Below are 72,089 nucleotides of genomic sequence, written 5' to 3'. Positions count from 1 at the left end.
AAACATTACTAAAAGACAAAAATGCAGAAACTAAAAAGTTGTGAATACTCTCTATGCAACTCTCAGGCAGCTTCACTGGATACAGCTAAACTGAAATGAACAGTGTACACCGACTGACTTCCAACATATATTTCTAAGTCCAAAATGATCTCTTTTCCTAAGGACACATTTTAGCCTCTTTTCCATATGAGAAGTTTAATTCTCTCGCATTTATTTTGGTGTGCAATTCAAATGCCTTAGCTGCAGACAGTCAAAGGCATACTTCTTTAATAAAAACAGAATAAATACAGAGTAGAATTATCAGATAAATGCATACCAGGATATATGAATGCATGTATCTTTATGATACATGTATGCATTGCATATTTTAAAATATGAGAAAAAAAAATCATCTATATATTCACAACAGGAACACAGTTTGGATGATATCCCACACAGCTTTCAAATGCTTCTTGTTGTTTAAAGGATCTTTGAAAAGCCATGTATATATAAATTATTGAAAATAATAATTATTACAATTTATATTTTCTTTTACATTACTTCTATTTCTTTTAGAATTATATTTGACTTGTGAATTCACATAATCATTTAATGCAAATTTAGCTACCCATAAGTGACACCCTTACATGCTCTTAAAGCCTTGTAAACCACAAACATCACTGAGAAATAGAGACAGAAAAAAATAAGAAAGAAGTTTAAACATGTCTTGGGAACTGAACATTTAATTGCACAGCAGAAAATTTCCCCAAACCACTGAAAATGTTAAATTCTTCTGCAACATATTTTGTGCTATAATTCTTCTATGTTCAACAAATCTACATAGAAAATTCTGTTATGAACTGCACTAATATGCAACATCCCACAATCTTACCACCTGTTTTCCCCTTCTGTGCCACTTCTCTGACATCTGGGAAAGTAACACAAGGCTGATAATATTAGCAGAATCAGTTGTATAACTATGCAGTTATCACCCATGTTAGGAAAACAAATTTTCTTCCTATTCTAGGTCAAGTCCTTATGAAAATTCGTACGCATGACTAGCAAAATAATTTGTAGAATGTTGTTTCCCCTGACATTTTGCTATCATAGTGCCTCAAAAAGTGAGGGCATGAAAGCCTGTTAAACCTCACAATTGCATTTCAGATCCTGGGTGCCACTGGACAGGTCATGAGAAGCAGACAGCAGAGCGGCAAGTTTGTATTTCAATACTCGCAAAGGAAGTGTTCCTGAAGCTGTTGTCTCCTTGGTAGGTGTTCAAATGACCTGTCAACAGTGGATTGGCACAAAGTAATGGTCAATAACAGCGGTTTGCTGTAGGGAAGCCTTCCACTCTGTCACCATGGTTTCCAGAGCTGAGAGCCCCTTAAAAGTAATTTGCAGCAAATGGGACAAAATCAGGAATTGGATGTAAATATTCTTTGTCCAGTATGTTAAATCTGTGTGAGAGATTCCACAGTTCTACTTTATAGCTAAGACCAAAATGGATATCCTAGCTTGTACTTTAAGTTTAAATAAGTACCATGAAAATGCACGTTTTTACATTATTAAATGGTATCTAGACTGTTATTGTACATTATTATAAACAAAATACAGGAATGTCACAGTTGACTAAATTCCTATCAATTATGAACTTAATTTTTACACACATTTAATACTTATCTCATTTCAGACTTTTCTATACTGAGAAATTTTCTTTTAAAGAAAAATGTTTTATACAGTTCACTTCCTGCCATAATCAAGGTCTTTCTAACCTGATATCTGAAGGTTATGCTTCAGTGAATAATTCAGTAGGTTAGTAAAACTGTGGCAGCAAAGAAAGTGCTAATCTTAGATGGAAGCTGTGAGGGATATTAAGAAACAATTGCAAAAAGTGACATATTTAATAGAGAAAGATTACTCTGTGCTACATCTATTTAATTTGAATTGAATAAATTTTGCCAGTATTTTATGAGATGCAGTCTGCAAATTATGTGAAACTTCATAGTGTCACTGAAGTCTAGAGGAAAGAATAAAAGGTTTTTTTCCCCTCAACCATTTTATGAGTATTGTGATTTTTGAGGACTTCTCACTCTTTCAAAAGAAATTTCAAAGGAACTGAAGAATCATTCACTGAAGGACTTTATTAATTTGAATTAAGAAAGAAGAAAGGGTAGTAAAAGGTGATAGTACTGAAAGATAAATAACAAGAGGCAATAGAAGGATCTTGTGTAATGAGACTTCTTGAAATAACTGAATTCCTTCTGGACTGTGACTGAGTGAGGCCAGAAATGTTCTCCATCTTTCAGGGAAAATTTAGTTGATCTAGCTTAGATAAATCTGAAAGTATGAGTAAAAGCAAGTGTGAAAAATGATAGGGGCTGTTTTTGCCCTTAATCACTAAACAAATCTTTAATGCAAAGTCAGTCCTGACATAAATAATTTAAGTCTATTTTCATATGATACCTTGCATGAGTAAGTAGAATAGGAATATGATGCTAATACTAAAAAAAAAAAAAACACAAACAAAAAACAAAAAAAAACTCATCCCATACTGTACATATAAAGATTATTTAAAAAGCTTGCTTTTTTTGTCACTTGTAAACAAACATTTATACTTTCTTCCTTTATATTACTGATTTTCTTATATAATCTACCAAAGTGTTAATAATTTACTCATCAGGGGTATTCTCTTGACATAGTCTTTGAAGAAATAAAATAGTTAACATCTGGTAAAAAAAATAACCAAAGACTTAAGTACACAGCAAACCTTTTAAGAACAGAGGAAAATAAAATAATTTCTGCACACCAAGAAACACACAAGATTCAAAATGTTGGAAAAAAATATCATATGAAGCTGTATATTAATGTAGCTTCTACATGCAATCATGCATTGGGTCTATATTTTACTAATTATAGTATCAAAAATACCTAAGTATAGACATTACTCAAACTTTTGCTCAGAAAAATACCTCCCTGAGTATTTTGAACTTTTTCTTGCACCACCATCATCCTACACTGCAGCTTGATGGAAATATCCTGAAAGCTATAGCTTTTTATTTCTACCTTTTTTTTCTTCTTTTTTAAGTTCTTGGATTATTTTATTTTTATCAAGATAATAAACAAATATAAAATAACTGTTGATAACTCCTGAATATTTTGGGGTGATGCCAACCACAGAAAATAGTTGTGCATTTTGAAGTTAAAGTCTGCAAGCTGTTGGTCCTGAATATGGATTGTTTCATATTTTCTTTTGCTATAAGTGGTCACATTATTCAAGTAGGAGAGTAGACAATAGCTCCTTCCCCCTCATCCCTTTCTCCTCCAAGTGCAGGAATGGTAAAACCATTAGAACTCCGTACTACAGACAAAATCATTCTCTCTGATCTGCATGGTGGTTCCAATATTCCCATTGGGAATTCTATGCTATGTGAATAAAGAGACAAATTTCACTAATATTATGAAACATAATAATTTCACTGTGCATTCACTGATACTGTGAACACTATAATTTCTTCTTTACCCATTTAGAATCCCCTTTGTCTGCTCCAAACAGTAAGGACAAAACCACAGATCTACTGTGCATTTCAGAGAAAAAAAATTACTTATATGCATGATTAACCTTATACTGAACAAATTCATATATAAGCAGGAATGGTAATAGGATATGGAGCATTTCACCTCTGCTATAGGTTACCAGATCAAGCCTGGTTCAGGTCACTGGTAACCTAAAGATATTACAGCCTAATGGTTGGTTTGTGACCCACATGAAATGAGCTGGAATTATTTAAATTCATGGAAATAGGTGTCCATTTCACATTTCACACACACACACAAAAAAAAAAAAAAAAAAAAAAAAAAAAAAAAAAGGGGCACAGGACTACAGGACAGGACTACAGAACTAGCAGCCTTCCTGGTAACATTTATAACAGTCAGTAACTACTGAATTGTAGTAGAGATTGGATTATCTTTTCATTTCAAATGGTGGTCATATAAGAAAGCAGCAGCCGAAAGAAAGCAGTTGAAGCATAGGAAAGAGAGAAAGAGACAGAGAGGGGATGCTGTGTTTGTCTATGTATCGTCTGATATGTGTACAAAGAGAAGACTTCAGTCTCAAGGCCTGTCAGTTCAGCACCTTTCACAAGTACAAAATGTCATGTACTACACGCTGATGAAATAAAAGACAAAGGTGTCAAAGGAACCATTACACTATATTCTAGCAATGATCAGAGGATCAACAGCTTCCCTTCTAGATTGACACTATGTTAAACTATGCCAGCATATTTGTCCTGAATCTCTTCTTACTTGCCCTGGTTTTACACCAGGGGTAGAACTTAACTTATCACAATAGCCTCACATTCTGTCAAGTGGAAGAAAAATGAAATATGTATGTAGTTCCCTTCTAAGTCATCCTTTGGCTATTTTTCAATAACCATTAGGGCTGTATGCATTATCAAATATTAGGAGGCATATTGTTTCTTCTGTTACCAAAAATAAAGGTTGTGTATTTACTCATTGTATGAATGCAGTGAGTAATCACAGGAGGTAGAATAACACCTTGCACTGAGAGGGCTGCTCAGAGCTAGGAAAGCAATGTGTGAAAATACCACTTGTTCAACTTCACATCAGCCTGCATATTTGGCTCACAATGTATTTTTTACATCAATGGAGTCTTCTGTACTTACAGATAATTATGGGAGAGCTGCACATCTCAGCTATCAAGGACTGTGATGGCCTCAGAGATACTAGAATGTATTATCCTCTAGTATATGCCACCCACAGAAGCTAATAGATGTTAACTCTCCAAGAGAATTCCCCATTTGAAAGATGTTCATAGCAGTGCTTCTGCATTGAAATGTCAGAAGAGAGTTGAAATGACTTCCCCAAAATTATATTGCAATTAAAAATCTCTGATTTTGGTTACTGAACTAGAAAAATCAGTACAGAGGGAAAAAAAAATCTCTCCCACCCCCCCTTTTTTTTCCATTACAGCAGCCTTTGCAACCACAACTGCTGCAGCAGCAATGTCCATTTGTCGAGTCAGGTTACCATTTCCAGTCAAAATTAGATTAAATGGCTCTAAAAAGTTTAGATACTTTCTTTCCTCACAAATGTTTTTACTAGTTCATAAACCTGCAACAGCTTTGGTTATTCAATGAACATAGGCTAATTGCCTACAGGTCTTCCTGTATTACACCACTTACATAAATACAGTCACTAGTCTTCAAAGAGTGGTGACTTAGCTTTTACAGGACCTAAACTGAAATAATATGTAGCTCACTCTTTCCCAGGCGCACCTTTTTCCTGCCAATCTCCTGGCAGGAGATTTCCCCAACCCTTTCCAGAAGCACAGCTATAATGCACAGCTGTAATGATGGTCGACTGCTGCGCAGAGCTTCTCACTGCTGACCCACATGCCCGCTGGAATGGCAGCTTCCCGCCCTCGCAGGCGTGGCTCTGAGGTTTGTGTCTTAAGCAAGAAGCCCTAAAAGATTCTTCCATTTTAATTACATCATGCAATACAAATCTAACTGCCAGTATTTGGACGTATGCTGTTCCAAGGGCTCTGTTTCACAAATGTCAGCCTGGTGAAAAAAAATAAAAATAAAAAAAAAAGAAAAAGAAGAAACAGACAAACAAAAAGACAGAAAAGGAAAAGGAAAAGGAAAAGGAAAAGGAAAAGGAAAAGGAAAAGGAAAAGAAAAAGAAAAAGAAAAAGAAAAAGAAAAAGAAAAAGAAAAAGAAAAAGAAAAAGAAAAAGAAAGAAAAAGAAAAAGAAAAAGAAAAAGAAAAAGAAAAAGAAAAAGAAAAAGAAAAAGAAAAAGAAAAAGAAAAAGAAAAAGAAAGAAAAAGAAAAAGAAAAAGAAAAAGAAAAAGAAAAAGAAAAAGAAAAAGAAAAAGAAAAAGAAAAAGAAAAAGAAAAAGAAAAAGAAAAAGAAAAAAAAGAAAAAGAAAAAGAAAAAGAAAAAGAAAAAGACAAAGAAAAAGAAAAAGAAAAAAAGAAAAAGAAAAAGAAAAAGAAAAAGAAAAAGACAAAGAAAAAGAAAAAGAAAAAGAAAAAGAAAAAGAAAAAGAGAAAAAGAAAAAGAAAAAGAAAAAGAAAAAGAAAAAGAAAAAGAAAAAGAAAAAGAAAAAGAAAAAGAAAAAGAAGAAAAAGAAAAAGAAAAAGAAGAAAAAGAAAAAGAAAAAGAAAAAGAAAAAGAAAAAGAAAAAGAAAAAGAAAAAGAAAAAGAAAAAGAAAAAGAAAAAGAAAAAAGAAAAAGAAAAAGAAAAAGAAAAAGAAAAAGAAAAAGAAAAAGAAAAAAAGTGATGTTACATCTAACCCTTTCCTATTGTGTTCATCACCGTTATACACAACAGGAACATTTTGTCATTCCTACTATGTCCTCTCACACCATACCTTATAGACAACTTTTCACCCTTTATTATGTTTGCAACAGACCATACCTACTTCTTCACCTAAAACCAATATTCAAAACCCACATGCACTGTGAGATGAGTGCAGTATGCATACAGCACCTGGTACAGTCAGATTGGAATCTGCTCACATGGCTTACCCTAGCAATTTACCTACTCACACCATGAAAGTCTCACTTTCACTGATTTCCGTGACTAGTCATTTTTGTGGGGGTTCAGGTAGCTTTTCTGAAAATTTCCCCCATTTTCTGCAGTTCTTTCAGCCATTATCCTGCAGCCAAAAGGTTCTAAAACCCTCTTTCTTTTTCTAAAACTTACAGAATATTTTAAAGTAAAAGAAGAAAAAGATAGAGACAGGCACTCTCCTGTTGATAAAATGTCATTTTAGAAGTCCTTCTGTACTTCCTACTTTAGTCTGATATGCAGCTGTTCAGAAACTTTGCCTGATTTTTTTTTTTATTTTTTTTTTTTTAGTGTAGAAAGAGATTGAAATGGATCACTGCATTCTTACAGCTGATCAGCATTAAAATTGGTGTTAAATTCCATCTGTTTTCATTGTCGTGACGCACGGAGGGGATTTAAAAGGCACAATTCAGACACCCATCTTCATCAAGTCACTGAAAAAGGTGTGCTACAGACTGCTTTAGAAAGACTATGTATATCAGAGCTGAGTAATGCGGTTCATGGAAAAAGAAATCTAAAGTAAAGCTTCACAAAAAAGTCAGGCTTCCAGTGCCATTTTTGCCTATAGTTTTGCATGCAGAACTTCTTTCCAGTCTGCTCTTGACAAGGAAGTACTATACAAGCTCTGAGAGATGCAGTCACAGTAATATTTCAGATGAATGACTAAGTAAAAACATAACCTTGTAGAATTTCTAGACCAAAGGTGCCCAGGTATATTTATCTTCTGACCTATTAATTGAGAAACAAGTGTTCAATGTTTCCCACTTGGACAAGAACTTAAAAAGAATCCCTTGCATGCTCCAGTAATGCTGCATTTGGGGAGGGGCACAAATTGGCACATCCATCAGATAGACTACATTAGATGAGTATTTCCAATAAGCTCATAGGTTTTATGAATCACAAGTAGTCAGGATGATATCTGATTAAAAAAGTGTATTAATTCCAACATAAAACCTACCTGTGTAAAAATGTGACAGACACTTCACCAGCCAAACATCATTTTTCCAGTCTCCCTCCACACCTCTTGCATTCCTCAGACGGACCTCACAGTCTCAGGTAACCTAAACTTTGGCTTGCACAATGAAAATCAGCCTTTAAGTACCTCAAACTACAACCACTCTATACTGGAGACATTCAAAGACTCCTCTCCACCCACTCACCCACAACCACACAAACACACACATTATCTTTGGTATTACCTAAATGGTACTGCTAGTTCATAATCCCCTTGGTTCTCATTGATAAAGTGCGAAGAAAAAGAAGTCTCTGGTGTTGAAGAACCTCTCATAACTGACTGGGATTCTCAAAACAAGCAACAGGATTTAAATACTTTTCCAGTTGTGTGTCAGAAATCACACAGGCTCTTTTGGGAATGTCAGCTTGCCAGTTTGATACCGGATCCAGCATCAAATGAGGAATAATCTGATTTACAAAGGGTCTAGGACTTGATAAGTCAGAACTGCATCTCACATTTAATCAAGAAACCAAAGGGGAGCCGGTGCTATCTCTGGGGAACAGATATCAACACTGGTCCCCTTGATCAGACATGCTGCTACTTGCTGAACCCTGAGACACCCTTTATGGTTCATTGTAGCCATGCAAGCCAGAGGTAGCAAAGGTTTAGACAGTGCCAGAAGATCATGCATCTGAATGATGATCATTTCGATCATCATTCAGATGCATGATCTTCTGGCACATCATGATCATTTTGCAGCACCCATGCCTAACAGGGAAGGGAAAGAACATGCTTGGGCAGTTCAAGTATCCTGCCCTCCACAAACAGCCCAGATCTAAATGGACATCCATGTCTCTGAATCCCAGTAACAAAACACAGGTGCTTACAGTCAAATAATGGTAGCCCTGAATTTATAGACAGTCAACTCCAAGGGTGAGCACACTTGGACATCTGGCATATCTTACTTTTCATTAACTGTTTTTCCACCTCTGCATGTTTAGAGGTATCTGCCATAGGGGGTCCTGACCCTTTAAAGAGAGGACATGGTAACTAGATGCTAAAGAGTGATACAAGGGTGGTGAACTCCCACTTCAATAAACTGTCCAAGAGGAATGCAAACAGAAAATGAGTTTTCTGAAAGCTAAGCACTATCCTGTCTCTCAGTTTTGGGTACTGACCCAACGAGTTTTACACAGAGGACAATCAAATCAATCAAATCCTTAATCTCCATCTTTCTCTGAACAATATATTGACATTATGTACATACTAGGCATTGCTCTGTAGTTTTATCACTTCAATCCATTCACAAGTAACAACAGTGAAGACACAGCTCTTTCTTCCCACCTATTATATACAAACACCTATAAACACAGGAATACGCACACATATACACGTATAAATAAATAAGTGAAAGTATACAGCCACATAAAAATTCACAGTAAGGCTCACAATCAAACAGAAAATTTGCAAATGCTATAAATGCAACATGCAGGCTAACAAGACATACAACAAAAGACTTCTGAACCTTTATCAAATACAAATTAACAGGAATACATTTGAATTGTTAAGACGAACATTGCTTTTCAAATAGGTTCCTATTTCCTGCTTAGCATGAAGACAGGAAAAATATTGTTGCAGCTCCACCTCGTGGAGAATAGGGACAAATACAGCGGCGGAGCGGAGCCCCAGGGGCCGCCACCTCGGGGAACACGGGGCCGGCAGCGACCGAGGGCAGTGGGGCTGCCCCGCGCCGGCCCCGGCGGGCGGCGGCCCCGGGTGCTGCTGCTGCTTGCGAGGCTTATGGATGGGTCTTTTCCAGCGGTGTCAAATGCTATGGGCGTGGACGACCAAGATGAGATATTTATTTCTTTCTCGCGTGGCAGCTTTGCTGGAGAACAGCACCCGTTACATCTAGGTCGTCCATCAAAACAAAAGATAAAGATGTCAAAATTCATATGTTCTTTTAATCAAAAGGAGTCTGAATTTTCACATACATTCAGAATTTTCCTATGACCTCTGCCAAATTAAACGTAAGGTGATTTACTGTGTACACATTTTACTGCAGTATTAATTTGCACTTCTGTAATATATTTAATTGCTTTAAAGTTCTTTCCAAACAGTATTTTAGCAGCGTCACTCATGTAGCTAGACACAAGTGAATCCATGAAATGGTTACTGAAATCTCTCTGTGCCTTAGTTTCTTTACCTTTGTGTGACTTTACCAAATTGACAAAATAAGAGAATCATAATGTCACACACACCCATCCCCTCCACACTGAATGTAATACCTATAGAGGAACAGGGGAGGGGAGGGGAGGGGAGGGGAGGGGAGGAGAGGGGAGGAGAGGAGAGGAGAGGAGAGGAGAGGAGAGGAGAGGAGAGGAGAGGAGAGGAGAGGAGAGGAGAGGAGAGGAGAGGAGAGGAGAGGAGAGGAGAGGAGAGGAGAGGAGAGGAGAGGAGAGGAGAGGAGAGGAGAGGAGAGGAGAGGAGAGCTCTAAACCTTTCAATGTATATAGGTGTTATGCTCTGCAGCATCTTTCTTTTCTGAAAATAAATGAGTAAAGTTGAACCTGAAATCTTGATTTATTTTATTTGTATTATTCACTTTTCAAAGATTTTCTTACTGCTGCTTTCACAAGCCATCTGTATTTCATTGTTGCCCATTAAAAGGATCCATCTTTTTAAAAGTCAGAGCACTCTGTTAAGACCTACTGTGTAAGTAACATCTTTGCCTTCTGTATTTTTTACCAAGTTGCTCCTCTGCTTGCTTTCTCCATACCTCATGTGACAGCCAGAACTGACCTTACATTTTGCAGGGTTCTAAATCACTGGCACTAAAGAAACAGGCTTGAATAGCCAACGGTCCAACCTTGCTGCCAGAGAGGTAATCTGACACCGAGCTGTTTCCTCCTACAGGAGGAGGAGATGTAAAAGAGAGACCTGTGAACAGAGCAAATATTAATGGACAACAGACTGCAGATGAGTAGGGCTATACTGCTTCTGCTTAAGTATAGCATATCCACAGATTATCTTTAATTTAAAGCAGCAGTATAAATAATTTCATCATACAAATAATTTCATTCATTCCAAAATATGTAGTATGTGTTCTCCACACAGAGAACAACTGCAATTTTGTGCTCAGTCTTACAAAAATGCTTACTAGTGTATGGGGTAAAAATGAAAAGAAAAGAAAAACCTTACTGCATGTGGTTTAAATAATGAAAATATTTAGTCAGATGTTGAAACTGTAGCTTCCAAGTGGTCCTGTTACAGCTAATGGGACAGTTCACAGACTTTCATTCAGCATGTGTATATATTTGCAGAACTGGCTCCACTTAAGCAACAGAGGAAAGGGATCCATCCACCATGATGATTTACTTCAATATTTGTATCTATTCTTCTTCTTTTTTTTTTTTTTTTTTTTCTGAGAGTGTAAATATTTTTTCCCAAAGAAGAAACCTGAAAGGTGCATAATGATTTCAGTAAATTCACATTAACTATACAGGGTAAATTAAGCAGAAAACATAAAGGCCAAACACTGTACACAGTAATTAAGCTCAATATTACAGGGCTGTACTGTAATAATTACAGCCAATATTGCATGCACACTCTGATAATTCACTTAAATTGCCTTCAGAACATGCCAAGAAAATCTCCTTTAACCAGACAGAAAAAAAAATAATGAAATAAAACAAAGAGAGAGAGAGAGAAATAAAACCAAATTCAGACTTTTCATTTTGAAAAATATCATTTTTCCTTACCCTATCTTGTCTCTTCTGGGAAAAAAAGAAAAAAAAAAAAAAAAGCCCTAAATATAAATAGAGCATTGCTGTTGTCTTTCTACTAAAGCTTTTAAATTTAAGGAATAATAGATGCCTGTCTAGACAACCCTAAAATTGTTTTAGTTACTGATGTATGGATGACTGATAAATGTCATCTTTTCTGCCTGCGGTGCATTTTGCATCCAGTCTAGTGACATTTGTCTATAGCTGACCTGAGACTGCATTTTTCATTTGCATTAAGCATTTAAATTTTACAACTCTGGAGCTTCAGGATTCACTGTTTACTGGAAAATACAATACCATTCCCTCCTCCCTCCTCCACCCCAGAGGAGAAATGCTTTCTTTGCTTGTCACATGGCCATTTTTAATTAAACCAGCAGGGAAGATTCTAATCAGACAAAGGCAATGGAATTTGTTTCATACCTTTCCAAGTGAAATAATTATTAATTCCCTAGTTTCACATTTCTCATACAGATAAAATGAAATATGTAGCATGGGCAGTAGAAGAATTTTTTTTATTTAACTATAGACAGGTTTTTTAAACAATGCAGGTATTAAGTATTTCATGGTAAATGACAAATACACAGAGATGTTAGAAATTAGCAGGTTTAGCAGTTGCTTTTAAAAGATGCTTTATGCTATTAACATCTTTAAGCATGTGGTTGTGAGACAGTAGAAGTACCTCCTATAGATATTTCCATTGCAAAAGAGATCACTGTTTTCACACACTTCTACTGAGAAATGTTTGTTGCTGCCTACTTTGTAATATAGATGGTTCCAATATTTTACTTTACTCAGACTGTATTCTCCAGGCCACCATTGCTCAAACAAGGCATGTTTTTTGCAATATGTCACTTCAGAGGACCGAGGTCCATTGAAAGTCTTTGCAATATATGAGCAGTCCCACTGATTTCAAGTATGGCTTGTTTTCCAAGGACCATTCAAACCTGGGATGGCAACAAACTACTGCTATCAACAGTTACAGCAGGTCTTTTTTTTCGTCCTTTTTTAAAGGAAGGGGAAGGGGAGTAAAAAAAAAAAAAAGAAAAAAAAAAAAAGAGAAGAACTGGAAAAAGGAAAAGGAAAGGGGAAAAATGAAAAAGGAAAGGGGAAAAATGAAAGGGGAAAGGGGAAAGGGGAAAAAGATTTGGGCTTCTTAAACTGCCATCAGAAAATAATTCCACAGGATAATTCCACAGCTATTATTTTTAGTGAGAGAAATGGAATCCATTTCATTATAAACTTCCAACATATTTTTTTTTTATTTCAGGTTTTTCCTACCAGTACTTTCAGAAATGTTCTGGAGGTAAGAACCAGAGGAATTACTTCACTTTCTTGTTGAACTAACAACAGAACATCTTGAGTGGAAGTAACAGAGACCTAAAGCACGTGTCCAACTTTACATATAAGAATAATCCCATTGAGGCCAATGAATTTGCATACTTTCAATTAATGTTGCACATAACTAGTCTACAGCAGACTTTTTTGTTCTACTAATAAAGCTACATCAGGGTATCTGCCCTACTACAGAACCCTTGAGCAAATGTTTTACCCCACTAACCAGCACAGTTTTACCAGCACAGTATCTCACAGCTTTGGAAAACCCCAGTCCTTATATCATTTATATATCATTTCCTTTAACAGCACTATAGAAAGGCTTTGTTTCGGTGTAATCCTATTAGGACTGTTCTGCTGGTACAAGGAAAGGTAACCATCTCTTCTATCCCTTCCCTACCTTTGGCAGAAGTACATTAATGTAAGATGGAAGCAGGATCTTATACAAATGCCTGTGTTAGTCAAACCTCACCCTACCCTACAGGAGATATGGTAGTAGACTCCCTGCAATCCCCTTGTTCAAAACATATTTTCTCTTGGCAGTTTTTTATCAAGATATACCTAATTTATTTTCCATTCTACAGAGCTGATTGTAATATTTTAATTTTTATTTTCACTTCTCCAGCATAAACCAGCATAGAAAAACATTAACCATTGACCATCCTCAGCACAACTATCACAGATATAGCAGGAAGTAAGAGTCTTGGGCATGTATTTTTCTGCTACTAAAAATACAGCTAGACCCTAACAAATGGAGCAAAGTGGAAACAATTGATGTACATTTTTAACAAGCACAGAGGGTACAATTTTTTTTTCACCAGTTCCAGTCAAATCTCCCCCTGCTTCCTCTCAACCCCCCCCCCCCCAAAAAAAAAAAAATTATTTTGAGGTAGTATCACGAAAGCATATGGTCTGAGCTCAGAGGAAGTTGTAGCAACAGGAAAACAGAAAACAGTTAACCTCCACCTTGTATATAAATCAGTGCAACTGATGTAAAAGTAAGTATACATTTGGAACCTACTGACCCAGAACACCAGCACTGAACCTTTGTTTTCTCTCCTTTCCAATACAACTCCATCCCACGATTTTTGCTCACATGACATAGAAGACAAGTAGTTTTGTTCTTTTGCAAGACTCGCTGAGAAAAGCATTTCTGCCTCATTCTTTAATGCATCTCCTTTCCTCAGCACCACTCTAGGGCACTACCTTGTATTCAAGCAACCTAAGCCACCTGCTATTCTCAAATGCAAGGATCAGGTATTGCCAGACCTGAAGGGAAAACAAATAAGTAAGTATCTAGGATTGGCCTAAGTAATTTCTCATCAGCACTCAGCAGCAACATTCAGTGTGCTAGTAAAGAGGAAAAAGCAAACAAAATAAAACAAAGAAAAAAACAAACAAACAAAAAAACATCCCACAGACATATGAGAAGGAGAAAAGATAAAAGGAAGCCTGAATGAAGAAAATGTGTTATTTAACTGAGCTGTGGATTAGGAAGAGGAAAGGGGCTCTGACATGGCCTGCAGCTTTTTGTTTATAAAACATCTTTCCAGTGATCTGAAACAACAGAGCTACTCTTCATCTGCTTTTGCCAATTTGACTCCTATGCAAACTTATGGAGATATTGAGTGCAAACTGATGTGAAAAACCTTGCTATCAATGGCTAAGAACAGATTTTATTTCAATGCTTCATGCAGAATCCTTAAATTCAAAGCTAGGAAACACTCCAGAGGTTTCAGGAGTGAAGCTCGCTTACAAGAGCTTACCTACTCTATATTGAGGTTCCAATCTTTCAGTTAAAACTCTGTGAGCAGCCCTTTGCAGTCCATCCCAATTTCAGGAAGGGAAAGACCTAAGCAAAAATGTATGGGTGATGAGCACAGCAAAAGCAGTTTGGACATTGATTTGGTTTCTAAAGCAGAAGGTCTGCAGAAATATATATGTAAGTATGTACATGTACATATAATTTATAAATATATCTTTATATAAATACTTAAAAATGCATATATAACTCAGTTTTATATAAAATATTTATAAATGTATGAGTATATATAAAATTAATATATATTCTATTCAACAGAAAATTGTAAAAAATCTTACAACCCTTTATTTATTTCCTTTGCTTGGAAGGTCTTCTCAAAACCTCATTTCCTTTTTAAAGGACTAAAGAAGCCTTTTTTTTTGAGACACTGACACACTCCACATTGCAAACTACAACTGTTTTATTTTATATATATATATATATATATATATATCGAGATTGTCTAATTAAAAAATAAATAAATAAAAAAATATCTCCAAATTAAGAGCAGACCCTTATCAGAAGGCTTCAGTTTTAAGGATCCAGCTTGTATATAAGTGAAAAAGAATTTCTTAAAGAGAAGTTGTGATAAAATGCAAGTGCAAGCACCTGTATTGCTTTAAGGATCTGGTTTGATGTCACTGACAACAAGTCAACTCTCTGAAACTGTGTTACATTAGTACAAAACTGAGCAGGACTTGACCATTCAAGCTTCTTCAAGAGAAATTGGATAAATGTTTGTCCTCCTACATAGAAATAGATGACTTTCTTTCCTAGGACTTTTTTTGTTGCTGTTCTGACTGTTGAAGGAGGTATTAGGACTGTCCTTTATAAATCTCTCTGAATATCATTTTTGTTTATTTGTCTATTTTTAAGCCATTCCTCTATCTCATTCACCTTTAAAATAACAATAGGGTTTGCTTGACACCTACCAGGAGATTCTTCATGAATTCCTGCATGGAATGCATCCGTTTAAGTATATAATGTGGCATTTAAATACAGAAATAATGCCGTACTGTATTAGATAAGATCGCAACCACCACCACATATTTGCCTGGGAGAGACAGGAAGCTAGATAGATGGCATTTTGGAAATGACATTAAAGGAAAGATAGGTTGCAAATTGTTTGATCAATACTGAAGAACAATGGAGAGAAGAACTGAAAAAGTCTCTATCCTACAGGGATAAGGAGGAATATGGGCCGTTGACGAAAATTCAATTGCTGTAATAAAAGAGATGGAAATGAAAAAGCACAACTTTCATACAGGGGTAATAATTGCCTTTGCATCCAATGGCTAGTGCTTGAAATAAAATAAAATTAAATAATAATAATTAAAAAAAAAGCCATAAGGGCAGAAAATTAACATAAAAAGTAATAATGGACAGTTGGGTCCCACTGCACGTTACTGCTTTCTCTGTGTCCATGCTGCCTCTGCAAATCTCTGTATCCAAGCACATTTCTGGAGTTTGTCCACAAATTTTTTTTAACCTACTCCTAACAGTGTTAATATTTAGTAGACACCTGCACACAACTGTTGCTAATATTCAGCAATCTCCAAGTGCTCTGGAAATGGCATGGATTAGATGTTCTCAGTTTGCAAATGGGGAAACTGAGGCCTACAGATGGCAGAATTTAGATAAGCTCCCACAGGCACTCAGTGGACGGGAGGAAATGCTGCTGTGGCAGCCTCCTTAATGGCAGACTGTCTTGAAACCTTGTCCATTGACCAGCCAAGTCCATATCACCAAGGGTGAAATTCTTAGGAGGCAGGTTCTGCCACAAGACACTGCTGACGCAGCAGATCATGACAGTGCTTCTTGGGCAAGGTGGCATCATGCCACTTAGGTCTGATGGTGAAGGTGTGCTCCTCACAAGCTGTGAGGCTTCACACATTCCCTATCTATGATTGAACGTCCTCATGTTTCTCTGCCATTTGACCCCAATGCTAGCTGTGTTACATCATAAGATCTCATGTAGCATGGTCTCTACAGACAAAATACTGAAAAGATGAGAGTTCTGGATGAAAACAAAACCCAGTTCTGCATCTGTTAACTCCTTGCTCCAGAAATTGCTATTTCCTCCTAGAGAAAATCTTATGCATCCCCCCATGCTCAGCTGCACGACTGTAGTACATCTCTATCTTCGAATGTGCCTTTCTTCCTGTCATATGAATCAGATGTATAAAACATGAGTCTTACTTCTCAGCATGGGAGACTGTTGATATAGACTCCATTACAATACAGCATTAGTTGTAATCCTTTTCATGTTCATCATATAAAATTCAGACCTTCAAAACTTCCTGACTTACTTATTTTGTGGGCTAAAATTACCTGAGTGTGGGTTCATCCTCAAATTAAATTATTTAGGCTGTTAAAGTTTTTCATCTATTTCCAAGTGTTAGCAGAATGACACAAAACAGAAAAAGAGCTCCTGTGAATCTACATGTTGAAGAAATTCAGAAATATATATATATATATATAAAATTAAATTAGTTCTTCAGAGAAGTTGAATTTTGGCCTAAGTAAGGAATAGAGTATAAGATTACTCCCAAAGTTACTTATTAAAAAAAAAAAAAAAAAAAAAAAAAAAAAGTTATTTTTTAGTATTTTAAAATTTTGTTGTACATATCTACTGCAGAAGGTTGCATATGAGGAAAACCTATTATGCATAAAATTTTCACACTAATGAATCTTCCATGTTACAAAATAAAAGATTATAAAAGATGCTACACTGAATGAGGTTCACCAGTCTCTTGTGAAATCACTTTTTTCCTTACCACAAATCTCCTCCTTTTTAAGGCATGTAGTTAAGGTCTAACACAAAATTTTAAGGTGTATTTTTTTATGGGAAACTAGTGAGTTTGGAATTCACAGTTTCAAAAATCTTAGAGATGAAAGAGGTTAAAGAAATTGAAGGTCTTAAAAGTTGTCTGGAGGTTTTGTGCAGATGAGCCAGAGAGAAGACTGATAAATTGCTGTTTTAGGTTAACTCCTATGGCTTTGTTCTCAGCTGTCTATTACCTCCTATTGTCAAATGTGCCTTGACATAAAAAGCAAGAGGATATAAACTTCTGTCCAGTTCAGTTGGAAAATATTTACAATTATTTTGCACTGGTGTAAACAGCTAACTGAAGTTCAGTACAGCAGGGAACTTATCACGTTAGTCAGAGCCTGCAGCAAGGTGTGCATTGCATGGAATTTCTGTTTAGCTTGGACAAAAGCAAGAATGAAGGTCAGGTGGTTCTAGTCAGCCAGAAAATGTGATTGTCTGTTAAAACTATACTTGCATTATTGTTTCTGCCGCCTTTTGTTTTATATTTGGGACAACAGAGTACCATTTGCCTATGGCTTTAATTTGTACTTGAGCTGGTTCTGCCTGCTAGTAGCACATTTCAGTTTGTAGTAGTCCAGAAAACCTAAAAGCCTAATTACCGGGGACTCCACAATCCCTTTTGCACACTATTCTCATTACCAATACATGATAATTCTGTAGTGTTGGACAGGCTTTATTTCTGAAGTTTTTTAATGAGGTAATCTCAGCCTTGTTTCTTTTCCCATAGTTTAACAGTATAGTCAAGGAGCTCTACTTTCACCTCACCAAGATAGGGGAAAATCAATTTGATTGCTCCCAACAAAGCAGGATGTGCTAGTGCCATGGTAGTAAAATCAACGGGAAGCTTTACATCAGCTCCAGCAGGGTCTGGATCCCACATCTTAACCAATCTGCATTTTACCTCTGTCTAAGTTCTTAAACATCCTTGACAGCATTGCATGGTAACTAGCAAAGCCCTGGAGTAGCATTTAAAAGAAGTAAGATTTGATTATATTTTGTTCAGTGAAAACTATGCAGCCTTCATACAACTCAAATACGAGTTAATGTCACTTCATGGAAAAGGAAGGAAACCAGATCATTCGAATTACAAGATTGGTGATGGATTAATTTGTGACATAAGAAAGTGAAAGTGAGGTGGTGACAAGGGGATTAGTTAACAAGATGCAGTAAGAATGTTAGGAGAGCTGCTCTTGCTTTACAAATACACTAGACTTTTTGAAGATATTCCTAGCATGACAGATAAAGGGAATGTAGCTGCATTATATATTTAAATTTTGCAAAGGCATTTGAAAAGATGCTGCATAAATGGCTTATTTTGAAAATAAAAGCCAATGTGATGAAGTGGAAGCCACAAAATGAATTAAAATATAAGACAAAAGGAGGGGGAGGAAAGGAATGATGAATATAATACACTTAAAATGGAAGGTATTCTCCTGAGAAGTATCACATAGAGCTCTGCAGGCTTAAACCATGGCAGCTGCACCTTGTTATTTAATCTGTGTCATGTTTTGCTTATGGACTCTTATTTGACTTAATTGATGAAAATAATTTACAGGAACGCTGATGTTAAAATATAGATATATTTTTACCTTATTCATGGTATTTGTACTGTATTTATATTATGAAGTTCCTTCCTTATGTCACAAAGATGGAAACAGAGATTAAAAACAGCCTTATTATTACAAAACTTAATTGTTACAGAAATCATTTTCCCCTTTAGACAGGGAAATGGCTTTTCTGTAGTACCTGTGCTAGAGCTCATTTTACAGTGAACACCTGGAGCCTTAAGAAAAACTACCTAGTGGAGTCTGCAATCCAGAGGAGTTTCTTTTCAGTTTGTGTGTGTGTGTGTGTGTGTGTGTGTCTGTGTGTGTGAAACGCTGGCTCATTATGTTTATTTGCTATTGTGTTACTAGATATCCATGCACAGAATTTACATGGTCCCATTAACCTTGTTCCTGCAATTTTATAGTTACTCCTGTCCCATTATTATGGGCAAGGAATAGAGACAGGGAGAAACGTAAAGGGTTTGTTCCCTTAAAAATGAGAAGATGCAGCACTGCAAAATTTAAGTCATCACCTAATGGCATTCTTGGCCATTAACCCACCCTCTGTAAGACTCATGGATCTAAACTGGTTTGCCTTTTTGCAAAGAAAATAGCAGAAAGAGCATGTACCTCACCACAGAGTAAACTGAAGTCTAAAGTTCTCAGACACTGGTAGGAGATCTATTCAGGTTCTCCCTCTGCTGTAGCTAGAACAAGAACTGTCAGCATAGTTCTGCAGGTTTTCCTGTGAGTTCCTAAATCATAACAAACTTGGCTTTCCAGTACAGTGTAAATTTTCTATTGGATATACCTTGTCCTTTAAAAACAATTTAGTAATAATAAAAGGAGTATTTCACTAATCCAACAATTTTTATTTTTGATGTGGAAGGACTTAGGCTAGCTCTCTGCCATGAAAAAGCAGAACAGGCATCTGAATCCAGTTTTTCCCACACCCAAATGAAATGTTCTTATCACTTACTTAGTCTTGTTTTGGATGCACAAGTCCAAATACTGTGCAAGAAACATCTATTTCAGATGTGTGCAGTGTTAGCTCTAATCCTAAGCAACTTGACTGTTCTGGGGAAGACTTAATTCTTAAGCAGCTCTGTCTGTATTCTTCTGCACGGTCTTAGAATCGTAGAATCTCTTAGGTTGGAAAAGACCTCCAAGATCATCAAGTCCAACTCTTAACCTAGCACTGCCGAGGCTACCACTAAACCATATCCCTAAGCATGACATCTACACGTCTTTTGAATACCTCCATGGATGGTGACTCAACTGGGCAGCCTGTTCCAATGTCTCACAGCATTTTCAGTGAAGAAATTTTTCCTAATATCCAAACTTAACCTCCCCTGGCACAACTTGAGGCTATTTCCTCTTGTCCTATTACTTGTTGCTTGGGAGAAGAGACCTACCCCCACCCCACTACAACCTCCTTTGAGGTAGTTGTGGACAGTGATAAGGTTTCCCTGAGCCTCCTTTTCTCTAGGCTAAATAACCCCAGTTTCCTCAACCACTCCTCCTAAGACTTGTTCTCCAGAACCTTCACCAGCTTCATTGCCCTTCTTTGGACATGTTGCAGAACCTCGATGCCCTTCTTGTTATGAGGAGCCCAAAACTGAACACAGTATTCAAGGTGCAGCCTCACCAGAGTAGAGTACAGGGGGACAATCACTTCCCTAGACCTGCTTGCCACACTATTTCTGATACAAGCTAGGATGCTGTTGGCCTTCTTGGACACCTGAGCAAACTCCTGGCTCATATTCAGCAGGCTATCAACCAATACCCGCAGGTCCCTTTCCAATGGGCAATTTTCCAGCCACTCTTCCCCCGGCTTTTAGCCTTGCATACAGGGTTGTTGTGTCCCAAGCACAGGACCCAGCACTTAGCCTTGTTGAACTTCATACAGTTGGCCTGAGCCCATTGATCCAGTCTATCCAGATCCCTCTGCAGAGCCTTCCTACCCTCAAGCAGATCAACACTTGGGCCTAACTTGGTGTCATCTGCAGCCTTACTGAGGGTGCACTCGATCCCCTCCTCCAGATCATTGGTAAAGATATTAAAGAGAACTGGCCCCAATACTGAGCCCTGGAGGGACACCACTTGTGACTGGCCTCCAGATGGATTTAACTCCATTCACCATGACTCTTTGGTCACTGCCACCCAGCCATTTTTTTTACCCAGAGAAATGTATGCCTTTCTAAGCCATAAGCTACCAGAAGAATGGTGTAGGAAATGGTATTAAAAGCTTTACTAAATTCTAGGTAGACAACATCCACAGCCTTTCCTTCACATTGTCTCAGAAGGAGATCAGGTTCATCAAACAGTACTTGCCTTTTCTAAACCCATGCTAACTGGGCCTGATCATCTGGTTGTCCTGTATGTGCCATGTGATGGCACTCAACATGATCTCTTGAATAACCTTCCCTGGCACCAAGGTCAGGCCAACAGGCCTGTAGTTTCCCAGATCCTCCTGCCAGCCTTACTTGTAGACGGGCATCACATTTGCTAGCTGCCAGTCAACTGGGACCCCTTCTGATATCCAGGACTGCTGATAAACAATGGAAAGTGGCTTGGAAAGCACTTCTGCCTGCTCCTTCATTACCCTTGGGTGGATCCCATCTGGTCCCATAGAGTTGTGTATATCTAAGTGGTGTAGCAGATCACTAACCATTTCCTCATGGAATACGAGGGCTTCATTTTGCTCCCTGTCCCTAACTACCAGCTCAAGGGGCCAAGTACCAGGAGAACAACTGATCTTGGTGCTAAAGACTGAGGCAAAGAAGGCATTAAGTACCTCAGCCCTTTCCACATCCCTTATTACATTCCCCCCTGCATGCAATAAAGGATGGAGATTCTCTTATTCCTTCTTTTCTTGTTTATGTATTTATTTTTTTTTCAATTGTCTTTAACAGCAATAGCCAGATTAAGCTCAAGCTGGGCTTTGGCCCTTCTAATTTTGTCTCTGCACAGCCTCGTGATGTCTTTGTAATCTTCCTGAGTGGCCCGCTGCTTCTTCCAAAAGTCATAAAGCCTCTTTTTCTTCCTGAAATCTAGCCACAGCTCTCTGTTCAGACAGGCCTGTCCTCTTCTGCACCGTCTTGTCTTTTGGAAGGTGGGGACAGCCTGCTCCTGAAAACCTTTAGGATTTCCTTCTTGAAGAGTGTCTAGCCTTCCTGGAAGTCTTTGCCCTTCAGGACTGCCTCTCCACAGACTGCACTAACCAGTCTCCTAAAAAGGTCAAAGTCAGCCCTCTGGAAGTTCAAGGTGACAGTTCTGCTAAGCCCCCCTCTTTGGCTCATAAATTACTAAAATTATTTGGTGATTGTGGTTTCTAATATATTTTGAACTGGTTTGTTTTTTTTTTAATAATTGTAACAAGATATGCTGTCACTTTGGATTCTTAAAGTTTTCAGAGTTTACCTTGAAAAGTGATGAATCAAAGTACATAGGCCTCTGTAGTCATATTTATAAACAGCCTCCAAATACACGTGCTAGTTACCCGAGAGAAAGAGCAAGTGTATATATGGTCCACAGCAAGCAGTTAACATATCTTCAAATGTCTGTTTACCATGACCTTTAGTGGCCGGAAGACACAGTTCTAGATTGCCACTGACAAATACATTAAAAACAATAATAACATAATAATAATAATAACTCATAACATTTAGTTATGAATTAAATAGCAAAATAAATAGCAAAACCCCAACAGCAATCAGAAGGAAAAAAAATAACAGGAAATGAACAGGCATGAAGAAAATACTAAGGAGAAGAGTATAATTCAGAAGACATTATTTCTGAGGCATGCTGCTCTATTTGAATTTTCTGATTTTCAAGGTCAGTTATGTGCAATGTCAAATGGATTGCACTTGGTCTAATGAAAGCTATCATGCTCATCAGCATGTTTTGAAGATGAGTCACAGTCTCACTGCAAAACAAATATAGAAAACAGATGTTGTTGACTATTACGTTTATCTAGAATTTCAGAAGACACAAAAACTCCAAGACTCAGAATGTAACCAGTAAAATAGCAAACCTCAAGTTGCATGTCTGTTGTATAGCCCACATTATATTTTGATTCTTTCCTTGTCTCTTTCCCATTTCCAGCTCGAGAAAGCCTCAATTTATGTGAACCTATTATAATGTACACTGAGGATAGGTTCAGGAGTAATATAGCAGAGACTTTGCATAGATCTCCGAAAATCCAGAGGGAGAAGACTGAACACCTGCAGGAGAACAGAGCAAAAATTCAGACCCTCAGTGGAGGAAATGGCAGGAAACTTGTGTTGTCGTTTCTATCATCACATCATAGGCTTTCCCATTAAAGCGGGCTTTTTTTTTTCTTTTTTTTTCTTTTTGGACTGCTGGCTCTCCATTTCACACTATTGGCTATAGCATACATTTTAATTGCCTATTGCTCCTTTGGCTTCTTAGCAAAGAGAACCCAAGCGTCAGGCTTATCAAAGTCCTTTTGTAACAAATTGCAAATGTGCACTACAAAATGGAAGGTATATCAATTTCATCAGCTTTTCTTTTGGAACACAGGGAACATACTAGGTATGGAATGGCATTGTTTTTAGGGGAAGTGTTAATTACTGAATAATAATATAAATCAGATTGGCTAATTTTCACATTAGTATACATGCAAATTTGTTGATACTGCCTTATTGCTACCGGGAGGTGTTAGCTGTTGGATCCTATTGATTTCAGCTTAGATGTCTTAATTAGTCAATCCTATTGATTTCAATAAGGATGCCATGAAAAGTAATTACTCTACTTTCAGCATAGTCATTTTTCTATTTTAACATCTCTTCTCTTTAAAAAAAATTTTTTTTTTTTTCAGTTGCTAATGGCACCATATCCAGAAGGCAACCAAATTATATGGTTTAAGAATCAAACTAGACTCCTAAGACCACTTATCATCATTCTGACAGTTTTTGAAACAGACCACCAGAGCTACACTCAAAACTGTCAAAAAAGTTGTGTTTCAATACTGCTTCTTCCCCAAGGCCAGATTATGGCTTGGTATCCTTAACTTACTTATTGAATTTTCCCTCAAGTAGTCTATGTGCCTGAAAATTGTTGAGCTGCTCTGTTCCATCATATTAGCAAGAAGTGCTTGTTCTAGTATAGTACAGCAAGGACAACAAAGCTCAACCAGTGTTATGTCACTTCATCCATTTTTCACCTCTTTTCACTTCTGCATTTCATCTCTGACAAGATCTTCTCTATGCCTTCGTATGATCAAAGTCAAGAAAGTTAGTTTTTGGTGCACTGAATATGGATCAAAGAGTCTTTTTATCTAAAAAGCTTGCATTTATTTAAAATCAATATACATATTTCATAAAGCATTTCAGTTTAGTCTCAAGTACTGTTTAGGTCATTCTTTAATTTAAAATTAATCACATTTTGCAGACAGAAGAGCCCAAGTAAAAATATTAATTCATGGAAAAATACTAGCTGCACTCAAATGTGGGTGTATTTATAAAAACTGTAAGAAAAGTTCTCCAGAACTAGGACAGCAGAAAACATTTCTTCTGCTGCATTTATTTAAATAATACTTAAAAAAAAAAAAAAAAAAAAAGTACCAAAGATCAAAAGATCACTAGGAAGCCTTTTTAATGTACAGAAGTACAGCAGAAAATTTTGACCACACAATGGCCCTATCTGTGTGACTCTGAATGCCTATGCATGTCAGGTTAACACCTTCTTTCAGTGTTTCTGTTTTACTGAGCCTGCCCAAAACTATTCCAATTAAGGCCAGCTGTATATCAGTGGCTTTCAGATGTCAATACCAAAAGTAAATCCTGAGTTTTAGGAGTTGGACAGATTATTACAGGGGTTAGTTTTGGAAGAAGAACCGCACAGAATTTATGAATATATATTACACATAAAAAGTAGCAGCCTGATTTCATGAAATTTGATGGCAAACAATGGAGTCCCATTTCAGGGCAAATTTTAGACTTAAAAAGGAAAAGTTCCATACTTCTTTGCACTTTGCCTTTTTCCCTTCATAATGTTGGGATTGGGGAAAATGGAACAGAATATTAAAAAGGGCATGCAGGAACCCAAGTGGGTTTTTGTTGTTGTTGTTGTTGTTGTTGTTTTGTTTTCCTTGACAGCTTGTCTCACTGCAATAGACTGTTCTCTGCATATCCCTAAGGTTTCTTGGTTGTTGTCTGATGAATCCTTTCAATCTCACTGAAATATAAGCCCAACTCTTCCTGTTAGTCCAGAATTAGCACTGATGAGCTGCAAGGATTCTTCACTTACTCCTCTTGCATTATTACACACCTGTTTTGAGAAGCAAGTGTTGAAATAGTCCAAAGAGATTCCCTGTAACATATATATGACACTGTGATTTTGTGCACATTCCTTGCTTTTAGGGAAAAGTAATAATGTTCTTCAGATAATTTCAGCAGAAAAGGAATGAGTTGATGGTAGTACATGGGCTATGTTCCAACAAGAAAAGAAGAAGCACTGTATTAAAATCTTCTCAATTTAGACTATATTATGCTACTTTAAGAAGATAATACTTGGTTTTCATCATGGTAGTGAAACCATATAAAAGATTCTGGGAATGATAGACTCTACAGTATCTGTCAAGAGAATTACCATCCTGTAAGGGATGTTAGACCAGCTTTATATCAGCAGTAATTCTTTGACTATGCAAAACTATGCCATGCCTGTTAAAATAAATGCTGGCTTTTCATAAAACTGAGATTCATTTTCTAAGGTGTTAAGTTTATTACATTAACGTTAAAGCATCACCCATATTTCAGCATTTGAATGTGGTGAATGTGATATGGATTATATGGATTTGAAGGGTGGACCATTCAATAGACAAGGAATTGGCTTGAAGGCCACACCCAGAGAGTGGTGGTAAATTGCTCTATGTCCAGGTGGAGGCTGCTGATGAGTAGTGTTCCTCAGGCCTCTGTCTTGGGACCAGTAATGCTTAATATCTTTATCAACAACATAGTGGGATCGAGTGCACCCTCATCAAGTTTGCAGACCACACCAAGATGAGTGGTGCATTTGACACAACAGAAGGAAGGGATGCCATCCAAAGGAACCTGGACAAGCTAGATAAGTGGGCCCATGTGAACCTAATGAGGTTCAACAAGTCTCAGTGCAAGGTGCTGCACCTGGGTTAGGGTAATCTCAAACATGAGTACAGACTGGGAGAATTCATTGACAGCAGCCCTGCAGAGAAGGACTTGGGGGTTCTGGTAGACAAAAAGCTTGACCTGAGCCAGCAGTGTGCACTTACAGCCCAGAAGGCCAACTGCATCCTGTGCTGCATCAACAGAGGAGTGGCCAGCAGGCTGAGGGAGGTTGTTGTCCCCCTCTACTCTGCCCTTGTGAGGCCCCATTTGGAGTACTGCATCCAGGTCCGGGGCTCCCAGCACAAGAAGGATGTGCGGTTGTTGCAATGGGTCTAAAGGATGGCTATGAAGTTGATAAGAGGGCTGGAACACCTATTCTGTGAAGAAAGGCTGAGAGAGCTGGGGATATTTAGCCTGGAGAAGGCTTTAGGGAGACCTAATTGCAGCTTTTCAACACTTAAAGAGCGATAAAAAAAAAAAAAAAAAAAAAAAAAAAAAACTTTTTGCTCAGGCAGATGATGATTGGAAAAGGGTGAAACTAAAAGAGGGGAGATTTAGATTAGAGGTTAGGAGGAAATTCTTCTCTCAGAGGGTGGTGAGGTACTGGCACAGGTTGCCCAGAGAACCTGTGGATGTCTCATCCCTGCAGGTGTTCAAGACCAGCTTGGATGATGCCCTGAGCAACCTGATCTAATGGCCATGGCAGGAGGGTTGGAACTATATGGTCTTTGAGGTCCCTTCAAACTCAAGCCATTCTATCATATAGTTGCGTTACAACACTATTTTATTATAAAATCACCCAATTCTTCATATAGCACATTAGCTTACTTCAGTATGTCCTTTTTCCCTCTTGAAATATGGCTTTTGTTTTCCAGACCTTTTTAGCACCTGCTGCTTTCTTTGAGATAGGCAGGACTGATACAAGAAGTACCAGTACCTCAGTATCTCAGAAGATACAGAGAAAATAAAACCACCCAAACAAAAAACAACACCAAGAACACCTCTGGGAAATCTGTTCTGACAGAAATGTATAGGAACTCATTTTGTATGGGTTTTTACAGTTTTATAATCTATATGTTTATTTAGTGGAACTTTCTATAAAGGCTGTTTATGAATTGTCATGTTTTTGACTGGGATAGAGTTAATCATCTTCATAGAGGCTCATATGATGCTGTGTTTTGGATTTTTTTTTTTTTTTTGATAACCAACTAATGTTTTTATTTGTTGCAGAGCAGTGCTTACACAGAGCCAAGGACTTTTCATCTTCTTGTGCTGTCCTGCCAGTGAGGAGGCTGGGGATATGCAAGAAACTGGGAGGGGACACAGCCAGGACAGCTGACCCAAACTGGTCAAAGAGATATTCCCTACCACATGACATCATTCTCAGCAATAAAAGCTGGGGTAAACATGGAAGAAGGGGTGGGGTGGGGGAGAATGGGATGGACGTTCAGAATGATGGCTTTTTTTTTCCCAAGAAACCATTACGCAGCTGATGAGCCCTGCTTTCCTGGAAGTGGCTGAACACCTGCCTGCCAATGGAAGTAGCAAATGAATTCCTCGTTTTGCTTTGCTTCAGTGTGGCTTTTGCTTTACCTAGTGAACTGTCTTTATCTCAAGCCCTGAGTTCTTACTTCTACCTTTCCCATTCTCTCCCCTGTCCCACCTGGGAAGAGAGAGTGAGCAGCTGTGTGGCGCTTACCTGCCTACCAAGCTTAAACCAAAACATAAATCTTGCTATATTTGTACTCTGTTCGGCTTCTTCTTCCTTGAAATGTCAGACCTTCCCCTCTCTCCCTGTTCTTTGATGTTCAGATTTCTCTACAAGCTCTAAGTTGTGGAAACTGTTTATGAACTTCAATGATACAATAAAGGAATTCTCAGTGATCTATGTGTCTACCATTTTAATATGCTTTATATCTATTTTTAAATGACGTGCTTGAGTTAAGTGTAATATGGTCACTTAGATGTTTGCAGATACTGTGACAATTCTATTTACAGTGTGGAAGATCCAATAAACAATAGAATATTTTGTTTGTTTGTTTGTTTGGTTGGTTGGTTGGTTGGTTTGTTGGTTTGGTTTGTTTTTTGCATTTTAGTATACCCTCCTTGTGGTGGTTTTACCTTGCTAGGCAGCTGAACTCCACCACAACCACTCTCTCACTCCCCCTCCTCAGAAGAGGAGGGAAAGAAGAAAAGGAAAGAACTCATGGGTTGAGATAAGGATAATTTAATTAAGGGAAAAATAATTATTAAGGGAAAAATAATTATTAAGGAGAAAATATTATTAATTAAATAATTTAACTAAAGGGAAAAAGGAAGGGGAAAAAGGGAAAAAAAAAAAAAAGCAAACCAACCAACCAACCAACCAAAAAAAAAAAAAAAGTCCATGTGGAAATGCAGAAGAGAGAAATTACTCTCTACTTCCCACCAACAAGCAGTGCTTGACCCTGTCCTTGAAGAAGGGCCTCAACATGCATAGCTGTTGTTCAGGAGGGCAGACGTTTTCACAAGAGCCCACCCCTCTCCTCTCCTTCCCTTTTTCCACATTTTTCCACATGCTGAGTGTGACACCATATGGTATGGAATATCCCTTTGGTTGGTTTAGGTCAGCTTCCTGGTGATGTTCCTTATTCACCTCTTGCCCACCCCCAGCCTGCTTTCTCGGGGGGTGGGGGGGGGGTGGGGGGGTTGGAGGGAGTCCTGATGCAGTGCCAACACTGCTCAGCAGTAGACACAACACTGGTGTGATACCATTGCTGTTCTAGGTACAAGTGAAGAGCACAGCACTGTATGGGCTGCTGCAGGGAAAGTTAACTCCCTCCTAGCCAGACCCAGTACGCTCCTGAATACCAAGAATGTTGTTTTATATCTGTGTCTACAATGAACACTTAGAGAAATGGAACATGCCTTATTGCAAAACGATTAGGCTGGAAATAGCTTTCTGTGTGTTGGAAATAGCTTTCCATGTCTTAACTCCTGAGTTCTTTTAGGATCGTCTTCACAAGTTTGAGTATAGTTCAGTGTGCGAACTAGGGTGATATTCTATAGCAAGATAAAATTTTATAATTATGATGAAAAAATAAATAAAGTTGTGTCTTCAGTAAGCTGGAGTTTCCACAGAAAAAAAGAAGACATATGTTTTATCCTGGATTTCTAAGGTTGAGTGTACATAAAATAGGAAAGTATACTGGTCCAGGAGGGAAGGATCATTTTCATTAAAGTTGCTGACACATTTAAAATAGTTCAATGTTCATTGTATAATTGATAACAGACCAAGAAGTTGTATCTGGTAAGAGTTCCTAAAATATTGTGACAGTCTGTACATTAATATAACAGTTGATTCATGTAATATAAAAATACAAATATAATTCATGTGTATGTACCGTAATACATATACTTTATTTAAATAAACCGACAAACACACACATTTAAGATAAATAAATGTCTAAAAATGTTGCAACAGAACCTTTTCTATCAAAAAAATAATAATTCTGAAGGGTCTGAACATCAATATACATCAGAGTTCAATTCTTTCAAGTAATATGAAGTTGTTTTTATTTCTATTTTAGATTGCTTTTGTCCCACTGAAATGAATTGGAGTTGTGGGTTATTTTGTGTGCTGATGCATATGAGAGTTATGTGTTAGAAATATGGCATATTGGTTCCTTATTCATCTCCTATATAAATCTGTGGCCTGTTGAATTCTTATGAAACATTTGGGTTGTAACATAAAAAATTAGGTTATTGATATCCATCTAACACCCTGTTATTTATAAATCAAAGATCAAAGCAGCAAATTTTAAAATCTCCATTTAATCTTGATAATGAGATATAATATCAAAAACAAGGATTGTCCAAGGTGACACAAAACTAATGAACAATGTCAGAGCAAAAATGCTCTTTGCCTGGAAGCAGGGGCTTTATGTGTCCTGCAGGTCCTGGACTTTCCTAATTATTGTTATTGCAAGCAGGGAAGACTGTGCCTTGATTTAGGGCTACTCTGGATGCTGGGCTGTAGTGAGGTCTGACACTCCTTGGCCACTGCATTGCCACAGCTTCCCCAGTTGCTGGCCAGCAAGCCTGGTGGCCAAGGAGCATGCTGATTGCTAGAGATGAAAAGTAGCCATCACATGGAGGTGAGATGGAAGATAAAGATGTTTAAAGAAAAAATGTCTTGGGCAGCTTCCCTTTCCACTCAGGGAAAACATTTTTAGTTTTATTACCATAGATTCCAAAGATAATCATTGCAGTTTTCTTCCTCTCCTCTGCTCTTATTTTCAGATCACCAGGAAACATGAGCAGTGTTATATTTCAGAGTATATTTCTTGTCCTTCTAGCTGTGCTGAGTCAGTTGTTCATTCCTATTTTTCTCCTTTTTTTTTTTATCTCTTACTGAAAGACTGTTTGTTATCTTCAGCCTTGTAACTTTTGAGTTACTTCATAGACTAAAACTGGATTTTTGAAAGACAAAATATTTTTCTACTTTTTCAGTATTTTGTTAGCATGCTCAGAAGAACACCAGTAGGTTAAGCTGTGATTTGTCAGATCACTTAATCCCAGCTTTAAATCTTTTTGAAACACACGATTAGGTGTATGTTCTACTGAGTCAGTTCTTTAAGATGTGATTTCACTTTATGAAAGTTATGTGTCTTGTAATAGTGTCTTGAACCATTCATTGAACTGGTTCACAATTGTGCATTTAATTTCTGGTTTTGTATGTTTGCTCTGGAGAGCTCAGAACTGGACACAGTACTCAGGTACAGCCTCAACAATGCTGAGCAGAGTGGAAGGATTACCTATCTTAACCTGCGGATGATACTTTGACTAATGTAGACAAGAATACTGACAGAATTCTTAGTATCAAGGGCACATTGCTGACTCATGTTCATCTTGGTGTCCGCTGGGACTCCCAGGTCCTTTTCTGCAGAGTTGCTTTCTAGTTGGATGGACCCCAGCACATACTGGTGCCTGAAATTTTTCCTCCCCAGGTGCAGGACTTTGCACTTTCCCTTCTTTAGCTTCATGAGGTCCTGGTCAGCCCACTTCTCCAGCCTGTCAAGGTCTCTCTGGATGGCAACATGAACCTATGGTGAGTCAGCCACTTCCCTCAGCTTCATGTCACCTATGAATTTACTGAGGGTGCACTCTACCTTATTGCCCAGATTGTTAATTAAGATGTTAACCAGGAATGGACCCAGTATTGGCCCCTGGGGGGTCAATGACCCCTGCTCATTACTGGCTTCCAACTAGACTTTTTGACAAAGACCACTACCTGGGTTGGGCTGTTCCACTAGTTTTCAATCCACCTCACTGTCTGCTCATCCAGCTCATACTTCAACTTCCATATGAGGACCTTTTGGGAGACAGTGTCAAAGATCTTACTGATGTCCAGGAAGATAATATCCACTGCTTCCCCTCATCCATCAGATTGATGGTTTCATTATAGAAGCTTCTGTTTATGAAGGAGAAATACACGTATCATCTCTGTCAGTTTTATCCTAAAAGAGTTATATAAGACTCATGGAAAGAAAAACAGATTTTCTTGGTTATAGTTAAAGTATCTTGCATGTCAGTACATTAAGCTGATCAACCTCAATATTTCTATCTTGCAGATTACATAATCCTTATTTAGATTGATCACCTCACTGAGCAACATATATAGACTAGGGTTGTGCAGTCTTTTAGGCGTGTATGGGCAGACAATCTTCTAGAGGAAATCTTAGAGACAATCTTTCTAGAGGAAAGGAGGGAAAGAGGCATGAGCTATATGTGACCTATGCTGATTCCCAAAGCACATCCAGCTTCTGTGAAACCTGGAGCATCAGACTTTTTCTCCAGGTGAGAGAGGGGCCAAGATCTGGAGCACAGTCTCAAACTGAAGACCACAGGCTCACAGTGAAGCTCACATTGAAGCTGGCAGAATGCATGATGCCAAATAGAATATCATATACATCCAGCTCTATTGTAACAGCCCTTGAATATCTGGCTGGAAATAAAAATATTTTCCAGGCACAGAGAAGTTGACCAAGCCAACATGGGTTCATGAGGGGTAGGTCCTGTTTAACAAATTCGATGTCCTTTTATGTTAAGATTACCCATCTAGTCAATCAAGGGAAACCAGCTAATGTAATCTTTTTGGATTTCAATTAAGCTTTTGATACAGTTCCCCGTAGGATTCTACTGGACAAAATGTCCGGCATACAGCTGGACAAAAACATCATACGATGGGTGAGCAATTGGCTGACGGGTAGGGCTCAAAGGGCTGTGGTAAATGGGGCTGCATCAGGCTGGCAGCCAGTCACCAATGGGGTCCTCCAAGGCTCCATTTTAAGGCCAGTTCTCTTCAGTGTTTTTATAAATGATTTGGGTGTAGGACTAGAAGGTGTTTTGAGTAAGTTTGCTGATGATACTAAACTGGGAGGAGTTGTTGACTCTCTTGAGGGTGGAAAGGCTTTGTAGAGAGATCTGGACAGAATGGAGGGCTGGGCAATCACCAACCACATGAAGTTTAACAAGAGCAAGTGCCAGGTCCTGCACCTGGGAAGCCGTAACCCTGGCTATACATACAGACTGGGGGATGAGACGCTGGAGAGCAGTCCCGCAAGAGAGGGATCTGGGGGTTTTGGTTGATAGCAAGCTGAACACGAGCCAGCAGTGTGCCCTGGCAGCCAGGAGGGCCAACCGTATCCTGGGATGCATCAAGCACAGCATTACTAGTCGGTCGAGGGAAGTGACTGTCCCACTCTACTCTGCACTGGTGTGGCCTCACCTCGAGTATTGTGTGTAGTTCTGGGCACCACAGTACAAAAAGGATGTGAAACTGTTGGAGAGTGTCCAGAGGAGGGCTACAAAGATGGTGAAGGACCTAGAAGGGAAGACATATGAGGAGCAGCTGATGTCACTTGGTTTGTTCAGTCTGGAAAAGAGGAGGCTGAGCAGAGACCTCATTGTGGCCTACAGCTTCCTCACGAGGGGTAGTGGAGGGGCAGGTGACGATCTATTCTCTTTAGTGATCAGTGATAGGACCCAAGGGAATGGAGTCAAGCTGCGACAGGGGAGGTTCAGGCTGGATATCAGGAAGAGGTTCTTCACTGAGAGTATTGTTGCGCACTGGAACAGGGTCCCCCAGGACATAGTCATGGTACCAAGCCTGTCGCAGTTTAAGAAGCGTTTGGACTGTGCTCTTAGTTACATGGTCTGAATTTTTGGGTAGACCTGTGTGCTGCCAGGAGCTGGACTTGATCCTTATGGGTCCCTTCCAACTAGGGATATTCTATGATTCTATGATTCTAAGTTTGCAGGGTTGCAAGTGAGATACGAGTTCTGAGGCAGTACTGCTATGTACCTGCCCTAGAGACAAACTGGCTCCAGATAACTTCCTCTCCTGATGAGTTTCTATTACCACAACTGAGAAAATCACCACAGTACAGGTGATTTGGGGGCTGATTGAGCACTTACTCTTTTGTTTTTTTCATGGACAAATTTTGCTCAAATAAGTTATATCAGCTGCTCTGACTCCTCTTTACATGGTAAACAAAAGTACACAAAGATAATACACAAAATAAATAAATAAATAAATGAAATACACCAACTCATCCAACTCAAATCCAAGTCCAGAATTGCTCAGTTTTCATGAAATTTCAAGTCAGATTTTGAATAAGTTTTTAGATACAGAATGAGTCCTTTCATCAAAACTAAAAATTAACCTTTCTCTCTGAAAAAAGATCAGGGGAAGATGCCACGTAATTATGGAAATGCCTCCTGGGTTAGTCCCCTGAGGTCTTTTGTCTAGTTACGTGAACAAGTGTCTCCTTAACTCTTTTGGCCACTCGTTGGGTGCCACTACAGCTGTCTCCCTGAAAACTGAGGTTTTATAGACTAGTTTAATTGTACCACACTTTTTTACTGTTGCAGGCACCAATACAAACCTATCCTCTGGGAAAGATGAATAAGTACTGGAAAGGAAAGGATCTGTGCCAAATATATATATATATATATTATTTTTTGTGGCACAGATGAATACTTGTAAAGAAGCAGTGTCCAAATAAAAAGAAGTGTTTTAAGATGCATTAGCTACCACAGGAAATTAAAAAAAAAAAAAAAAAAAAAAAAAAAAAGTAGTGAAAGAAGGGATTCTTTCAGTCAGAATATATATAGGCCAACCAGTCAACTGAATATTTGTCAGAGCAATTTTGGCAGGGAGCCTCTAAATTATCTTACTGTTCCTTTGCTAACTCATCTTTCAAGTACTCTGGGGTTAGCAAATACTTATGAAGATCATATACTATTGTTTGCTATTTTGCTATTGCTAACATGAGCTAGGGCATTTGAACAACTAGCTCACTGGGGAGTATTGTTCTCATTTTGTGCTAGGTTTTGGTTTCTGCCTATTTGCATTGGTGCCCTGAAGCATTTCTTAGTTTTGTTGCTTCTGAAAAATCAGCTGCAGCACTGCATTTACTTGATTACTCTCATACAACAAATTTGAATTTATTCTGCAGTCACTTGTTTATTTTTGGTAGTGGTGTTCAATTATGCAATGACAATTATCAGGACACCAGAACAAGACTGTGTTCCCTGACAGGGAGGTCAAATGATATTTCAGCTGGTAAGTAGTAGAAGCTCAATTAGTACATGAATCATTTAAAACCAAATTGAACACAGCAGTCGATAACATTCTTTGGGGAGTAATCTTGCACTTGCAGAAGGATCTGTCTACTTAGCAAGGTAGCCTCAGGGCTGCTCAGTCTGAGGGCTGGCCCTGCAGCAGCAGCCCCAGAATGAAGGAAGGGCTTAGGCAAGAGTTCCTCTTCCTTTGTATTCCCTCCCTTCCTCTTTTCCTCCTTTCCTCTATCTCTCTCTACCCTCCTTCCTTCCCCCCCCCCAAATACACTTAACCATACCTGGACATCTGCTTCATCTATCAGCATTTTGTTCTTCAGCTGCTCCTCCATCCAGCTGTTTAAATTGAATACCATGGGATTGTGGAAATGAAATTGTTCATCTTAATATCATTACAAAGGTTTCCTTCCTTGTTTGTTTGCTTCTTTGTTTTCTTTTTTTTTTTTTTTCTCCCCACAACACCTGGATTGGCAGAACTACTGCAATTCAAATGTTAACAGCAAGCTGAGACAGACCACAGCCATCAGACTTTGAAATCAGTGTCACAGGCAACTACTTCCCACTTCTAAGAATTTAGGATGAAACCCTCTCCCCACTTAAGTCTCACTCACAGATTTTACCGCATCATTTCCAGATGAAGATATTGCTGTCATCATGTTTTGCATTCTTTATCAGCTTGACTATAAATTAGTATAACAGTTACAATATTCATTTATTGTCAATTTTAAAATTACTTGCTTCTTCTATCATGTCTGCTTCTGTAATCATCTGGATCAGTTAAGAAGTCAGACTCAGGGAAGTAGCAAAGAATCCTCTGAAGAAACCACTGAAAAGTAGGTCTATAAAGGGATCCAACAGAAAGCCATGTCTACCCTATGCAATGACATATGTGAAGAATACAAAGTTAGTAGAGAAATGTCTGGAAATGCTATCTTAGGTCTGATGGCAGTTTAGCCTTGCCAGCCTCATTAAATCACTAAGCTTATTGTTATACTGACAAAGGTATAATTATTGCAATATGACAGCTGTCAGTGAGAGCCCAGAGGTAGTTAGAGGCCATAGAATCTTGATGAAGGACACAGGACCAAAGAGGGACACAGGTCCCAACTCTAATCATCAAGATTCTGCTCTTCCTAACACCAAAGTCCCCTAGAAAAGCTCCTAAAACCTAACTTCTATACACATGCAGAAGCATCATAGCCTCAATAACTTGGAACATGATCAAGTTTTCCTATGGAGATCCACAGCTTGCTCAGGAAAAGGGCTCAATAAGGACACATCTTTTTCTGCCTTCTATTTATGGTGGTTATCACTCATGCAAATTTCCACATGGGAGGTATCTGGAGTAGGAATGTTTAACTTTCTACCTCACTGCCCACTAGTCAAATCTTCTGACTTGTTTTAGGGGCTCTGTCCCTACCCTGCTTGGGGACATACCTTAAATTATATTGGCTATATGGTGAGATCCTTGTGTTAGCCAGTAAAAAAATGAAGAGGAGAGGTTTCATGCCTGTTCTTCAATGGACCTTTGGTCAGAGGGCCTATCTGCACTCGGGATGCATCCCTCTTCAGCACTGGGTGTTTGATGTAGGTCAGCCCCTTGAGCCACAAAGAGACTGTGTAGACACAAAATTGGGCTAGGACTTTCATGAGGAAAAATATATCACTGTTTCTATAAAGATCTCAGCTCAGTCTTTTCAGTGATTTATGTACTGCCAGTGTATAAACCTTTTTGTCCCTATATGAACTGTAAATGGTAGACATATTTTTTTCAGATATGACAGTCTCGTGCAGTAGGTTACTTTTTCCCATTAAAACACATGCCATTAAATCCATTATCCTTTCTAGTTTCACTGTCAGTGCAATCTGTCTCTTTGCTTTGCTACAGTTAATGCCACTATTAATTAATCTTATCCTTAATTCATTCCTCGTATATTTTTTAAAGTAAATGTAGAGCTTGTAATGAGCTGCACTGACAGATTTGGAGATCAAAAGCACAGATCCTCAGAGATACATGGGCACATAATTACTATTTAGGTACCCAACATTGATTTCAGTAGTAGTTAGGTGCCAAAGAATCTTTGAAGATTAGTGCCAAAGTTCACATTTTCATATTAGCTTTAGTGCAAAGTTCCCATCATTAGATTCATTTTGAGGGGTGCTGTGTCTAAAGGTGTTATAAACTAGAGCAGTCTTTCATAGCTGATTCAGTCACTGACCTTGCTGCAAGGATGTAACTCCATTCGTGACTTTAGCTTTGTGGAGAAAAGTGTCCACCCAGCTGATGGCTGAGCAGTCCATTCCACCAACACTTCATATGAAGCTGAAAAGAACAACTCACTTCCTTCAAAACTCTCTCAACAATTTCCAGTGATAAAAGTCATAATTTTCCATTTGTAATTTTCTTTTTGTATTTAAAATAATGAGGAGATGGGGCAGTCTTTGCCATTTACACAAGACACTTGGCTCAGTCTGCATCTTGTCTTCCTACATGGGTTTCTGTGGCTAGGAGAGAGCGGCTGTACTGCTGAAAGTTGCTGTGTTTGTTTTTTTTTGTTTGTTTGTTTGTTTTGTTTGTTTGGTTGGTTGTTTTGTTGTTGTTGTTGTTTTTAATACTGTGGCTGAATTAGCAGTAATTTCTATGATGAGTTGCAGTACTGCAGTATTGCCAGTTCTGCAGGGTGGCATGCAGTGGCATGCAGATTGTCCCTACACAGCACAATGTGCTGGAATGCACTCACCTTTTAGTCCATGAGTAGCGCCAGTGAGGTCAACCATATCACTGAAGCATTGCCTAACTGCTGTATTGGATCGGGTCAGAGTGCTAAGCATTATTCCAGATTATATCTCAAATATCTTAGCAGCCTGATGAGCTCTACCTTATGCCCTGAGGGTGGGTGCTTCCTTGTGTAGACTAGGATACATTAGTGAGTGATACCCAGATACTCTAAATTTCTGTAGGAAGGGAGATAATAGGACCCCTGCTATCTCTTTTCAAACTTGATTACTTATATAACAGAATTTGATAAAACTCCAACATACACTTGCTAAGCTCTTTAGCTATTTTTTTCTTCTCATAACACTGTAATATTTTGAATTGTGTCATAATATTTCATTATAATATTTTTCGTATGAAAAAGCAAATAGATAATTCATGAATAAGGACTATTTAAATGGAGAAGGAGTTTTAGTGGAGGCTGAGCTGTTATTCTACAGAAAAAGAAACAGAAAGTAGGTTCATTCCAGTTACAGGGTGATGCAGCCCTACAGAGATGCCGGAGCAGGCAATCTGCTGCTTCCTTCTCACATTAGGGGTCACCTGCACCACTTAGCCTCATTACCACAGAGGACACTAGTCACGTGGGACTGACTGAGCACTCTCAGTTGTATTCCTCATAATCTGAAATGAAAGAATATTAAAGGAGCTTGACACTCTACTTCAAAGGTCAACAAATAATTCTCAGTGTCTCTATATATAAAGCAAATGACAGTGGACAACAGGCACAGCTTTGTTTCACATGGTGGTTGTAGTTTAAAGCAAAGTGACAGGAAATAATGAGGTTTAAATTGGTGAATTGGCTTGTGCGTTCTGGGGATTAACCTGTAATGCACATTGCACCCAAATTACAGAACTTCAGAGAAGAACAGCCTTAAAGCATGTGGCACACATACTGATTGTAATGACACTTTATTTACAGAAATATTGGTATTCCTCATTACCGTCACATAGTCATGTCATAATCTTAGATTGAAATCTTAAACTACCTAGTAATAAAATTGAGTTGTATCAGAAAATGAGCACTACTGAAAACTAATTTTAATAAGGTGAGCAGTAGAGAAAGTGAAAAGTATCAACTAAGGATCTAGTCCAAATCTTACATTTTCAGTTATTTTAGCATTAGTATTCATGAACAAAATAAAGTTCAAAGAGACAAAGGATGACTCATGAATTTTGCTTTTTAAACAAAGGAATAGTATGAAATAACTTCTCTGCTTACATCCTTTCAAACACTCCCTATACCAGTCCAGATGTAGAATGCACAGAGAAGAGTGGCAGGATATAGGCCTTTGTGTCACCATATGTCTCCCTGTGACATGAGGAACTACCATGCAGCTGCTAAAATGTTCAGAGGTCATAAATAGTAGGTAATGAGTTCAGCAGCAGTAAGTAACAGAAATGACAGGATGTGCTGCATCCCTCTAAATCTGCTGTTTTCTCTTGCACTTTCTAGTTATTCTAGTATTTTTTGTTTTGTTTTGTTTTGATTTTTTCCCAGAGAATCTCAGTCTGAACTCACATGAAACCAGACTAACAGTGTGACAAGTACTGCAAGCTTGATGGGTTCAAGGATTCTTAAGCACAAGATTCAATATAAATTAAGCTGTAAATAAATAAGGACTCTTACTCTGGGAAAGATAAGATTCAGGTGAGAGAGAAGACAGAGTAACGCAATTAATAGTTATTACACTAAAGGACCTTTATCACCAGCAAATGATATTATTAGGGCTGAAGACAGTAATTTGAGCAAATTAGTTCCATTAACATGCTTTAGTTGAAGTAGGTCCCATGAGTCTATTTAGTGTGCCGTTGAAGGCATATTCTTTGGGTCTGAGAGTTACTATTGTTTTGTGGTTCTTTTTTTAGCCTTCTAATGTCTTCATTCTTCACACCACCACCACGCAGAACATGAAGATTACATTTGACATAGAATGGTCAATTCCAAGTATTTAAAACCTGGAAACAGCATTCAAAATACCAGAAAGATTGACTTGTATATGTATATGTGTATATATAATTTATATATATGCATATATATAAAATAATCAATAAACCAAATTATTTCCAGATCAAAATAATATGCCTTCTGATTTTCCTGTGTGTAAATTTCATTGTTTGAGGAGGTTCTCTGTAACCATGATGCCTCGAAGCTCACTCCAATCGCAAAAATAAAGAAAGATTCCTTGTCATATATTCATATACCTCCAGAAGCTGAGACATTGAAAAAGGCAATAGTTCTTAGTTCCTTGGCTGATTGTCCTTCTGTACTCATCAAACCTTCATGAATTTATCTTCTCTAACTGTTTTCCCTTGAGACTAACAACACTTCATTTTTGTAAGGCATTTTTCCCCACAATTCCCCCTATCTTCTAAGCGTAAATTTCACTTTAAACAGATGTTTCCTTCTGTAAGTTAAAAACTGAAAACTCCAGCAGTGCTTTTCTCACAATCAAGGAGATGTATATTCCTCTTCTGCCCTACTAAAGGACTCCATTCCTATTTTCATTTTCAAATTATTTGTTGGTTAATAAGCACCACCTCAGGCTGTCAGTCTCTGAACAGGCAGTGTCACAGGGATGGAATATTTGCTTCTATGTATTTACTCACAGGATTAAATTTTAATTAACCTTCAAAAATGAGTTGAAATAGATGACAGATCATTCTACAGTTAAGTCATGAATTTGCTGTTGAGATAAAAATCGATATTAGTTCATGTTGCAAAAGAAAAGTGTACTTCACAGTAAATACATTAAATATTTATAATATATAATATAATATAATTTTGCTATTCTATAGTACATCAGTCTGCATATTTTAGAGTATTGTTCCCTTACACTGTATTTCTGATCAAGACTAATGCTCATTAAAAAATAAATAAAAAAAAAAAACACTAATATGACAATGAAAAAAATTATATGGAAAATTCTTGTCCTCTGTCACAATTGTTATCTCCTTCACTTTTTGGAAACCACGGAAAATTAGTCTTGGGCTATGGTAATCTTAATTATATCTTGGAACAGATGATGTTGGAAATATATTGAATAAACTCTATTGGTGAGACTGCCTTTGCCTCTTAATGCAAAATTTCTATGTTCATATGTTTACATTATTTAAATTACAAAAGGCAGGCATCTGAAAAATGGGATGCTTTGTTAGGCAGTCATATTCATGAAAATTCATTCAGTTGTGATGGGCTCAAAACACAGCAAAAAAAAAAAAAAAAAAAAAAAGAAACTTGCTGTTCAAAATGTAACAAGCTGCACCATTTCATTTAAGCAGCAAAGTGCACATATGATCTCAAAACTAGGTTTCTATAAATTTGGCATACATTTAGCTAGACAGTATTTTTAATCCGAACTATTGGGTTTTATTCCAAACATGTAGAGAATGAGAACTGTTCTAAGAGGCAACACAAGGGATCTGCAGATCAAGTGGTTTGCCTGTGGCCAATACCACTTATAGATGTAAGAGGTCAGCAGATTGCCAGCTCCAGTGCTTCTCTTTTCTCCACTGTTGTATCAAAGTGTTGACTTTGTATGCAACTAAACTAAAAATTGGCCATGTATTTATTTCACATTTGTTGGTCTGTGAGAAATATAAAATAAACTATGAGTTATCATGCTGGATCAGCTGCTATCATGATTACTTTGCAAGATGACTGTGAGTCCTGGCTATCATCAGTGCTGTGCTTTGTGTCTTATGATGTTCCCAGAATGGGGAAACTTGTAGAGCTGCTCCAGGAAAAGTCATCAGGGCATATAGTTCAGGACTATGTAACTGGCAGGTTCACCCGTGCCACAAGCAACAAAGTGTTATGGTAAAAGTGACTGATGACTGCTATGGGCTATATGGAGAGTCTCATTTCATTCCCATGGTGTTAGTACCCATTGATAAGAAATGTGTTTCAATAATGCTTAGAGAAAGGATCTTTGGACATTGATGCAGAATGCACACAGGCCTCCCTGTACAGTCACCCCACAGGGGGCCGACAAGTTGTCTGAGGGTATGCTAAATTGCTGGGATATGCTTCCAGACCTGCTTAAAATAAATAAATAAATAAATAAATAAATAAGAATCATCTGTTCCAAATTAATCTGATGTTTGCAATGAACAAGTGATACACTGGACCACAAACAAACAAACTGTCTTGAGCAAGATTGTCTAAGCTCTCATCTCCACTATAGAAGTTCTTATGATATCTTAATGGAATCAATGATGTTATCAGATTTGTGCAAGCCTTATTTCATTCCTTGTTTCACTATTTTCCTTGAAAGACTGTAATGCATTTTATTCTAGTAAAATATTTTTTTCTGTAAACAGTCATAATCTCATTTTATTTCATAAGATAATTTCATTGAGAGAGTACTCTCCTGTTACAGTAAGATTTGTTACAAAGAGACCAGACAGTGTTATTCAGATGCAAGTAGAAAGAGTTTTAAAAAACGTGGATGTCTAGGCTTTTTTTTTCCTCATCTCAGAGCACAGAGCTTGAGCTTCAGATGAAACTACCCCTTGATCAGCACTTGCTACTGTTCACCCTGTGGACGTTTAACTCATTGTGTTAAGACACCAGTGACAATCAACTTTGCTAAAGGTAAAAGTGGCGTCAAGCCCAGAATCAACAGTGGTTGCAATGAAGAACTCTGTGCTGTGTAGGCCATACCACGATGGTGTAACCTGGAGCAGCTGTTGCATCAGGCACCCTTACTCCTCTTTGTAATCAAGTTTAGATTTTGACTTTCTAAAAGGCTCCTTATTGACAAGTAGACTTTAGAATTCCTTAAAATGTTTGGATACCACAAGACAGTAAGGAACCAGAAGGAAGTAGTGATAAACACCAGCTTTGATGAGAGCTATACTCCCTTTCTTTTTGTATTACAAAACTGACAGAAGAGAAGGAAACCTGTTAACACAATGACTTAAAATTGCTGGAAAAAAATAATTTATTACTTTCTTTCTTTCTTTTGGAACATAGAGAAAGATGAAACCTATTGTCTCTACATCATGAAAAAGTATGAAAAATACAGGCATTTGCAAAACAACACAGAAGATGTATGAAATAATTCATGGAAAATGTGGTGTTAAAAATTTGCCACAAATATGATCAGATGAGCACCTCTCCTATGAAGAAAGGTTGTGAGACTTTTGGTTCTTTAGCCTAGAGAAGAGAATGTTCCAGTGAGACCTTACAGCAGCCTTCGAGTATTTAAAGGGGACCTACAGAAAAGATGGAGAGGGACTCTTTGTCAGGGAGTGTTGTGATAGAACAAGGGGGAATGGTTTGAAACTAAGGTGGTCTGTTTCGATTAGATGTTAGGAGGAAGTTCTTTACTTAGAGGGTGGTGAGGCACTGGAACAGGTTGCCCAGAGAAGCTGTGGATGCCCCATCCCTTAAAGTGTTCATGGTCAGGTTGGATGAGGCCCTGGGCAAACTGATCTTGTGGGAGGTGTCCCTGTCCATTGGAAGGGGGATGGAATTAGGTCCCTTCCAACCCAAATAATTCTACGATTCTATGATGCTATTATTTTGTGATTCTAAGTGACACAAATATTGGAGGTGCACAATTAGAAATAGTCTGTTGGAAAGACACATTTTACTCAATCACAGACTGACAGACTTTATTCAGGTGAAAACAGAACTACCAAGTACACAAATATTAAACAAGAGTTATAATGGATTTTCTTCCTTTATTCTGACAATGTTAAATTTTCTGTCACAGCAGGTTCCTGGAACTCAATACCTTTACCCACATTCAGAATTCCTTAGATGGGAGGAATTTTATGCAGTGATTAGACCTGAAAGCTAATACATCCATCTCTCTCTGTAAAATATACACTCCTGATTCACCTATTGAATCTGTCTGTAAAGCTGATTTATGGAAATCCTTTAAGAAGAGTCTGTCTGTCAACATTTCATGGCATTGAAGATTTAGGAGGTTTTCCATGTTCTCTCCACTGTAAGCTGGAAAAAAAAAAAAAAAAAAACCTCTTCTACTCCTTAAAATCATTAACTTATTTTATCTAAGTCAGCATTTACAAGTAAACAGCAGAGAAATCTTTAATCTAGACTAATCAGCCACAGACAAGTTTCTCAGAGACCTGAAGATCTCCAGCATTCAGAGAGAAGCCTCTTCTGCCTCCCATGACAGCCTTTTCCTGAAGCTCTGCACTCCAAATTAGAGACCATTTGAGCAAAAGCAAATAACCCAATTCATCGTGTTATTCCCCCCCACCAAAAAAAAAAAATCCTCAAACCCACTTCTATTCAAAATCTACTCACTAAAAAGTATACTAAAAGTATTTACCTACAAAGTAAATAACTTCTTTGTTGTAACTAAATTGGTCTAAATAACAATGCACTAGAGCAAGGAAAGAGTGATCTGTGAAGTTATCCCTGTCCAGAAAAAAAAAAAAAAAAAAAAGACTTGAACATATGCTTCATTTTAAACATATATGGAATTAAGAACGGGCTTTAATACTTTTCTGAGGCAGAACTAAAAATTGAAAACCATAACTATGTAATACTTTGTCATGTTACAGTAGAATCAACTAAAATGTTGCCATCATATTCCTTCATATGATTTCAATATCCTTGTTGAGCAGGGGGGTTGGACTAGATGACCTCCATAAGATCTCTTCCAAGCTCAACCATTTTGTAATTCTGTAAATACTGTAGAGATGAAAGCATGTACGGTTTTATACTTATTCATAAGATAAGCAATATAAAGCATCATAATTGTTTATGTAAATAGTAAAAAAAAAATACCGAAAGGCAAATGTGTCATTTGGATCATTCATTTTTCTTTATTGAGTTTTGATGAAAAACAGTCCATTTGAAATATTTCCAGCAACCATTTCAATTTCAAATGCGCAACACAAAAACTTAGTATCAGAGTTCAACCATATAAAGTTACATCTTGTTATAATTTAATATTTAACAAAGCTAATCATTTTTGATTTTGCATAATTAAGTTTACAAAAATAATGTTACATTTATAAAATAAATCAGCTTTTCCCAATAAATTACAGTGGTGTTTTTCTTATTCAAAAATGTAATATACAAAATAGATAACACCTTTTAGTAAGATAAAATACTAAAGTATATTTTTCATCTTTTTGGCAGTGTGAGAAAACATTTTATTGTACATTTGATACCTAAACTACAGTGTGAAAACTAAGCACATTCAACTATTATGTGCATTGATTATATAAGGCAGGGGTAGCCAGCTTGTGGACTACTTTTTATTTCCACTTAAATGTTTTTAGTCAGACCAGTGCTGCCATGTTCATGCAACGGGCTTAACTAATCTGATCCAGTGAAGTCATGCAGATCCATCTGGAGACAAATACTCACTGTCTTTCTATGACAGGTATATAAAAGTGACCCCAGACAGTCGACTTCTGGGTGTCTCTCATGCATGCTTTATCTGTTTCTGCACAAAGTGTTAGTGAACTGCTTGGAGAAATAGTACAGTCCTGATCCCTCTAAAGTTGATGGGAAAACTTTGGTACTTTTTTCTGTCATAAAAACTCATACTAAAAGGGTCTTGCAAAAAAAGCAATGAATTGAGAAAAAATAAAGAGCAACCAGCAAAAAGAAAAGCACACTCTATAAAACAAGGTAAACTTTAAGAGCTACTGTGTGCAGACTTAAGTACAAATGCAACTACTTCAAAATAACATAAAGAAAAACAGCATCTACCCGGTGGTAAATGTATTCTCATTAAAAACCTTTTGAATAGTTAGGTCAGCTCAGCATTTACTGTGTATTTATTTCCTGCTTGCAAAATAGCATCTGAAGAATAATATCCGTTTGTTTAAGTAACTTTAAAAGCCAGAGGTTTAATGCCTTTATGTCATCTTTGGATGTTGTGATTAAGACAGGTGTCTGGTTCAGGATGATCAACATCACACCTTGAAGAATTTCTGACTTGACTGTGTTTTCTTTTTGTAATAATTCAGCAAACTGCAAAATTTTATTCTCTCTTTTCTGTTTCTCTCCTATATAGCTTCTGGGAATAAAAAGTCTGAAGTACTAAAGGAAAAGCATTGCTGTCTGGAATAAATAAAATGTGCGAAGTGGCAATTTTCTTATGACATCAGTACTGTATGAACAGCATAATCACTTTGTATATCATAACGGATCGTTTTCACAAATTGTTACTGAGAGATGTGGCACAAGGTGTCCTTTGTGCAAATCAACAGCGCATCCATATCCAGATGGGTTAATATAGACTCCAGACATAAAACTTTAGTCAATGCTAGATCCTTCCAAATTGTAAAGGGAGAAGGAGATGGCAAAGGGGGCTCTTCACAGTAAGTCAATTCATCCCAAGCTTTTGAAGACTCTAAGAGTTTGAAATCCACAGAGCAAGTATTTTGTGTGCTGGCTATTTTCATGGCTTGAAATACCATGGCTCAAACCAGGAATACTTGAAGGTGAACTCAGGCATGTCTGTTGCTTGGGTTAGTAAGCCATCTCTCTCTAGACAGAGAGCTACTACATAACTACAACTATTCTGTAGGTAAAGTTTAGAGTGATTGCTGAAACACACATTCACCAGCCAGTTAGGTAAATAAACACAATGGCTACATTTACACTATTAAATTAAACAGTACAAAGTCTATATACTCCAGCCCTGAGGTCAAGTGGCGTGGTCTGGCCACGTTCCTACAGTTATACTCTGTAAAGAAAGTTGGCCATATTCAAAGTGCCTAGTGAAAAGTGTTCCTAGACTGGCCTAATTCCCAAAGTGTGCCCAGAAACTGTTTGGGAGAGCAATAGTTAGTCCTGACAACAAAACATTCCGGGCCCCCTTCTAACATTTTAGCAATATAAATGCTAGCATTCTGGCGTCTGCACCCATGCCTAGGCACTGTCTAGTTGAGTAATATAGACATTACTGTGTTTGCAGATTTTTAAAAGTCCCCAAACATCTTTGTATGTGGCAGATTCTCTGATTCATACAAATAGGTAAGCAGGGAAAATTCGACTCTTTTGTGGAAATTTTACTTGAAAGAGATGTTTCTTTCAAATCAGGATATTTAAAAAAACAGGGGGAGGGGGGTTGGATATTTCTATCCATTCAGTATTTTCTCCTTTATATTTAATACATGTGCTTTGTTGGATAGCCTACTGCTTTATTATTTATGGAATCTCGGCTTTGGTTTGATTAACCCGTTTTTTCATGTCTACAATTCACAGCTAAACGAGCGCTAACCAGTTCAGTCACAATGAAAAAAATAATTATATACACATCTAAAACAATAATATTAAGACAACAACTACAACAGGAAAAAAAAAAAAAGAATCTGTGCAGTTAAAAGATCAGAAAATAGTATCAACCTTTATACATATTTTTCAGACTGCAGTAGCCACAGTTACAGCTGCACACGTCAGTTAGAAGAGGAAGTATTACTTTCCAAATCATGAAGGGTTTTAAGAAACACCCACAGTAGTGGCTGCTGAGGAAATAATCTCCTTTATCATCCTGAGATTTTTAATGTGCAAGTGTCCTACCAATTTATTTAGTGCATAAAAAGGAAGAAAGAAGGAAAGGAGGGAGGGAGCAAGAAGGGAAAGACTGGGATAAAGAAGGAAGGTATGAAGAGCAAGACAAAGAGAGAAACATTATCACAATGTTTTTTGTTTCAAAATAGACTGCTGTGCAATTACTGAAGCCTGGTTTGTAGACATTTTGTATTCTTGTCCAGAGCCTTGAGGAGGGGAAGGTAATGGAGTTTCTGGAGTTGCTGGAAAAGAATTCAGAAAGAATTGTGTATTTTTAAATTCTGGCCTATTCCGCATACGTATATATATACTACTGCCCCAAATGGATGTTCTTCTACATTTGGCATGCTCTGTAAATAGGACATTATCACAATTTCCCAGCTTATTAAAGATTGTTCATGTGAAACCGATGATATATCAGAATGGTGCTGAATTGTTAAAATTAGATTAAATTCAAGTCAAAGTATCTTATTTAACATTGTTTATAAATACCTGTTTTTAATGTACAATTACTTTAATATAAGAATGATGATGAAATAACTCTATGAGCACTGACAGGTCACCATTTTAATTAATATTTTAAACTGTAACTTTGAAATGTTATGTTAGAAGGCTAACTTGCAATTACTTACAAATCTGTTCTGCATGTACAGGAGCAGACATTGAACTTATGAGGATAGTTTGGCCAGTTAATGGATCTTGGGCTAAGTGAGGATGTACTGGATGATGCAGATGACTGGCATCATTAGAAGTACCTGCAAAAATAACATGAGCACATAGCAATTCAAAAGAGCATGTTGTTGCCAGCAATTTATACTGCAATAATTACATTTCTGTAGAGCAAATATTTTGATTGGCAATTTGAATAATTTCTTCTGGGTATTCATTAAACAATTTAACCAGACTTGAACCACATTAAGCACTACATTTATTTGCACTGTTTTGACTGCAGTAACAGTGGATTTATTGAAATATTTGTAAGGGTTCTGCAATCTACATAAGGAATCTGCTCCCAGTATAACAACCAGCGCAACTAAGTAAAGGCAACAGGTGATAGTGGTAGGCACCTCTCTTCTGAGAGGTGCAAAAGCACCTATTAGCTGACCTGAAGCACTCTTTAGAGAGGTGTGATGCTTACTGGGCATTTATATCAGGGAAATTAAGTCATCAGGAGACTACCAAGCCTAGTTCAGTCCACTGACTATTATCCACTGTTTTTTTTTTCATGTGGGCACCAGTGATAACAGTGATAGAAGCAGTCGAAGGAGTATCAAGAAAGATTACAGAGCCCTGGGAGTCACAGTAAGGGACTCAAAAGCAGGTAGTTTTTAATCAATCTTTGCAGTCAAAGGAAAGAGGTTTGAAAGGGCCAGTCAAATCTGGCAAATCAACAAATGGTAACAGGGCTGGTGTCACAGACAGGGATTTGGCTACTCAGACCATGAGATTCACCTTGACAAACCTGGTCTGCTAAGAGATAATGAGATTCATCTGTCAGAGGAGAGGAGAGCATCTTTGTTTGCAGGCTAGACACAGAAGTGAAGAGGGCTTTATACTAGGAAGGGGGAGGAGAGGGGAGAGTTACAGAGACAACCCAGACAACAAAATAAGGCTCAAGTCGACATACCTCCAGCAAATGCATGTAGTCAAGGTGTCTACAAGATATAACTATGGGGGGTTCTCCTGCACCTCTCGCGGGTTATTGGCATGTTTGGATACCTCTTTAAAGTGCCTATGCACCAATGCACATAGCATAGGGAATAAACAGGAAGAATTAGAGATCTGTGTGTGGTTGCAGGGCTTTGATCTCATTGCAATTACAGAAATATGTTGGGATAGCTCACATGACTGGAATATTGTCATGGATGGCTACATGTTTTTTAAGAAAGACAGGCCAGGAAGGTTAAGTGGTGGAAGTAGGTAGATTTGCTCTTTATGTAAGACAGCAACTGGAATGTATGGAGCATCTACCTCAGGGTGGATGATGAACAAGTCAAGAGCTTATGGGTAAGGATAAAAGGGCAGTCTAATGTGAGTGAAACTGTTGCGGGCGTTTACTACAGGCCACCTAAACAGGAAGTTGATGAGGCCTTCCACAGACAGCTGGAAGTAGCCTCATAATTGCAGGCCCCGGTTCTCATGGGGGACTTCAACCACCCTGACATCTGCTGGAAAGACAACACAGTTAGGCACAAACAGTCCAGGAGGTTCCTGCAAAGCACTGACAACAACTTTTTTATACAATTGGAGGGTAGATGAGACAGTGAGGAGAGGTGTGCTGCTGGACCTTGTACTAACAAACAAAGGACTGGTTGGAGAAGTAAAAGTTGGCAGCAGACTTGGCTGCAGTGACCATGAGATAGTCGAGTTCAGGATCCTGCATGGAGGAAGCAGGGAATTAAGTAGGATTTCAACACTGGACTTCAGAAGAGCAAACTTTGGCCTCTTCAGGGGCCTACTTGGAGGAATCCCATGGATTAGGGCCCCAGAAATGAAGGGGCGGGGGTGGGGAGGGGGTGTCCAAGAGAGATGTTTTTTATTCAAGCATCACTTCCTCCAGCCTTAAGATTGGAGCATCTCTATAAGTAAGAAGTCAAACAAAGGGGGTAAGAGACCTGCATGGATAAGCAAGGAGCCCCTGGAAGAACTCAAACAGAAGAATGAAGTACATAGAATGTGGAAAAAGCAATAAGCCACATGGGAGAAATACCGGAATGTTGTCAGAATATGCAGGGATGCAACAAGGAAGGCTAGGATCCATGTGGAATTAAATCTGGCAAGGGATGTCAAGGACAACATGAAGGGCTTCTTCAAATACATCAGAGAGGAAGACTAGGGAAAATGTGGGTCTGCTGCTGAATGGGGTGGGTGTCCTTGTGACAAAGGATACAGAGAAGGAAGAATTACTGAATGCTTTCTTTGCTTCAGACTTTACTGCTAAGGCCAGCCCTCAGGAATCCCAGGCCCTGGAGACAAAGAAAAAGTCTAGAGAAAGAATGACTTTCCTTTGGTTGAAGAGGATCAGGTTAAAGATCATTTAAATTAACCTTATACCCACAAATCCATGGGCCCAGTTGGGATGCATCCACAAGTGCTGAAGGTGCTGGTGGATGTTATTGCTAAGCCACTCTCCATCATCTTTGAAAAGTCATGGAGAACAGGGGAGGTGCTTGAGGACTGAAAGAAAGACCATGTCACCCCAGTCTTCAAAAAGGGCAAGAAGGAGGACCCACAAAACTACAGGCCAGTCAGCCTCAGCTCCATCCCTGCAAAGGTGATGGAACAGTTCATCCTGGATGTCATCTCTAAGTAGGTGGAGGAAAAGAAGGTGATCAGGAGTAGTCAGCATGGATTCACCAAGGGGAAATCATGCATAACTTACCTGATAGACTTCTATGACAGAATGACTGGTTGGGTAGATGAGGCGAGAGCAGTGGATGTTGTCTACCTTGACTTCAGCAAGGCTTTCGGTACTATCTCCCACAACATCCTCATAGGCAAGCTCAGGAAACATGGGACAGATGAGGAGACATTGTGGAGGACTGAGAACACGGATGGATGGCAGAGCTCAGAGGGTTGTGATCAGTGGCGCTGAGTCTAGTTGGAGACCTGTAGCTAATGGTGTCTCACAGGAGTCAGTACTGCGTCCACTCTTGTTCAACTTATTTATCAATGATGTGGATGAATGGATAGAGTGAGTGTATCCTCAGCATGTTTGCTGGTGATACAAAACTGGGAGGAGTGGCTGACTCACCAGAGGGCTGTGCTGCCATTCAGAGAGACCTGGACACACTGGAGAGGTGGACTGACAAGAACCTCATGAAGTTCAGCAAGGGAAAGTGCAAAGTCTGGCACCTGGGGAAGGACAACTCCAGACACCAGTACAAGCTGGGGTCTGATCTGCTGGAAAGCAGCTCTGCAGAGAAGAGCCCAGGAGTCCTGGCAGACAAGCTAACCATGAGCCAGCGGTGTGCTCTTTTGGACGAGAAGGCCAATGGTATCCTGGGGTGCATTAGGAAGAGTTGCCAGCAGGTTGAGAGAAGTAATCTTCTCATTCTACTCAGCCCTGGTGAAGCCACATCTGGAGTACTGTATCCAGTTCTGAGCTCCCCAGTACAAGAGGGTTATGGAGCTCCTGGAGAGAGTCCAGCAGAGAGCTACAAATATGATTAGGGGACTGGAGCATCGTTCTTATGAGGAAAGACTGAGGAAGCTGGGCCTATTTAGCTTGGAGAATAGAAGGCGGAGAGGGGATTTTATCAATCTATATAAATATCTTAAGAGAGGGTGTCAAGATGATGGGGCCAGTCTCTTTTTGGTGGTGCCCAATGATAGAATGAGAAGCAATGGGCACAAACTGAATCACAGGATGTTCCATCTGAATATGAGGAAACATGTCTTCACAGTGAGGATGAGTGAGCACTAGAACACGTTGCCCAGAGAGGTTGAGGGGGATAGGTGATACCTTTCCAGGAGATATTCAAAACCCTCCTGGACATGATTCTGTGTAACGTGCTCTAGGGCACCCTGCTTGAGACTGGGATGTTGGACTAGATGATCTCCAGAAGTCCCTTCCAACCTCAAATATTCTGTGATTCTGTGATTCTGTGAATTCTATGTTTAGATATCCAGCAATGACTGAGAAAAACACAGTAAAATCAGGTTGTAGGACTGAGGGAACAACATGAGCGGCCAAGTCTTTAGCCAACAATTATATGACCCAAAGCTCAGTCATTGTGGCAGTAGTCACAGTGCTCGCTTACATCATGATTCCCTCAACATCCCTGTATGCTGAATTCAACAGAACAAAACATGGTAAATTTGAGATGTTGTTATCTTACCTCCCAGTAACATTTCCTGAAGCAAACTGTCAATTTTAACCATTCCAAATAGTTTAACCAACTGTATTTGCTCAATCATTTGCCAAGTGATGCTCTGGAGTGTAGGCAGTAGAAGCAGAAGTTCTCCAAATCTTCCTCGGGAGTCATATTGACGGTCATTGATATAATCCTCTAAACTTATTTGGACTTGGAACCGCATGTTCTTAATCTTTACTGGATTACTCAAGCCCTTTGCATCTGAAAAAACAAAACAAAACAAAACAAAACAAAACATGAGTACTTGCTACATGAACAAAGATTGGTTTCAATATAATCTGAACAAAATTAATAATTGGCAATAATTCTGAAATATTTTCAAAGATGTACCTGGGTCAAAAAACACAATTGCTTTCAAGCAAGCATACTCATTGTCATCTATTTGAATTTCCTGGAAGGGTCGAACTAGTTCATCTAGAATCCGATTTGCCACTCGACTGATCTCTACTTCTGTACTGTTGCGATGGATTATGTAATTGTTACCTTGGAGAGAAAGAATACCAACATGTTGATTGATACAAAGATTTAGATGTAACATAATAAATGAAGAACATTTTCAAAAGTATACTTCATTTTGCTTAATCAAATTGTTTTTTGTTTGTTTTTTGTTTGTTTTTTATTCAATAGCTCTCCATTATATCATACAAAACTGTTAAATTACAGCTCTCACCTAGTAAATAAACTGTGTGGATGAATATGCCAACATGTGTAGTTACGGTTTAGTCTACAGGACTAAGGTGGAAATTTGAATACATGAACATGGAGGAAGTAGGCCTTTATACAAAAGATAAATATAATGTAAATCAATCTAAAAATTCTTCCTCCTCCATTACAATAACATATCCCAAGCTGAATGATCAGGATTTGTCCATGGACAAAGAAAACTTCTTTCAGAGAAGGCACCAGGAATGCTTCTTTATCCAACAGGTGCTCCTGTTATTCCTAATAAAATGTAGAAGCATCAGAAAATTTTCAGTAAAGAACCAATTTTCTCTGCTCTTATCATTTTAAATTTTGATATTGGGTAAGTGACCATTTTGGTATCTTCTTTCAACTTCTGTACAGAAATCATCTAACATAAGTAATGAGAACAGTGGGAAAACCATAGAACTTCCAGAAGACACAAAGCAGTTTCTGAAAGAAAAGCTGATGATTATATCACAAGAGATCCATGCCAAAATGACTCATAAACTATATAGGCATCTACTTCTAGGCATCTAGGCATCGGAAATAAGCCTTAGAGCCTCAAATTGTTTCTTCTTTTTGTATATATGCTGATTCTGGTGATGCTGACTATAATTTTCTGCTTATTTTCTCATTATTTGTCCTTATTACTTACTAATCCTGATAAAACTGTAAATATCTCATTTTTATTTCATTAATTTTGTCAGTAAAACTGCAGCTAGAGAAAGAAGCTACATCAAGGAAGTCATTTGTATAGTTTCTAATTTGAAAATATCACTGGTGCCAGTAATATCTCCAGAGCAATCTCCACTAATATCTTTCTGTTGCTTTAATGTTATGGTATGTGTGAAAGTAAATTCAAGCTGATTTAGAGCTATGAAAAGGCAGTCTCAAAGAGAGCAAGTAGCAGAAAACCTTCTTGTACCACAACACTGATGAGTCCTTATTCTTCATAGTCTTGACACACATCAACATTCCAATAAGACTTACACACCTTCTCACAAAACAGCCAAAGCAGTGCACGTATTCAGTGAGACCATTTTGGCAGGGTGCACTTGAGACTGGCAGAGTACTGTGCAGACAATGCTAACATGTCATAATCCAGGTCATTATGCACACTAGCACACATCTCATCATATGACTGTGCTTCTCTGTTGTGTGAATGAATGGAAGACATGCTTCCACCATGTGACAATGTCCCTTTAGCCATGGTCTCTTTATATAACTCAGAAAAGGTGTCATTTACAGTGACCAACAATAAGTTTGTCTCATGATTTGTTACACATGCGACACTCCTCAGCATGCCATGGATGTACCTGTCTCTCACATGACAGGGGACAAAAGGATTGCTCTTTACATGATGAAAATGTGACGACTGTCAAGGCAGCAGTGAAAGACCTCTTGGGAAAGATAGTTGCAGGGAACAGGCCATTCACTTTTCTAGCCTGTAAGATCTCTGTCTAAAGAGCTCTCGGGGAAGTACCAGATAAACAGTTTTCATGAAAACTGAAATGACTCCTCTCTTTAAGAGGCTCCTCTCTTAAATGGTTTCTTATGTGTTTTTGTTGTTGTGTTGTTTTGTTTTGTTTGTTTGTTTGTTTTGCTTATTTTTAATGGAACAAAGATGCCAGGAAGATTGCTAATATAAGGAAACAATTTGCTAGGAACTCTCTGAATTGTTTCTCATATCTGACTTTTATTGATGTTAATTCACACAAAAATGTCCTGCTTTTGCTGAAACAGGGCATATGACATTATGTCTTTAATAGCTGTTTAGCATTCACAGAATGTATAGCTTTAATTGTGCCAGAACAGTTGTCCCACTCATGTGATTACATGGTTGCTAGTGTACTATAACATCATCATTATTAATTGAAATAAAATCAATATTTACCTAAAAGTAAAATGTCCTTATACCCCATAGACCGTTTTGCTGCTCCAAGCAACAGGTGTTCCCCAGCATGTGCTCTTAACAGGGCAACCTTAAAAAAAAAAAAAGAAAAAAGAAAAAAGAAAAACACAGCAGATTCATTAGAAAATAAAACAAAACTTCTAAACAGGGGAAAAGAAATGAGGATGCATATTACCACAGGTACATTCAGCTATAGGTACTGTTAAGATTCCAAGGTACAATGTAAACTAAATGAAAAAACCTTCCATTTTGTAGCACTGAATTAATAATGCACTATAATTAAATTGTTATACTTTGTCACTTCTAACGGTTGGTCTAGATTTTAAACTTACAGCTCTGCAGAATACTTCTCAATAAATACTGTACGTGCATTTATTTCTGAGTGTTTATTTCATTATCAAATTTTACTCTGGAATTGTAAGTTGGTACTAAAGACTCCAGTGGGTTGAAATGAACGATGGTGGTAAATTCTGCGGTATCGCTCTTTCATTTTTGTCACGTTGAACCAAAAATTTATGTTGTACTTAAAAGAGCTTTTTTCCCCAACACAGCCAGATATGCTAAAATATCTGCTACAGTCATCAACAAAGAAACCTGATTCATACCAGGAAGGCAATTCAAAATGTGATCATTAGTTTACTCTTTGTCACCTATTTACTCTCCTTTTTAATGTCTGCTTGAAGCACTGACCTCCATTTCCTCACAGAATTTCTGTCTTTGCAAGCAATTGTTTTCTTATGAACCCAACTTAATACTTTATGGGTGACATAAAGGAACACAGCACCTAGGAATACTTAATGTGTTAAGACTCGTCAGATTCTCAGTAGAGTCAACTTATCCACATTGACATGCTCCATGGTTTGACTCCAAGATCAGGAATCATTTGTCCCAAACTAGATGGTTTACTTGATAAATAAATGCACAATGCCTGATAGAAAGAGGTTATCACAAATGAAAATGTGACATTCGTTTTAACTCCCAATACCTTTGTCATTGTTTTTCTAACGTACTTAAAGTTCAGGAATATTTCCCAGACGTACTCTTTGAGTAGTGCAAGGGTGTTTTCAGCCTTAAGTTCTCTCTTATCTTTCCAAGCAATATATTTTTTTCTTTTTAAGAAAGCCAGTAACTTTTTAATGATGCCTGATCCTTTCATGCCATATTCTTTCATGCCATCTAAACAAGTTAAAAGCAGCAATATTTATTGCTTGATTTTGTTGCCCTTATGGAACCACTGTATTTAAAGATCTAACATTATTTTTCTCCCTCTTTTACATGAACAGATTTTTAACTTATTTCAGTACTTTGAGTATGTGCACACATATTATGTGTGTTTACTAAAGCATCAAGATCCTACTTTGGAGGGAATCTTCTGTCGCCTGAAACAACTCCATATACCTGAGAAAGAGTATACCAGCAAATGAGCTCAGTTTGAGTTTCAAACCCAAGGATGATCTAACCCTCTTCATGGGACTTTATTAAAAACTGAAAGACTGAAGAGGCAAAAAGAAGACCTTCTCAATGCCACTTCCCAGAGGCATTTTCAAGGTGAATTAAATGTCAGTGGACTGGAATCAGGAGATCCTGAGCCATGAATTAACCTTCTACCCCGGCGGCCAGTGACAGGACCGCCTACTGCAACATGAAGACGCTTGTTCTAAGTGTGCCAGCATGGTTAACTCTGAAAACCACTAAACATTAGGTATATTACAGATGTGATGATAGGTCAGACCTCTGTCACATAAAAACCCTGAAGAACCCATCAAGGTTTAATGATTTTTTCCCCACACTCTTGTTATATACAATATAATTTGAGTACATTATATCATACGAAAGATTACTTGCTATAGAATGGCATCAATACATGTTTGGCAATTACTCAAAATTCTGATGACATTTTTTTTGTAAGGAAAACCTGCTTCATATTAAATAGCAGGATGTCTTAAACCATATTATAATGAAAGATGGACACAAAACACTTTGCAAGATCAGAAAAAAAAGTTCTTTTTTTACAAGATTATTTTTTTTTCATTTTTACATTCAGCTTGGTATCTCCTTGCAAAACAATGCAGAAAGCACAAAATACTGAAGGACGTATTGGTTTGCTGAAGACTTGATTTCTTCTTTTGAAAGGCTGAAGTCATATAAATTTCCTCTATTTTTGTGGTGGTAATGTTATAAAACTTAAAAAATAAAAGGGGGGTGGGGTGGGAGAGGTGGATCTAATACCCAACTCTATTTGATCAGAAAAAAAAAATGACTGTTTACTCATAAAATCTAAATATCACAGAAATGACACAACAGTAATTAAAGTTCTCTCTTTGGTCTCCTCTTGTACCTGGTCATCCAATGGTAATTCACAGAAGCCTGGAATATATTTAGCCCATTCCACCAGGACCAAAAGTTGTTGCTTCATAGATTCACAGACATCACTAATACCAGCAATTTTCTTAGCATTTATGTCAGTGCTTGCACCAGGACTGGAGACTGAGATCTGGACATATTGAAAGAAAAAAAATAATAATGTTGAATTTCATATAATTGCATTTATATGACAGGTTAACAGCATATTTTAAAAAAAATGACAGCAGTTATCACATACTCTTGAGACATTCCTTGACTATGTAGACCAATAACTGCCAACAATAAATTATAATTTTTCTCATTATTAGCAGTGTATATTAAAGTATATTTAAAATTACACTATTCATATCATGATACAATATCGTCTTATCCCAAAGCATCATTTTTAAAGATACTAAAGCTTTCTTTTCTTTGTCTATAGATGGGAGAGTTTTGTTTTGCTTTTTTTTGTTGTTGTTGCTTTGTTTTGTTTTGTTGTTGTTGCTTCTTTTTTTCCTCTAAAATGGTTATCATTTACCTCATTTTAGAAAAATGAAAGAGCTCATAGAGACAATAACATTAAGGGCAAAGAAAAAGAGAGATAAAGAGGGAGGAGAGGAGAGGAGAGGAGAGGAGAGGAGAGGAGAGGAGAGGAGAGGAGAGGAGAGGAGAGGAGAGGAGAGGAGAGGAGAGGAGAGGAGAGGAGAGGAGAGGAGAGGAGAGGAGAGGAGAGGAGAGGAGAGGAGAGGAGAGGAGAGGGGAGGGGAGGGGAGGGGAGGGGAGGGGAGGGGAGGGGAAGGGAATACTGTATGAGACCTATGAATCTGAGTTTCACCTTCCATTTTACTTAAGAAAGCATCCTCAGGAAATCCGGTGATTTGGTTATAGCTGCTGCTCCCACCCCAGTCCCAAGATAAGAAAAGATTGTTTGATTTTTTATATAGCTACAAATTTCAGGATGCTGGATGCTGTTTAGGTTGACTCCTACCATATTCCCCTCATTTGCAGATCCATGTTAAATCCCCCATTGAGATCCATGGTAAAATCCCATTTTACTTGGGTGGTCAAAGGGAGTTGCATTTCTGAACTAAAGCCCAGCACTTCTTACATAATTCAGTAGCCTAAAACCTTGAAAACAGCTTAGACAGTAATGGCAGTTAACCGTCTGAACATTACTTCTCAGGGGAATACAGCAGCCAGGCAGGTGAAAAAATCCTCAGACATAATTCAAAGGCTATCATGTAGGAAAAACATTAGAGACATTGTCTCTTTGTAGGCAGACCATTTGTGAAATCCCTGCTGTAATCATGAGTCCATTTCTGGCATCTGTTCTACAAAAACAAAGTTGAAAACACTGAATATCATTCAGGTAAGAACTACCAGTGTCATTCAATCTAGAAAACCCACAGTACAGTAAGAGAATAAAGAAATTCAACATATTTAATTTTTTTTCCAGAAAAGTAAGAGGAGTCTTGATCATGATTCAAAAATACCTACACAGAAAAAAAAAAAGTTTTGATAGCAGGATACTCTCTGATCTACAAGAAAAAGACATTACTATCCACCAACCAGTTGGTGGGAAGGACCACCAAAGAGGGACAAGAACAGGCAGTTTAAATCATTAGACTTATCGACCCATGAACCTGATACAATCTCCATCCTTTAATATCTTTTAATCAAAGTGATGCAACTTTATAAATTACACCTTCTAGGAAAAAATATGGGCTGTGTGCTGAAATTACTTCGTGAACTTCTGTTGGGGATTCATAATGAACTCCTAGGTTTGCATCTCTTTACAAGGACATGAAGCTGTGAACTTTCCTTTTTCTATTTCTTCATTGCTTTGACCTGCCCTTCATTTCTGGGGTTCAACATGGGAGTCATCAACTTGATGAACATGACAATATAACACTATATCCCTATCATCCTGAGAAGCATCAGTGACTCATATCTTTACTGATATGAGAATCTACCATGTCCCTTTCGCAATTACATGATCCAGAAAGCTTCTCCTGTATCTGTGAGAAAAAAATTTTACTTGGACAATTTGCCCTCGTGAGGGGTATTAGGGGACAAGGCAATTTATTTTCTCCATTTTAATATGAAAATTAAAAAATGGAAGAATGCTATCTTCTTCCTCATTTTCAAAGCTGAAGGACTTAGCCAATTATTTGTGACACTACCACAATTTCCAAGTCTCTTCTCAGGACTGAACTCATCTTACAGACCCGTTTGATTGAGGAAAAAAAAGAAAAAGAAAAAGAAAAAAAAAAGAAAAAAAAAAAAAGGACTTGAAGGATTTCACTTTTCCGTCATGTTAATGTCACCTCTTGGTCTTTGAGGTGACTTTCATATATATCTTCATATGTGCTTGGCTTATTGGGAGAAATTCTCTTCTACTACAACATACCAAATAAGTATAATACATTCATATGTATGCACAAGGTGATGTTTTGGGACAAGAATCTAACAGCTGAAAAGAAGTTTGTGGCAGAAAAGACTGAGGACATGATTCTGTTTAAGACAGCTCTTATTGCTGAACTGCAGGCGTTGGCTGGAAATGATTAAGGGAGTAACACACACACAAAGCACAATAAGCAAGTTCAAAGAATTACTAAGGAGGTAAAAATAGGTATATTTTTCATACTGTATACTATGAAAGGTATGAAGGTACATTACGTTCATCTAGTCTGCCAAGACATGCAATATGTGCCAAAGCCTATCACCCAGTAATTCCTGCATCAATTCTTTACAGACAGTTTCACCCTAAGAGAGATGCTGATAAAGGATGAGATTACAAAACATTTCAGGATGTATAAATCATTCAGCATGAAATCATAAAGGTGGCAGTTAAATTCTAAGTTAGTAAGAGGTGCAAGAATGCAGAATCAATGACCATGATTTATCTGAGTTGCAGAAAAGGACTGGAGACTGTTCCAGTCAGTAATTGATTGAACATGGAAAAAAAAAAAAAAAAAAAGGAAAATTAAGTTCAGATGAGACAAAGAAAATTTAAAAGCGAGATGTGAATAGACTACAGTTGGAACACTTCTGTTTGCCGTATTTATAATGTCTAAGGATATTAAAAATGGGATTTTCAAAAGAACCTAAGGAAATGAGTGTCCACACTCCTTTGAAATGTAATGGCTTTGGACAAATTTTCCCTAATGTTTCATGAGAAAGCCAGTCTCAAGGATAGATAGATGCCACAAGCTGCCTGAGACAGAAACTGATTTAAAAGCAGTAAGAACCATAAAGCTTTATTAAGAAAGGCGCCTAGGACATATTGTCCTGGACAAAGTAGAATTTTTTTATTGACTTTGCTTTAAGAAGGTATTCTATTGCTGATTCTTTCATTGGTAAGTTGAAGCTGGGTGCATTTTGCAAGTAGGAGAAAAAATAATCTTCATTTAACACAATGAGAAACTGAAAGCATTTAACTATTGCATAAACGTTCTTAAAGTCAGGAAATAATTTTATGGTAGATCTCAATACCTGACGGGAGAGTGTCTCAGCTTGTGACAGTGTGCTAATAGATGGAATGTTGCAGCCATCAAAATTGTTTCTTCTTGTACTTATTCTGTCCCGTTCATTTTGTACAGCTGGAAGAAAATAATTGTCTCATTTATTAACTTGTAGACATTACCACACAATATAATTTCAGAGGTTTACTAGATAAGCATAAGAATCAAAAGATATGACATTCAAAAAATACTTTCTGCTTTTAGTTCTGTGTAGTGAGGAAAGATGACAACACCTGTTCATGGTCCTTATCCATATAATGATGTTTGCCTGTAAAACTAAATATAACTAATTGCACCTAGATACTGAATTATTAGCATTTTTGTGACTGTCATTATTAAAGTTAAATATATATATATATTTCTTCCTTTGAACTTGAACATATTCTGTCATTTTGTTATTTTACCCACTTCAGTAAATGAGGCTTTATGACAATGGTAGAAATTGACATCTCTGGACTGCTGAATAGGTCAATAGGCACCACCACTGACAAAATGTCTGAGTGAGAGGAAGTCTGAAAGCCCTACTCTTGGTTTTCTGTGAAAAACCCTGAAACAGAATGAATGGCTAACTAAATCCTCTAGTACTGTAATTTGAGGACTTAAATCTCATGTCCCTCAGTGAAAACGAATTCCTAGCCAGTTTACAGAGCATCAACTAAGTACAAATATATATATAATACATTAAAAAAGCAAGAAAAAAGTTCCAGGAAAGTAAGTTCTGTCTCATGGGGTCATAAAAAAGCCAGTTAAAAGGACTTTGGATAAGAAATCCTTAATTAGTACATGGAAGGCTCATGAAGCAATAAGGCTTACTTTTGAATTCAAGGAAGAAGAGAAAATAAAACTATCAATCAGATTTTTCTAAAACCCAGACCATGTCCAAGATTAGGCCAAGAAGGAAAAAAAAAAAAAAGAAGAAAAACAACAACAAAAAAAAAGAATTATGCTGAACACATCTTTTCATTGAACAGAATCTTTTCATTGCACAAGGGATCTCATCATCTTTTAAGAGCAGTAGCTTTATTTCCAAAGATATGTTTGCTGTTTTGTGGGAAACAATCTGCATTACAGAATTTAGGAGTAGTACCAAAGGCTTCAATAAAAAAGAAAATACATAAATAAAAATTCCATACACTGAATAGTTTTCAGGGTTTATCTGAACAATGCACACAGTTTATTCCTGAGGTGTAGTAACTTTTTGCCAAGGACATTCAATGATGGGCCTTTTATTAAGGTCACAATAAGAAATGTTGCGCAGTGATAAACACAAAGTGCTAAATGTTTGTGCAGACGTGAAACAAACAAACAAAAATAACATTTTTTACAAGAATGGAGAATAAACATTCACTTTGGATCTCAGCAGCTTAAGTGCTACATAGTTAAAATAAGGTCAGCAATGATTGGTATTAGAAAAATAGTACGTTATTCTGACAATCACTAGTGAAAGTCACTAGCAGAGCACTTTGACAATCATAGGCAAATGATTCTATTTGCTCTTGTGTATGTATAATTTCTGACAGACTGAATTGTCTGTCTTCCTAAAACCTTTGTTCAGACTCCATCTGCATAAGTGGGAATATTTGCTCAAAGAGGGCTTGTATAGCCTCTACCCGCTGAAGCCCTTTTTCACTTTCACACTGAAAGAGAGATTTGCTGAAAACAAGCTGAGAATACATCATATAAACTATATTACAGTTACAATATAAGATTTAACTTGAAGGTGTACAGAGGTCTAAAACAGAATATGAGTAGTGAAATTTACAGTTTAGTCTTTTCAATTACTTTAGTACCAGGAGGCCGTGAATAAACGTGGCTTGGACACAAGGAAAAATTAAAGTTCTATAGGTAGTGGGATCAGAGGAGGCAGAACAGTGTAAATGAGATTAAAAGTTTTGAATAGGATATATCTTTTCAGTTCATAAACATAAGTCAGCAGCATGCCTTGTGGTGGCATCCGCAAACCATGCACTGGGCTCACCAGTATATGGGAGACATTGGAAAACTGGGAGGTGCCCAGTGGAGGGCTATGGTGATGTAACCCACAGGCCATCCAAGGTGAAGCAGGGAGAGGTGTCTTTGTTTATATGGCAGAGGACCAAGGTGGAGGTGGAGGTGGAGGTGGGGGTCTAATTTCTGTAGAGAGATTCTTCTCAGACGCACAGTGAAAAGACAAGAGGTGATGGGCACTACACTAATTGCAATATAATACATTCGTTAGATATTAGGAAGAAAATCTTCATAACGTGGGTGGTCAAGCACTGGAAGAAGTTGCTGAGAGAGCCTGAGAAATCTCCACTACCAGGGACTGTCTAAACCTAGCCAGACAGGGTCCTTAGTAACCTGATGCAAGCTAGAAGTTAGCCCTGCTTTAAATGGGGGCCTGGACTTACAGATGTCCCTTCTGAGGTAAACTGTTCTTTAATTCCAGTTTTTGAATGTCTGTAAAGTTCTGCTTTTTGCAGAAGTTTTACAGCTGCTATGGACTTGAAAGTCTCCCATTTTCTTTTTTTTAGATTGATAATATATACCCAACATGTTACTGATTTTATTAATTAAAATTTCAGAAGATTAAACCATGCTCCACAGAAATTAGCAAACCCATTACATACATTCTCAGCGCTACTCTATTTAGAATACTCCCATGCAGTTGCAAGGAAAAAATGCTTTTTATCTCATGCCACAACTTGATCACTAGCAAAGAAATACTATGGTAGAAATACGCACACACAAAAAAATATATATATAATAATAATAAAAAAAAATAATTCCCTCATATTAGGAAAGCTATGTCTAGACTAAAGCTAATATAGACTACTTACAGTACAAGAGAGTCATGTGCTCACCTTGCAGACTGGCCTTCAGGTAGACATACCATGTTACAAATAAAACAGGTTGCAAAGAGTATCACAGCAAACATAAATTTTGCGATGAAAGAACCATTTTAACTGCTTATTTGAACCAGATTAGGATGCCTTTTGCCTCTACATTATAACCGGCAGTGAAGCAACAGGCCCAACAACCTGATACAAGAATTCTCTGATATTCTTACTGCCTTTCTTTCGCTATTGATTCGTAGTGATCAAATCCTTCCACTTCCACAAGAAGATCACTGGGATACCCATGTTTCTTCTGCCATGGAGATGCCTAAATAACAATCCTCCCGTATACACAAATGAGAACCCCAGTGAGGTTAGAAGTCTTTCTGATTATGGACACTCCACTGACAGTTACTGCTATTAATCTCATCAGTACTTTTTCTCCCAACCTAACAAAGCTTCCTCTCATTTAAATGTTTCAAACATCTAAAATTAAGGGAAAAACAAGTAAATTGGCACTGTAACTTCAGTAAGGTAGAAAACCTAGATGCGGATTTTATTATTCAAATTTGGTAAAAAAATAAAAATTTGAACTAAAATCTCATGCTTTGAACTTTTCCAGGCATACGTCTCAATGCTTAGAAATTAATAAATTTTGGTGCCAAGATTCATGGATTAAACAGTTTCAGATTCACTTTAAACCTATGATGTTTTCTAATGCCCAAAGTGTTAAAACTTCTTACCTACCTGAAAATTAGATGATGCATATGTCACCTCAGTATAAAAGCAATTCTCCATCATTCAGGCACTAGAGCAGACTTTTCTATTGAATTATTCTGCTGTTATTATTTTTTTTAATTTTGATTAAATTTTAAAACACATTCAGATTATTTCTCTTGGTATATCAAATAATAAATGACTGTATTACCTTCTTTTTTCATTCCTGCTCGAAAACACTTTTTTAAACGACAATATCTGCATTGATTCCTTTTGTCCTTGTCAACAACGCATTGTCGATTGAATCTATCAGAGACCAAAAAAAAAAAGGGTAAATATACAAAGCATTAACAAAGCACCACCTTGATTATGAAAACTAAATAATCTGTCCTGACAGAATAATGTCTATAACCACATTTTTATATATATTTTTTTCCCATTAGCCAGTCTTGAGAGGCATTTCATACCTCCTTATTTTGTATGTGTGTGTGTGTGTGTGTGTGTGTATAAAGTGTGTATTGGAATGGACAAGTGTAAAAAAAATTTGGAGTTATGTACATCAATTACACCTCAGTTTACTTGTAAAATATGCCAGCAACTGCCTATATGGGGGGGGGGGGGGGGGGGGGGAAGGACAGAAAACCTACTAATAGGAAAAAGATGGGACAATTGATGAAAATGTCAACTGTTACAAGCATGGAGGAGCCCATACCTGCAAAACCACTACCTTTGGCTGGCAAAGTTTACTTTTTCCAGGAGATACCAATGAACAAGGTACTTGCTGTGTCATTACAGATGACAACTTAAACAGGAAGTGTGAGGAAAAAAAATTGAATACCGCAATAAAATAAAGACATGAGGTAACGCAGAGCATGACACTACAAGAAAGCTTACCTAGTTTTCTCATTCACCGTTACAGATAGATGTACTTACAGAGAATGGATATGAGGCATCCCCTCCTCTCCATTTGTTTTTGCCTTTTTGCTGTGCATGTGTTAGATAAATATATATATATGTTTTCCAGAGCTCTACTTGGAGTCAGTTATATCAGCTCTTGTCACACCACTTTGGAAGCATTTCTATGACATATCAGCATGATCTACCTATAAGGCAGATACTTCCTTATAAGAATGCTCAGTGTTCAAAGAAGAGCGGAGCAAACATTTCCAGCAACGAGGCTATAAATAAGTTTTCTTTTACTGATCTGTCTAAACTCACAGAGGACTCCACATATTCTGTGCATGACTTAAAACTAGCATATTACAGACTTGTGCATGCACAGAGCAATTCCTCAGATATGGTACATATACCTGCAATATGACAATTTGGGCAGCTAAGCATCCAAAAATTAGGAGATCGCGATTCATACTGACAGGGGAGAGGGGAGTAGAGAGGGGAATGGTCACTAAAAGGAGCGGTGTGTCACCAAAGTCGAAAGATGTGTAGATGTGCTTGAACTGTCTTCAGAAGACTCATAAATCTTAGACTTTCTATTCAGAAACTGCCTTCATAAGGAACAATTTTAAAAGGAAAAATTAAAAAACAGTTAAGAATCACACTTTCCACATTGCTAGTGAAAAGACAATAAAATAATTTTTATTTTTATTTTTTCTTTATTTTCAGGAGATCCCTTTCTGGACATGGTTCTGGTCAACCTGCTCTAGGTGTCCCTGGGGGGTTGGACCAGATGACCTCCAGAGGTCATCCAGAGGTCAACCTTGCAACCTTAACCATTCTGTGATTCTGTGATGCCTTTTATAACCATAAAAAGTAAGACAGCTCTTTAGTAATACAATGACATTTTTTTTCTAGTAGAGACAAGAATATAATTCATAGCAAAAAAAAAAAAAAAAAAAAAAAGCTAATATCAGAAAAATCTGCCTGGCTTTGATAATTAAGGTAGGACTTTCAAAAAGTGCTACCTTGATGGTCATTAAATTCCTAGTAACCTTTCTTTTTATCATTTTGTTTACAAGTCCTACAGGTAAAAAAATAATAATAATAAAATATATATATATCAATGAATCTGACTCCCTTATGAGAAATTAAACATTCATTTAACATGTTGTTTTTACAAGCATGTATGGTGTTACAGAAATTTCACCTCAGAGAAGCCATTTATAGATAGTCCAATTCAGTAGTCTTGAGTGGAAGGGTTTTTTTTTTTTCCAAATTTTGAGAACATATCATCACTTACATACTCCATTAAAATGTTGTTTAGAATTCCTTCAAATAAAGCTGAAATACTCGTAAATAGTTCTGAAAATTCTGAAAAAGTCTGAAGTAATTTTTGGTACATTCATTAATTTGGTGCATTTAGAGGAACTTTTTAAATACCTGCATGTATAAACATGATTTTTCCGTATACTTCGTCTGAAGAATCCCTTGCATCCATCACAACTGGAAGCACCATAATGTTTTCCGGTTGCTCGGTCTCCACATATTGCACAGAGACTGCTGACTCCACTGTCAACAGTATTCATGTTGGGAGCTTCGCCTGAACTATCTGAGGAGAGGCAAGAACAACATATGTAGTTATGGACAAGACTTTCAACAACGACCCCATGACAAATTTATACCTAAATTGAGGGGTTTTTGGGTCTTTTCTCTTTTAATTGACACTTACTATTTATTTACCACAGTATATATATCTGGTTGTCATTCTGATGAACACTTCCAAATTGATAGAGTCAGGTTAGCAGAATTTATGAAGCTCACAACAGAAATAATTTTATTCCAAACTCTATCCAATTGAAAGGGGTTAACAATTAAAGTGTAACTTTGTATGTATAATTACATATATATTCTAACTAACTTGATGAGTAACTTTGACATTGATCAGCGTTGCCTACTTAGCTGGCAAAGATATCATATACCACTTCTCATAGTCACAAGTTATTGCCAGCTCCTATAATATAAAGAAACAATTGCATAAATGACATTTAAAAAAAAAAAAAAAAGTTTTTGCATAATAAATGATAAAATGCATGCTAAGATGACTTGGTTTTACTTCCTTGAACAAATTACCCAAAGGAAGACTTGTGTAGACTTTATAGTTGCATGAGAGATTATCTACGTATGATTAACATTTAGTCACTGAATGTGGTAAACAATAATGAAGAAATTTACCTTAAATCAGAATAGTCATATTTATTCTCTTTTGAGTCACAAGGTTTAACAGACATGTTTTCTGAGTATGTTTCTAGTCTTATGAAAAGAAAACTGTTTGCAGTATGTCTTAAACATTTTTAGTTATTCAGTCAGAGAGGAAAGAGTTTCACAATACTTAGATATTCAAGCCTGCATTAAAAACTCAAGTACATCAGATCATGAAGAATGGACAGGTTGAAAAGTAAAACTATTGATATTGATAAATATCATTAGTCATGTCATAGTGGATCCATCTGAAATGTATTATGCAAACGTATAATATAATTTTGCTTGTGTCCCAAGGATCTTAAAATTTAAATAGAATTCTTTAGACAAAGAGAGAAGCAGCACCAACTTTTCCTGCTTTACAGATATATGGTTGATAAGAATCAGATTATAAAATGCTCATAAAAAAATAAAAAGTAAATAATTCAGTTATGTGAAGAACTTATTTTAAAATTGGGTTTGTTATGACTGGAAAATTATTTTTAAAATGGTTTACAGAATAATTTAGCTGGAGAAATATAAAAGCTTTTTTTGCGAGTTATAATACATATATATAGTATATATAGTACATATACTATATGTATATGTTTATACAGAATAAAAATACAATATTTAACTTTAAATATTTCAAAGCAATATAAGTTGTATCTCTTTGTGTGTGCATCTATATGTGCATATATATACACATATAGACATATACACATATATATAAAGAGAGAGATGGAGATACTTGTTTTCCTTGTTATTATTCTGAAACAAAATATCTGTGAAATTGACCTGATTTTGTAAAGTTCTCTGATTTCAATAGAACTGCATAATCTGTCTGAATGTGGACAGTTAACTTTCTCTGAATAGTTCTAATTAATTAAATTTCAAAAATACACGTATGAAAGTTCAGAAGAGACATTCTGTTCCAGACTAGCACTGTAGCTCGAAGTCAACCTTTTTGATAAATTCTATCATAAAGCACATAAGCTAAGTTCAAAGCAAATGCTAAACAGAAAAGGACTACATTTAATAACTAATAACTGTCAAACTAATCATTTACAGTGAATAATTTAACTAACTGTATCACCAACACATAATGCAACACAGCATAACCTCCCTAATCTGCTTTCCCATTCTATGTAACATTAACAGATCTGAAGGGTGCAATTCAGCAAAACACAAATGACCAATGAAATTACCCACATTGAAAGAAAAATCAGATAAATCATCTAAAAGTTACATAATCATTGTTGATAGCTTCAAAATCATTTTGGCAGTGAAGGTCTGTTTTTCTTCCTAAATCAATAACCAAATCTACTTTTCTGTTTATTAAGCTGGCTGTAAAGTAATACCAGAAATTCAAATAAAACTTCAAGCTCAACAACAAAAACTAACTTGGGCTCTCTATGGCAGGAATTTATATATGTAGGAAATGCAGGTGCTGAATATTTCCTGTAAATCACTAAATATTTGTTCTGCCCTTTAATACATATTATATTTCATGTATATTATATACACTATAATATATATACTATATCTATGAATTATGCTTTATTATACAGCTAAAACAAATTTTGAAATACATTAGAAGATTTGGAAAGTCATTTTAGTTTAGTTGAGTTTAATTCACCTGACACTTTTCTTCACTTTAATAGTCTGAAATTTCCTATTTTCCTGGTCAGTGCTAAAAGATGGCAGAATTAAATGGTGTGCTTCCTATTTCAAGCATAACTGACTGGTTCAATTTCTAAAAAAAATATTGCATTAAAAAATTCCACCTGAAGTAAAATGCTACATTAGCCAAATGCCAATAGGTTTTCTCAGCTAAACTGTACCCTGTAGAAAGCCAACATGATTTAAAATAATCATTATCATTCACATATACACCTATCTAGATTAACATTTAAATAAGTAAAATATTAGTCCAATAATTAGAAATTAGGCATCATGAAGCAGTAGGGTGGTTTTTTTTGTTTGTTTGTTTGTTTTTCACAAGCCTCTGGATAATTTTGTCCTGTCCTTATGAATGTTATATACAAAATATACTTTCATGTCCAAATCGTCAATACTAGTTATTCATTTGTCCTACAATAAATAAAACAACTGCTGAATACACCATTTTCTTCCTTTGATTAACTGACTGACGACAGTACAGTTCAGTTAGTTTATTACATATAACCTCCCTTTTATTTTCCTTAATGTTAAAGAATTATAATATTATTAACTTAGAATTAGCGATGAAGTGTAAAACAGCAGATCTGTAGTTTGAAAACAACTCCCAAAAGCTCCATTAATAAAACATTTAGCTAACACCCTATAACATTACTAAACTTCACTTTTTCTGCTAACTGGCTTGATTTTGCATCATGAAACAGAACTCACCATTGCCATTATACAGAATCTGCATAGTTTCGAACTCCAGTGCAGTATACGTTGGATCTAAAACTTCACTGTAGTTTGCCATTTCCATGTCTAATATTGGTTCCGAGAGCCTCATCATTGAGTGCAAAAACAGTGAAAAAGCTGCTCAAATGTACAACCTTTCCATTCTGTTTCACAGTGATTGATAATCCAAAGTTAACTATAACCGTGTCTCTTGCGTGCTGCAATGGGAGGAGCTGGAAAACTGCTTCTGCATGCTATATTCTGTCTGCATTTTTTTTTCTTTTATGATACAGTGCAACCCTTCTGATAATCTTGGAATGCTTTATGGAATAACCTTATCAGGAGTTGCACTAACTCCAGTTCTTCCGTGAACCCAAGTACATCCAGGAAGCTTCCTATCTCCTATGACCTTCTACACATTTTGTTGTTGATTTGCGGTGTAAAAGGTCCTAAACAAACCACACTTGCTCTGTGTAAAGAGACCATAGGATTATATGCCATTTTGCTCTCTCTCTTCTCAACAGTAAAGAAGTGTGATATGATTATGGACTATCCTCAAGCCCCATATATTTATCATTATTTAAAAGACAGATATCTATTTCTACACTTATTTATTTTTTATATATTAACAATATTTATTTATTATTAACAGTGACAACAAGCAGCTGTGTAGGTACACTTAACCAAGACCTCAAGCAACACAAATGCTACAGCAAGAAAGGAAACCTTAGAGATTCCCTCCATAACATCCTGTGTTGTTGTAACGGCAGCAGTGGATCTTGCACAATCTCAGGATATAATGACAGCATGTTGTTTTCAAGTAACATTCAGAGACACAAGAAAAAATATAATTCACCTTCTCTAAAAAGAAGGCAGAAATTTTAGGTAGGTCCACTGCTCATCAGCTGGTGCACATGGCATGTACAAAAAAAAAAAAAAAAAAAAGTTTCAAAATTCATCCTTCTAAATTCCCAGTCCTCATTATTACATGAGGCACAAATCATCCTGTTTCCTTGTGGACACCCAGTGGATCCCAGCAGACACCACTGGCATAATTATGACAATAGGATTCTTAAAGAAGTGGCTATCCCAAAGCCATCCCCAAATTGAAGAGCATTTGGGATCATGTTCCTGATTGCACAAATTCTCTGCAAATTTTGGAGGGTGTCCATGGGGGCTATCCTTTTCAACCTACTGCTGTACTTCCTATATACTGCAGAAAATAAACAATAGTTGGCAAATCTATAAGATATTTAGCATTATGTTAAACAATTTCATGCCTACAAACATGAAATTCTATTCAGAAAGTGCCATTTCACAGAACTTCTAGTGTACAGTTTCACTATCTTTGATTCTAAGTACTATTTTTTCCCAATTTTTAAAGCATATTAAGTATCTTTGCAAATTTAGATCGATGAAAAGCAACTTTTTAATTGAAATCCCTTATTTGTTTAGGAAGTCACGATAGTTTCATCATGAGATAGACTCCTATTACACTCCAATGGTTCAGCTTGAAGTTTCTTCAATAGCAGAATTCATTGCAATGCACGATTTGCTACAAAACTATTTACTAGTTATATGACTGATTCATTGCATTAAATATGCTACCTAAAATACTAGTTTTTCATGTTAACCAGAATTATCTTTTGTTCCTTAGATTTTCCTTAATTCCTTGATAAAATTTTCAATTAACAATCTCTGGCTTTTTCATACCAAGACTGTATGTTGCTCAAGCAAAAATATTTTTATATAATTTTATATAAAATATCTTTTTATAGAATTTTATATACTTTAATATATCATAAACGAGCTGTGTTTTATTTCAAAACTCCAAATTCAAAACCAGTTTGGCATACAAATAACTTTAAAATAAGAAAATGAATGTAAAATGGATGATATCACAAATGACATGATCAAATCCTGCTATTCCCTCCACTGTTAATAGAACTTCTTCAATGCTGCCAAAACAGGCCCCTCAGTGACTACTAAAGAGAGGGAATTAATTGACCCTTAGTGCTTCTGTAATATAAAAACTAATTTCAACTGATTTTTTTTGATATGGAAAAATGTACATGATAGGAAAGCTGTTCTTTATACCATTTTCGTGTTCTTTATACTTCATGTTTTGCTACGGAAATTACTTACAGTCAAATCTTAAATTCATAAAAAATCTGCATTCATGGGGATTTTTGGCATCATGAACAATTAATGTAGACTAAATGACTAGTCTAAAATATTAACGTTTTCTTTCTGACTTAAATAGATCACAATGCTGTCCCAGAACTAGAGCAGTTGAGGAGGGAAGTCAATGAACAGCTTTTGGTCCTGTCAGTCCAGACTTTATAAAGTTCATTAGCATTCAAATCCACATACAGCAGTATTCTTTTCATATTAGACACTTCCATTGTTTTTCAAACTCTTTGTGACCTTGCAGCTTGTAGTATATGTTCTTTCAAATTCTAAGTCATCTACTGCTGACAGCCAAGAAATATTAGCCTTAGATAAGCAGATATTTTAAAATTGTATAATTAGACTGCAAAACAGTCCTTTCAGATAAGTGATACTGCAAACATGAGTAAGAAATTATATTTCAAAATTAATTTTGCAGTAATTCTAAAGAAGTAGAAAGCTGCATAATATTTTCTTCATGTGGTTTTGTTAGTTTTTTTTTTTTTTCTTTACATCTGACCTCACAGTCACATACAGAAAGCATTCCTATCTTATCTTTAGGACTATTAACCCTGTTAATTGTTCAGCTCTCCATATTAAATGTAATCATTCTTTCTGATTGTGGTATAAAATAGAACACAAGCTAATAAAATCAAGGTTATTTCCAT

The 72,089-nt window shown here is 37.1% G+C and overlaps 1 protein-coding gene across 1 annotated transcript; it reads right to left on the bottom strand.

Annotated features, from left to right (window-relative positions):
• Window positions 1-46,602: 46,602 nt before the first annotated feature.
• HNF4G (hepatocyte nuclear factor 4 gamma) lies at window positions 46,603-69,367 on the bottom strand. Its single transcript, XM_040549076.1, has 10 exons — window positions 69,250-69,367; window positions 66,061-66,229; window positions 63,935-64,029; window positions 60,162-60,268; window positions 56,662-56,817; window positions 54,306-54,393; window positions 52,058-52,210; window positions 51,692-51,928; window positions 47,483-47,605; window positions 46,603-47,092 (listed from the first exon to the last, which is right to left on the bottom strand). Exons 1-10 carry the CDS (start codon window positions 69,365-69,367, stop codon window positions 46,974-46,976), a joined length of 1,365 nt encoding a protein of 454 aa, XP_040405010.1. The 3' UTR covers window positions 46,603-46,973.
• Between the last annotated feature and the right edge of the window lie 2,722 nt (window positions 69,368-72,089).

This window comes from Cygnus olor, chromosome 2, assembly GCF_009769625.2.
Source record: "Cygnus olor isolate bCygOlo1 chromosome 2, bCygOlo1.pri.v2, whole genome shotgun sequence".
In the NCBI taxonomy this organism is placed as follows: Eukaryota; Metazoa; Chordata; class Aves; order Anseriformes; family Anatidae; genus Cygnus; species Cygnus olor.
Note: the sequence above shows the minus strand (reverse complement) of the source record. Positions and strands in the feature narration are given on the sequence as shown.

Excerpts from the sequence above, each read along its gene's own strand:
- HNF4G (XM_040549076.1), bottom strand. The coding sequence starts at position 69,367 with ATGATGAGGCTCTCGGAACCAATATTAGACATGGAAATGGCAAACTAC. Across the intron at positions 66,230-69,249 it reads GATTCTGTATAATGGCAATG|ATAGTTCAGGCGAAGCTCCC; the intron begins GTGAGTTCTGTT and ends GCCTCTCCTCAG. Across the intron at positions 47,606-51,691 it reads TCAGGAAATGTTACTGGGAG|GTACTTCTAATGATGCCAGT; the intron begins GTAAGATAACAA and ends TTATTTTTGCAG.